Source organism: Erigeron canadensis, chromosome 7 (genome assembly GCF_010389155.1).
Source record: "Erigeron canadensis isolate Cc75 chromosome 7, C_canadensis_v1, whole genome shotgun sequence".
Classification (NCBI taxonomy): Eukaryota; Viridiplantae; Streptophyta; class Magnoliopsida; order Asterales; family Asteraceae; genus Erigeron; species Erigeron canadensis.
The window spans coordinates 3591812-3643173 of NC_057767.1; the positions used below are offsets into that span (position 1 = coordinate 3591812).

The 51362-nt window shown below is 33.1% G+C and overlaps 3 protein-coding genes and 1 long non-coding RNA gene across 4 annotated transcripts; all 4 read left to right on the forward strand.

Annotated features, from left to right (window-relative positions):
- The first annotated feature begins 1492 nt into the window (after positions 1 to 1492).
- On the forward strand, positions 1493 to 12305 carry LOC122607600 (STE20/SPS1-related proline-alanine-rich protein kinase-like). The gene is made up of 22 exons (XM_043780614.1): positions 1493 to 1754; positions 2204 to 2500; positions 3427 to 3681; positions 4358 to 4482; positions 4643 to 4687; positions 4788 to 4869; positions 5295 to 5363; positions 5441 to 5611; positions 5715 to 5780; positions 6495 to 6563; positions 6714 to 6848; positions 6975 to 7018; positions 7208 to 7393; positions 8243 to 8349; positions 8462 to 8556; positions 8952 to 8993; positions 9970 to 10092; positions 10163 to 10211; positions 10508 to 10569; positions 11618 to 11679; positions 11753 to 11804; positions 12059 to 12305. The coding sequence occupies exons 2-22, from the start codon at positions 2342 to 2344 to the stop codon at positions 12062 to 12064; spliced, it is 2004 nt and encodes a 667-aa protein (XP_043636549.1). The 5' UTR covers positions 1493 to 1754; positions 2204 to 2341; the 3' UTR covers positions 12065 to 12305.
- Positions 12306 to 33654: 21349 nt separating this feature from the next.
- Positions 33655 to 36049, forward strand: LOC122608394. The gene is made up of 2 exons (XM_043781493.1): positions 33655 to 34075; positions 35651 to 36049. The coding sequence occupies exons 1-2, from the start codon at positions 33665 to 33667 to the stop codon at positions 35828 to 35830; spliced, it is 591 nt and encodes a 196-aa protein (XP_043637428.1). The 5' UTR covers positions 33655 to 33664; the 3' UTR covers positions 35831 to 36049.
- Positions 36050 to 37299: 1250 nt separating this feature from the next.
- On the forward strand, positions 37300 to 37971 carry LOC122606618. Its single transcript, XR_006324963.1, has 3 exons — positions 37300 to 37507; positions 37580 to 37677; positions 37909 to 37971. It is a non-coding gene; the product is annotated as an uncharacterized LOC122606618 (long non-coding RNA).
- A 985-nt stretch (positions 37972 to 38956) lies between these two features.
- LOC122607687 lies at positions 38957 to 40991 on the forward strand. The gene is made up of 5 exons (XM_043780708.1): positions 38957 to 39158; positions 39361 to 39468; positions 40093 to 40131; positions 40327 to 40380; positions 40523 to 40991. The coding sequence occupies exons 1-5, from the start codon at positions 39103 to 39105 to the stop codon at positions 40845 to 40847; spliced, it is 582 nt and encodes a 193-aa protein (XP_043636643.1). The 5' UTR covers positions 38957 to 39102; the 3' UTR covers positions 40848 to 40991.
- The last annotated feature ends 10371 nt before the right edge of the window (positions 40992 to 51362 follow it).

The following is a 51362-nucleotide window of genomic DNA, read 5'->3' on the forward strand; positions in this document are numbered from 1 at the left end:
GTTGCTATATTGTTTTTTTGTTTGTTTTTGTTTTAACTTCCTAATTCTAATACAAGTATACCAACTTTTCCTTATTTTTCCAATCCATTTTTATCTGAAAACTTGAGATTATTATTTGTTCACAAAATATACATATGAATATTACTCTATATTAGTTAATCCGTGCATTACGCACATGTATTAATACTAGTATATAAATAAATGAAAGACGGACCAACGACATAAATATATGATGAAAAAAAAAAAGTAACAAAGGAATAGTAGTTAGTGTTGTTGGTGCACTTTGTATGTCAAATCATGTTACCTACAAACTTAATTAAAGTAGTAAAAAAGTTTATCTATTAAAACTTGAAAAAAAAAAAAATAATAATAAAGAAATACTTTTTAACTGAACACACCCTTAGGGATTATAATTATTAGGTTGAAAAGACAAAAAGGTTGATTACCCATTGATAAGGTCTTTGACTTTAAGAGGATTCATTTGGGTTCGAATCTCACTGATGACATTTGTGTGAATGAATTAATAAAGGGTCTTTCGAAAGTCCTAATTTTCAGGCATACATCTAATTTAGATGTATGAGCAGTATAGAATGCTGTTAAAATAAAAAAATTAGGTTGAAGAAATGGAAGAAATTAAATGCTTTATAATATAAATTAATAATGTATTATAGATAATTAATATATTTGGATAGTTATTTTAAATGGGATATGCTCGTTGAAAGTATTCTTTTAACTAAGTCGATTAAAATTACCTATGAAAAGTTACCCCAAATTTGATAACCACCTAAAAAAATTAAAAAGAAAAATTTAAGTATACCGAAAATAAAATGATAGAGTTTGAGGTTGGATCCACATCCTTCTCTAATAAGCAAAAATCCAATCCATCCAAAATTCCAAATCGACGTCCATTGCTATCACAAAGAAACCAAGAATAGAAGAAAGAAGTAAGCTAGGTCATATTGTTAATATATATGAGCATGGTACCCGTGCAATGTAACGGTGGCGGGGAAGACAATCTGGTGGTGACGTTGATAGGGTTTTACTTTGTTAGAAACGAAAATGGTTGAAAGGCATAGTTGGTATATCACGTGAGAGAGTGTTTAATAAGAAAGATTATTTAAGAGCATTTTTCTTAATTAAGTTAAGAAAGAAATATAGTTTGCCTTATAATTGTTAATATATATAATCTTCTCCCTTTCCAAAAAAAAAAAAAAAAAAGTAAGCAGAGTCATAGTCATCATGTAATTTGAGGTGGGCTCCACATTCTTCTCTAATAAGCAAATCCAATCCATCCAAAATTGAAAATTCCAAATCGAAAATAAAGAAGTGAGCAGAGTCATAGTCATCATGTAACTCCACATGTCACATTCCTATCAGGATACATACACCAATCACCAATTTTCTTTTGACTTCGCACATCATCAATCATCGATATATTATCCACCTATATATATATACACACACACACCATAATAATAATAATAATAATAATAATAACATAAATCAGCATGCAACAATCCTTACCTGTTCCTCCGCCGATCTCTTATTAACCCCTCCTAATTTCTCTCACCGGAATCTCCACCATTCCAAACACCATTCTCAATTTCACTCCACATTATATATATACAACCTATACATACATATATACGCATCTATATATCTATATATATTTATAAATCCTGAATATCGCTTCATTTTTCAGTTATCCTTCTTCTTCTTCTTCTTCTTCAACAATGAATCAAAAGTCAATTCCTGTGAGCTAGCTTTCCCATTCTATTACGTTACCTACATTTTTTCCATTTTTTATTTCCTTTTTTTATTATTATTTACATATATTTTTATCTATATTTATACACATACAGTTCCTGCTAGCTTTTCCATTCTATTACGTCTCTCAATTCTCATTCTACTTTACTTTTTTTCTAGGTCATTATATATATATATATATACACATGTATGTATCTACAGTATTAATTAATTAAACTAAAAAAAAAAAAACTAAAGTAGAATAAGAACTGCGAGACGTAAGCGTAATAGAACGAAACAGCTCACAGAAACTGTATGTATGTATATATAATATATATAATTATATAATATGTATATGTATATGTATGTATTGATTTTAGTGAATACTTATTATTAGAGTATTATTTAATTAGTATTAATGATAATAAATATGCGGCGTTTTGTTTTTTCTCTCAAGAGATATTTTTATAGAATTCGGAATCGACGTCGATTGGCTGGAAGCTGTATCTGCATCTGCGTGGTGTTTGATGTTCAATAGTCTATAAAAAAAAGTGATTATTATCATTATTGTTTGTTGAATTTTGTGATTAAAAAAATGGAGAAGAAAAAGTATCCAGTTGGAGCAGAGCATTATGAGTTGTATGAGGAGGTAGGGCAAGGCGTTAGTGCTTCGGTTTTTCGAGCTAAGTGTCTTCCGAACAACGAGATTGTTGCTATTAAAGTTCTTGATTTTGAACGCGCTAGCAGTGATTTGGTAACGATATTTTCCCCCTTGTTACTTAGTTTGATGATCTGTATTGGTTTTATTTTGACTTGATGATTTATTTATATATTTAGTAATTTAAGTGAGGTTTAAAATGTGATTAAGGTTGATAGGAATATGGATTGTGTAAGTTTACTAATTAGACTTGATAGTTATCTAGTTTAGTTTTATATGCATTTTGTGGCCATAAGTTAAGTATTGGAGGACTCGATAGTAATGCCCACAAGACGATTATGATGAGTTTGTGGATCTTCAGATTAGGCTTATGACTACATAGAAATCTATAATTGATAGATTTATTTTGGTCTGTTGTAAAAGTTATTTTACGATGACAATTGAAAAATCTGCATATTGAAGGTATCCAAATTAATTTTGTGATCAATGAAAAATGGATTGCTGAGAATTTCAAGAGGACGAGTCTTAAAGAATATGATTTGTTTTTGTTTTCAAGGAATAGTTTTTATTTTTGTTCTAGACAAAGAGGGGATGGTGATTTGAATGTGTTGTTGTTTTTAAACGTGTATGCTTGCTCTTTAATTGTAATTTCAAGACATATATTCCCATTGAATATAATTTGTGAAAATTGTGACATGGTGTTGTGTTTCTGGACTTCTACTTTTTGAAAACATAATCTGATAACTGATTGAACACATACACCAGTAGGCTCTTATGATTTGCTGACATAAAATAACATAACATAGGAAATTTCATACATAAAAACTAAGAAGTTTTGTTAGTAAGGAATTATAAGTAAGAACTAAGAAGTAAGCTGAATGATATACCTTTTAAGTTGTCTAGTAATTTGAGTGATTTGAACTTCAGCAATTGGTTTGGCTTGACTAACTTTTGTTTGCTCCCCATTCATGTTAATTGATAAATCATGTTTGTTTCAAACTTATTTGTTGATTTTTTGTCAGAACAATATATCGCGTGAAGCTCAGACAATGATACTGGTTGATCATCCAAATGTCCTTAAATCTCACTGCTCCTTTGTCAATGACCATAACCTATGGGTTGTCATGCCTTTTATGCCTGGTGGCTCTTGCCTCCATATACTCAAGTCTGCCCATCCTGATGGTTTTGATGAAATTGTTATTGCCACTATTCTACGTGAGGTACTAAAGGCACTTGATTATCTTCACCATCATGGCCTCATTCATCGAGATGTCAAGGTGAGTTTAAATTTACATTCATATCAGAAATTTCAGGGTTTGTACAAGTATACATGTTATTTGGTTTCCCTACCTTAATTAGAGATATTAGCTGATTTTGCATTTTATCATGCCTACATACAAATGCTTGTTAGTTTGTTAGTTTTTACTGCTAATCTTTAAAATAGCATATGAAGATCAGCATGTTCCCGAATGCAGCGTAGATTTTTGGCAAGTCCTAGTATATAAGTCAAGTAGCATTCTCCGGAACAAATTCAACTGTTTCCTTAAACCTGAAATGTATTTAGTTGATAGTAACAATCAATCTATCAATCAGGTGGTTGAAGTCTTAATGTTTACAAGTTGCGTATAATTGCATGAAGAGATTTACACTCCCTTTACAAACCTAATTTCCATACTTAAATAGCATCATTTTATAAAAAGCTGGCATGTACTCTCTGCTTACTTAATACAAATTTATTGTCATCCATGCTCATTGATTTAAGGTTAATGTTTAGCTTTACCATAGGGTTATCTTTCCTTGTTTGTGGAAAATTGATAGGGTAAGAGTTGCAATATTTATCTCTTGGGTACATTACGATGTAATCCAAGTTCTTTAAGGATAAAACAACCAAACTTGTTTGAAGATATGTTTAAATTCAAGTTATCATGTTTGATACTTTATCTGTTTTAATAGGCTGGAAACATCCTCATTTGTGAGCGTGGTACAATTAAGCTGGGAGATCTTGGTGTTTCTGCTTGCTTATTTGATTCTGGTGATAGACAGCGTATGAGGAATACATTTGTTGGGACACCGTGCTGGTACCTTCTTTTTTATTATTATTATTATATGCTATTTACTGTACGTAATGACTTTCATTAGTCATAATTGTATTAGCATCATTGTGATCACCGAAATGTATATGTTGTGCACAATGGCAATATCTGAATTTATACATACTTTCGTTTTACATATTTCTAGGATGGCACCTGAGGTTATGGAACAATTACATGGCTATGACTTCAAGTTAGTACCTCTCTTTATAAATTGATTAAAATATATTTTGTCTGTCAACAACTGCAGAATAGTGGAGACATTTGATGTGTATGCCTGATAATTTCTGCAGGGCTGATATCTGGTCATTTGGCATAACAGCTCTGGAGCTTGCTCATGGGCATGCTCCTTTTTCAAAATATCCCCCAATGAAGGTGCTTTTGCCTGCATTACTCCGTGTCATTAACCCATTAAATAACTCAATCGGGCGAGCCAGGCTATACCCGAGGTGGCAAAATGGCAGATCTGGCTGGTTGGGGTGACCCTACATATTATAAAAATTTTGAATCTTTTTGCAGATAATTAGTATGTCAAATATTAATAAAATATATATACTATTTCATTAATAGTCTAATCAGAGTAAATATAGTTTTTGAACAAGTGGCTTAAGAGGTCTGCATTTAAAATCCATTTTGGCTGACTTTGGACATGTTGTACCCTCTCAACCCATTTGACCCATTCACGGGTGTAGTTCTTTTTCTGAATTGCTCTATTATGCTATTCATAAGTAAATGGTCGAAATTGCCATTTCTATCTAAACCCAAGTCATTGCAAGTTAATAATACTTCTAACATGATAGGTTTTGCTTATGACTTTGCAAAATGCACCTCCTGGTCTTGACTATGAGAGGGACAAGAAGTTTTCAAAGGTATTACAGTTTACTTTTTGTTTACCACTCTTTGACCATGTTGTCTCATATAATGGCTGCCCGTTCTCTGTCAAAAGTCTTTTAAGCAGATGATTGCGAGTTGCCTGGTTAAAGATCCTTCAAAACGTCCTTCTGCAAAAAAGCTTCTGAAGCATCCTTTTTTCAAACAAGCTAAATCGAACGAGTTTATAGCACGTAAGCTATTGGAAGGACTGCCAGCACTTGGTGACCGTCTCCAGGCATTGAAGGTTCTACTTCTATTTATCCCTGAGATCATTATGAATTTATCAAATCGATATATGCTTTTAATTCAGGTTACATGTCATTGAGATTGATGTGTTGGAATAATAGAAAAAGGAAGAAGATATGCTTGTGCAAAAGAAAATACCGGATGGACAAAAGGAGGAAATGTCACAGGTACGATAATTATTTAAGATAAACTCTGTAGCTATTGTTCTTTTCCCTGGAAGCCTGCATTGAGTATGATTCTTAGGGGAGTTTGGATTTTGTGCGTTTAGTAACATATAATCTACTCAATTTGATCTGAAGTCACAAGAGTTGCTTTTGGGTGTATAGAGATTATACGTTATGCTTCCGGTTGTCTGATTAGTTAGGGCTCAAATAATTAGCTTCATACCTGGTGAAACAAAACTGATCATCTAAGGGTAAATCAAGTTGATTTCGAATCTTTCTTATAACCCAATTTAAGATTAGAGACTTATTCTCCTATTTCACAAAACAAATCCGTCTTTTGATTAGTTGTCCATCAGTGTCTTTGATAGTCGGAATTCGGCAAGCAGACGTAAATACTAATTTTTTCAAAAACATACATGTTTATTTCATTATATTACCCTAGAAAACAGAAGACACACATTGAGATACTAATTTTTTATAAGCATACATCTAAACTCCCTGACCTTGATTGCCTTCTTTGATGGGACGATAGTTGCTAAAATATTTATTATATGCCTACACACTGAAAGAGGCTTTTTTGAGTTGAGTTAATGAGTTTTGATTTTCTTCTTGTTGTCCCGTTCTCTCATTTTCTCTTACTCAACTGGTGATTGGACTATGTGATTCTTTTATGTATCTGTTATTTTCTAGAACCTAATTATCTTTTCTTGTTTCTAGAATGAATATAAACGAGGGATTAGTAGTTGGAACTTTGACCTTGAAGATCTGAAAGCTCAGGCTAACTTGGTAAGATACTTGATACTTATCTTCTTACACGCTGGTACTTGAAGCACTTGAGTTATATATTTAATTATTTCTCTTTTAATTATAACAAACTAAAATCACTATCCTGAACAATAGAATTCATCGTTGATTCAATTTTGTACATGTAACCAGATCCAGGATGAGGAGCCTGTATGTAACAAAGATCATTCAGGCATCTCGAGCTCTCAAAATGGGACTGGTTCAGGTGAAAGCGAACTTCCTCATCAATTGACGTACACTGGAGGGTCTTCAGAAACTACAGATGTAGTATGTCAATAGCCTATGAATTAAGGATATACTTTTTGCTTTAAATATCAGATACACTCTTAACTTCAAAGCATCCATACTCATTTCTTTATAGTACTTTCAAAATATTGATTTAACATATTGCAGGCAGGATTTTCTTCAATTTCTGACTCCACTGCAGCATCCTCTATGTATGTCATCTTCAATTTAATCACCACCGTTTCCTTACGATACCATGCTATTATCCTATCAGTGTAGTTCTTCTCGTGAAGTCTTATCATAAAGATTTGCATATTCTTGAAATGCTTACATCTATTACCATTTGTTTATTCATATTTTTATCCTGTGGGTGACCATCATATTGTTACTTAAATGTTCAGAAGCAATTGCGTGAGTTCTACCAATGGACATCTGAGTTTCCACAATTCCTCTTTCCATGTTGAAAATTGCGACAATAATGATGTTACTGGAAAGCAAAACTTGGATATTAGTCAAAAACCCTCGAATGGTGTTGTTTCTGTTTCTCACCCTGGGGAGGATTCATCTGGATGCATTACAGCCAATAAGTATGGCCTCTCACATATATGATATTTGTAGTAGTATCTGCTTCAAGTCTAGAGTTATATTCCATTTCATTTGGAATTGGCACTCGGTTGTTTCTTTCTGCAACTTGAAACGGGTCTGGTTGGGTTGTTTCTGCTGCATTTTGTGTCAAATTTTCAGATATCTTATAAAATATTACCGTGTCAAATATGATTACAAAAGTTTCACTATTTCAATGGTGAATAGAATGATTTAGCAAGTTTTTAGCATTAACTACACTTTGGGCTACTTTCAACCCATATGATTTGTTCCTTTCAAGACAATTTGTTGTGTGGAAATAATGAAAAATATTTAATCGACTAATTTGATTGAGATTGCCTCTCTACATAGTTGGATTTGAAAAAATTATCTCCGTCATGTTGTTTTAACGTTTGATCCATGATGCATCTTGCACTTTTGTTGCCATCAAGTATAATCTTTTTCATCATGTACTGCCATATAAAACCATTATGCATTCGATTATCTTAAATCGCTTATGAAGTTAACAAAGTTTGTAAATACGTAATGCAGTATAATCATACATGTTGGGTTTTAGGCAAGTATCACTTCTTCTCTTTATCTTTCTATCACATATAAGTTTGTTAGTCATCTCAACTCTGCATGCCACATAGTAAAAGGAAATGTTTGAAATTTCTACAGTGACCACCTTTAAGCGACCAGCTTCAATTGTGCCAACATTATACAGTGTCCATCATTCATGACTCCAACCCACAGAACATGTTTAAAGAGAATGCTTGCTGATTAATTATATTACATGATTGATCCAAACCGGCATACAATTGACTTCTCTTTTAAATTTATGAAAATTTCAGTGGCAAGTTGCAAAGCCAGATTCCTGCAGTCTCCAGCTCTAATGGATCTCAATCGGTCACGATAGCAGATGTGGTGACATCTGAGTCCGTTAAATCTTCCAAAACATGTAAGTCTACACTGTGATTTTTCACTCAAAAAGTGAATTTATATTTATGAACTAGCCTATCTTCTGTCCAAGTTAAGGCGTAGTTTTTTAATTTAAGAATACCATGATATAGTAACTGCTGATGAACAAGATGAGAAAGCAAAGTGCCATGTTATTCAACAGAAAGGGCGTTTTAAAGTTACCTCCGAGAATTCGGATGCCGATAAGGTAATACAATAGGTGCAAAATGGGTAGTTTTGTATGGGTCAGGTGGGTTGAGACAGTTCCCTTTTTTTTCAGATAATTAGAATTTTGATTACAAATTGGTGCGTCAAATATGGTTACAGAGGTACAAATAGTTAAAAATATTTCAATCCCAAATAATGCAGGATGTTCTATTCATTAAATGTACACTTTGTAAGGACTTCTTTTTAGCTGTATTTTTTTTTTTGATTTTTTTTGTTTTAGCTTTTTGACTATATAAAGATTAAAAAAATACCCAAAGGGATCCATTCATGAGTAAATGTGTCTAGTTTCCACCTTTGAAGATTTTTTTTTTCTTTTTTTTCCCGGTGTCACCATCGGCATTCTGATTGTAACTATTAACCGTTATATCCTTGTAGGGTTCTTCATCTCCTCGACTGCTAAAGAGTCCGAGCATGCGGGTATGTTTGTATATAGTAGTGTAGCCACCACTGGGTTAAGGGGGGCAGCTCCCCCTCACAATATTTCATGCCTATTTATGAAAATAATATGTTTTAAAGGGTACCCATCGTTTTTTCTTTATTTTCCCACTTTTTAGTATTATTAAGCTAGGACCTTCTTTTTACGAGTGTATTGTTTAAGTTCACCCCCTTTGATAACAATTTTCTAGCTCCGGCCATTCGTGTATACCCTACTTATTCATGTTAAAACATCAGTGCATTTTTATCCTATTATTTTCTTTCATCGATAGTTCTTAAGTACATATTCTGGTAACTATATGTGCATAGAACCATTATGTTAAGGTTGAGGTGGAAAAATGGGTAGGTTGGATAATGAGTATTAAGGAGTTTTGGTCAATAGATGCACCCGATGGGTCTTGATGTTCCAGTTTTCTTGTCCTAATTTCTTTTTTAAAGTGTCGAACATGATTTTGAGTTGTATCATTCTAATAAAGATAATTAATAATGAATTAGTTATAATTATAATTGTTGATTTGATCAAATGATTTAGGAGGTTTTGTGCTTTAACTGTTCACGCTGGCTAACTTTCTACTGTTTGACCTACTTGACCCATTTGGCCCATATTCTCTATAGGTAGTTTTTATAATGTCACCTGTTGGCTGTTTGACCCATTAGAGCAAAAACATAAGCTGAATCAGTTCATACATAAGAAAATAGGTCCAATCTGCCACCTCTACTTAAAACCCTTTTACAGGAAGATAGTTATGCAGTTAATAAAGATAGTCATGCAGCTAATGAGCTGAAATGCTGCATTGATCTAGTCATAAATCTTTCTTTTGTTTTTTTATCAATAGGTCCAATTTTGCTTCTCATTGAATGTCGTTTTGCTAATCAGAAAGATAGCCATGCAGTTAATGAGCTGAACTGCTGCATTGATTTTGTCCTAAATCTTTCATTTGTTTTTTGCCGTAAATAGGTAATAATTGAGCATCCATTTGGTACTCAACTGACACAAGGTGATGCTGCTTGTATGCCACACAATCAACCCACGCATCATCCTACAGGTCATTCTGTTCAGCCAACAAATAATCTTCAAAGGGTACTGTCTATAAACATATATTTGTTGCAACACTATACATTTAAGAATACTTACATATTGCTTCTTACAGAACGACCCTCTGAGCCTCACAAAGCAACTCTCGATTGGTGACACTGCAGGTTTTGATATCTATATCTTTATTATTACACATAAGTGGCAATGTCGACTCATGAACTTAAGTATGCTCTAACTCGAATGGATTTGAGCTGAATGATAATAAAGTTGTGGTTAAATGGGCTAAACAAGGCAAATATAAAAAAATTTCTAAAATTTCCTTAGTTGTTTCATCAAAAAGAATGTGTTTACGGGGTTGTCCCAAATGACCAATTCTGTTTTGACCTCACGTAATAATGACCCAGTTTGACAGCTATCATATTCTGTGTCATGACTTCTACTCGGGCACTTCCATTTTCAGGTAGCAGCAGCTTAGGCATGGGGTCTTTAACAGCCGACACTACTAGACAGGAAAAATCGAAGGTATCTAATTGAGTAATTGTCTCATTCAACCTTGTTATTTATTCGCAGATTGGAGAAAAAGACTAAATGTAGTTTATACTTGCTTTTTTTGGAAAATTTTCCCTGTTACCCCATTCTTTGTGTTACTTCTAATACATGTAACAACCACTCATTGCGGTTATACTATCATTCTAGATATGAAAAAATGGGTGGGTAAGACAGGTTGAATAACTTGGTCAAAACAGGTTTGGTCAAAGTGATAATGGGTTTTTGTAGGGTTTATATGTGTTAAGTTTTTTACTTTTGGGCAACATTCGGCCCATTTGACCCTTTTTTGCTAATTTCTTGATTTTGCTTATTTGGCCCGTTATAATTGAAATATCACCTGGATTGACCCATTTCTAACTAAAATGGGTCAAAGTTACTTTAATTCATTCACTAGTAAAACTTTCTGAACACAATGCTTCACTTGCAAGTTCAGCTATGTGGTGGAAACTTAGAATGGTTCTGTTCTGATGTCATCTTAAAAAGTTAATCGGGGATAAAGTAAAAGTATTATGATCCTTGATTCCAGGCGCAGCCATAAATTATTAATTGAATAGTTTGACCTTTACCTTTTTTGATTTTCATATAAGTTTAATCATATTTCTTGAAGATCTGTTGTGGGTATGAACCACCTTGATTGACAAAGAAATCATAAGCATGTTTATGCATAGTGCTGTACACATCTAAGCCAGCTAGTACACCTTTATCCTGCATTTATTAGATAATAATAATCATAGATACCACAACGATTGAAAATTATGTTTTCATGATGCCATCCTAATGTTTTCTTATTTTTAATATAAAAAAAAGAAATATTATGCTTGTTAGCAACAGGCTGCTTCTATAAGATTTTGTCTGGAATTATGCTTTTTAGACCAGTATGTTAAATATATGGCCCATTTATATCTGATAATCGAGTTGCAAGGTTTTTCTAGATACATGCTAAGCCTGTGTATTTTAATATTACATGCCTCCGAGCATAACAAGGAAAAAAAACTTGCTAATGCTTTTACTTTATTTGCAGCTAGATGCAACTGACGATATAGAAAAGGAAATACTTAATGAAATAACCGATTTACAACGGAGGTAGATACCTAATAATTTTGCTAGGTCCTTGCTTATGCAGATCTAATTATGATTTCCTGTATTCTACGTTTAGGCTCTTATTTAAACAGGAGGAGCTCCAAAAGCACAGAGCTGGAAATGGCCAGGTGATATTTTCTATCATGACTAATTTGTATATCTGTATTCTTTAATTGTATTGATGTTGTTTTTGACCTTCGTTCATCTGAATGGATCGACATGGGTCACGGCTTGTCTCTAATGGGTCAAATGGATAAAAAATAAAGTATTATTGGTCAACTCAAACCGTCTCTTGAACCCATTTGACCTATTATCTCTCATCTCTACTAAAATGCATATATTTACAACGTGGTGGTGGTAACTTACTGGAATTTGTTTGCAGGCTTGAGTGTTATCAGACCTTCAACCAAACCAAATCAGAAGGAAACTCTTTTCATCCAAAGTTGCTTACCAAATAAAGAGGTTCAAATTGTTCATGCACATACACGTAGATTTAGTGATTATTTGCTTGGATTTTTGGGAATAGCTTATATATTTTTCTTTCATTGTGTTTTGGTGCTTACCTTCTTCATTGCCAATACTGCTTGGAACTTTTGTATATGATGTGACCCAATTATTCATAGACTCAACCACCAGCTCTAACCAACCCTGTTCTTTCCCTTTCTAAGTGATTTTAAACTTATGATTTGTACTGGCCTGAAAGATTGAGGACCTGTATTAGTATTATTAAGTTGGCTAGGACTTTTCAGCTGATAAATGTTATTATGGGTTATTATTCAAATTTTTTTTTTTTCTTAAATAAAACTTGTTTACATGGTTCCTGATTGATATAAAGGAGAATTACTTGAAAGCAACGTTAAGCATCTATAGGGGAGAAATCAGTATTTAACAGTTTTTGGCAAATAAGCCGCTTTAGACCCCGTTTAGGAAGAAGAAAATCATGTGATTAAATTCATACAGTAGTTAATAAAATAAAAACGGTCCATGGCCAAGAAAAATGTCACGTCGGGTTTAGTGACGCTTCAACCTGCAAACGTTTAGTTATAAATCCCAGTTTTATAAACTTCATAAACCCAGCTTTTTAATTAGGTTATACTTTTGATCCCATATTTTACACTAAAAAAAAAGAAGCAAACTGTATGCATCCATATATATTCGGCAAGATGCCGAAAATAGAAGAAATTACATCATATTGTATGGCTAGTCTACCAAAAATGTCATGAAAAACTATGCTTATTACATCTAAACGAAAACCATAAGAAGTCGATACAATCGAATGGAATACTTCAATCCTATTAGATTGGTGCCCGTGTAATGCAGCGGCGACGATGAGAGTGTGGTTATTAACATAAACATTGTGGTCGGAGATTTGATGAATTGTTGTGTGGGATATGAAAGGGGGAGTGCTATGTGTTTTTGCATGAGGAAGAAATAGATGTTGAATTTCTTTAAGGGCATTTTAGTCACAATCTATAAAATATAAATAAATATGTATTAAGATGGAGGGTAAATATGTCATTTCAGGTTCTCAAAATTAAGGAAGGAAAGGAAGAGTTTGTTTTATAAAGAAGTATACCTTATTTCTATGCTCCCAAATGCTCCACCACCAAGTTGAGATAATCCCATGTAAAATCTTCTTATAAAATAAGAATACACTGAACGTTAGACACCCACTTTCGAAAGGGTCACAAGCTGGTAAGTCAAGATTTAGCCAAAAGGAAAGGTAACTTATAGTTTCACGAACCTTTCAAAAAAAAAAAAAAAAAACTTATAGTTCCACGAGCAATATCACATTCACGAAATATGTAACAAACTGAGTCCCCATAGAATAGACTGAACAAACTAAAGATATACTGGGAGGCCAAATTGACTTGCGATGGGAGACGATCTCGCAATAGTCCCCCACAAAAACGTTCACCTTTTTCGGAAGGAGTGAATTCCAAATTATGGATCGTTGCTCAAAAGGTAAAATGAATTTTGTCTAGTCTTGGAGATCTTAAAAAACCACCTTTTCTCTTCTCATGTCCAAAACAAGGCTTCGCAACTTTGCAAACGTGATCAATGTTCAGTATGCTTTGAAAAAAGGAATAAACATGTGGTTCAAAATGGTCCCCGCGTTCTTAATTGTGTTCTTAAAATAACCCACCTATATAATATATATATATATACTACCTAATAACATAAAAGGGCTTTTTTTTTAAATAAGCAATTCTATCTTTGAAATACCAATTTAACCCTTGGCATTTACCGTAATTGACCCCAAAGGCTTCGCCTGAGAAAAAAAAAAAAAAACACACTCTCAGTTGTGTCTATCTCTCTCTTCCCTCTCAACCACCGTCGCTGTACACACACTAATCCAATTCAAACGTAGTTTTCGCTTACAAAAAAAAAATAAATTGTCTATTAAGAAATATATATACATATTAGGTATTTGAACACACACCGAGAGTGTGTGTTAAATGCATATCATCCTTCATGTTTTGTTTAATCCAATCCCACACCAAATCGCCATCAATCCATCCATTAATCTACTTATTTTTTTATTTGCAGCCTCCATTTACCACCTCGCCGGATTTAATGTGTTTCTTTTATTTCCAATCGCCGTCTGATTCATCACCACCACCACCATACCCGCCGGAAATCATCCCCGGATTCTTCATAATCACCACCACCATCACCAGATCTGGTTGGTTTTTTACGGCGGTTGGTTTAGCCGCCGATGCATCATCACCACCCCATGGATACCATACTAAAAACCGCCACGACGACAGTGATCTGGTGGGTTTATAAGGCTCATAATACATCAGCACCACCACATCGGGGCCGCAATCTGGTGGGTCTCTAGGGTTCATTATCACCGGATATATCGTCACAACCACATGCTGGCGGCGATCTGGTTTCTAAGGTTCATCTGGTGTTGTGCCTAATTTAATCTGGTGTCGTGCCTAATTTAATTTTATTTCTTCCTTTTTTACATATACGAGAACGGTAACCGCGTGTTGCGGCGACCGTCGAGTTAGTGGCGGTGAGATGGTGAGGTGATAGGTTATAGAGTGTGATTGGTCGGAGATAATAGGTCATAGAGTGTGATAGCCAAATGTCTTAGCCGTAGGGGTGTTCATCGGTTCGGTTTTCGGTTATTTGGTCTATTTGGTTCGGGTTTTTCGGTTTTTTTATTTTTATTTTTTAAAACCAAAACTTAATTCGAAATAGAAAAACCAAACCGAAAACCAAATTAGAATTCGGTTCGGTTTAAAACCGAAAAAACCAAATATGAAAACACAAATTTACCATTTCGTTGTCTAAGTTGTGATTAACCAAAATAGGTTCATAATTTCAATTTTCACCAAAGTAGTAAATTTAAACCATATGGATAAACAAATAACATAAGTGAAACAACTAAACTCTTGTTTGTCATCATTATTAAAAATTATTCATCAAAATTGAATTTATCTAATTTCATATAAAAGTTAATATGATAAACAAATAGATATATAAAGTAAAAAATACATTAATAATTGTCCATTAAAGAAAAGATACGAATTAAGTATTTTTAATAATACATAATAGTAATATAATATATTCAGTTTTTTCAGTTCAACCAAATTCATTATCCTTTACCCATAACCAAACCAAAATCCGAATATATAATTCGGTTTCGGTTACAAACCAATCGCAAAACCAAATTCAAAAACGGTTTGGTTTTATTCGGTTTTTTAAACGGTTCGGTTTACAGTTTAACCGGGTAAAAACCAAACCGTGAACACCCCTACTTAGCCGTCCGCCCTCGGATTTAAAAATTCGTCGAAAGTATATCGAATGACATCTGTAATGAAAGAACATGAATTTTTAAGAACACCCATATAATTTTTATAATTTATCGATGTACGGTTTTTGAGATAAAAGATTTTAAATGAATTGAAGGAATAAATGATTTATGGAGGAGAGAGAAAAAAAAATGATTGGTTGAGATTTGAGGAAGGAGAAAAGGTGTTAGGTAAATATAGAATTGATATATGGGCATTTTGGGAAAGTAAATGTTAAACTTAAAATGTAAACAGGGTAGATCTGCTTTATAATATAGTATAGAAGTATAGATTTGTATGATTAGTTATGTTTTTTAGTTTTTTATAGGTACATATATCTTCTATACTAATGGGGAGACGAAATATACGCAATCAAAAACAGGTTATACTTTTCAGTGCATTCTTTTGAAATTTTGCCATATTGGTTTGCTGATTATATTCATCATTGCTTATGGGTATTAAACCAATTGGTGCCGAAAAATTAATCAATTGAATCCATCATATTGTATTTTGACCATGTTTATGGATATCAAATGTCGTTTTTTATATTTTTAGTTGTTAGTCAAATTCCTTATTCATGATAATTGTGTATTCTGGTTCTCAAATTGCTCGTAATGCACAAACTAATAAATCATTGTAACATTATCGGGATTTCAATTATTCATTAATTTATCTTGGACATGCAAATTTTATTCAATAATGTAATATAAAAAACCCTTCTATTTTACCATAAACGAGTATAATTTGTTTTAATGGCAGTTTTCTAGCTCTATGTATGGTTGGTGTTTTAGTGTTTAAGGGTGCTTATTGGTCATTAGAACTCTTTTACTTTGGTGTCATTGTTTAATACTCTGTTGGCATTTAAGTGCTCATGTGTATCCTGTATTGCTTGCCTCCTTCAATTTGTTGTATGGTAGCTTCCTTCAGTTTATTGTAGTTTGATAAGACATGTTTCAGTGTTTAATTAGGGTGCTTGTGACTGATCATTATTGGTATTTGTATTAATTCTTCCAGACTGCTACTTATATATACAACATAATAAGTATCACCCGCCAACATTAAAAGCTTTATCCAATTCCTCTTTTTCAAGTCGGTATTTGTATTTGTGATATAAAATGACTTTTGATTCTTTTAGCTACATGTTTTTTCATATTTGACTTTCTTTTTTTTTTCTCACATAATTGCCGACACAGGTCCTCCATCTCCTGCAACTGATGTCCATGTTGCCTTGCAGGTGCTCCATCCCCGACTACCAACGTTGCTGCTCATTGTCCGCTTATGCTGTTCCTGTGGCCAATGCAGGTGCAACGTCCCCCAGGGTTTTTTTTGTTAGAGTTTGTAATAACTATCTTATATAAGTTTTTTTGTTCCGTGATTTGAGTTGTTTATTTTGATTCGGATCAAATAACTTCTGATATCAAAGCTTGCATCATTCATGAAATTTTAGGATTGTGAAACTGCTTACCTTTATTTGATTTAATACAAGTGCTGTAGTAATTCACTTGGTAGTTATATATAGTTATATACTATATATATTATTAGATTAGATATGTTTTTGAAGGATTATGATTTTCTAAAGTTGATCCAACTTTATACAGTTGGATCAACTTTGGCCATTGGATTAAATCCAATGGTCAAGATTAAAATATGATATTTAAATCTCAATCCGTTTTTGAAAATATTTTCATGGTGGTTTAGATCTGACTTTATAGGTTTATGTAACTAATCTACTATGGAGTTTTAATGGACTTGTGTTAAGATCGTCAAACTAATCGTGCACAGTTCTTTGAATAGCTTATTTTTGAGATGAATGATGAAATTCAATTGGCTTATAATCCAGAGGTACAACGTGCAAATATTTTTCTATATAGCAAACCTATTCCAACTTTGAAAAATAATTTAATGAAACTAAAATTTTGTCCATCCTCTTTGTTTACTACCAACATCTTCACTTAATACCTTCAATTAAAGAACGAATTGCATTTTTGGTCCGTGTGTTATCACACCTTTCGCAAGTTTGATACAAAAATGTGAAAAGTCACGAAACGTATCCCTGTCATATCACACATGTTGCAATTTTGGTCCAAAAATAATGTGTCGTTAGAATTCAGCCGTTAATGCCCCCATGTGCTTGTCACATGGGGGGTAGTTTCGTCCATTTATTGCTCATAGGACCATTTCTGCAAAAAGTACGATTTTCTCTGTTTTTCAGCCGCAGACCATTTTAAGCTAAATCCGACCATTTTTGGCCGGAATTTGATCTTGTTTTTCACACCATCTTGTTCCTTTTTCATTTCTCTACAAATCCATGTAATATATCATGTCTCAATCACGAAAAAAAAAAAGGAAAAAAGAAGAAAACTGTTGAAGAAATCTTGGAAGAATTGAGAAATAAAGATCAAACATATGTACAAGATTTTGAAGCCAATAAAAAATATGTTCAATCAATTTACAATCTTAGATCTTCATCCACACTCTTGAAGTCTGTTGATTCGATCCAAACAGCCTTATATATATATATATATGAAAAGGTTCAAATGAGAACCCTTTAAATTGAAAGAATTGAAAACCTTTTAATTATAACTTGGTGTTCATATGTGATTAGTTTGTGTGAACAAATTCATGCACATATGAACATGTCAAGTTATAACTAATATTACCTATGTTCATATATGAATGTTTCTCAAATGAACCTATGTGAACGAATATGTTCACATATACCTATCACATATGAACATCAAGTTACAATATAGTAGTTCTCATGGTTCTTCCAATTTAAATGGTTCTTAATTGAACCTTACCATATACATATATATATATATATATATATAAAACTTGAATGAAAAATTCCTCAAATAGTGTTTTTTAAATATTTTTTGTATAATGAATAAATAATTAGGCCTTAGGATTTTTATGGAATAAAAAATCAATATGTGCTGTTTTTACTCAAGTTGGGTGTGAGACGACCCCATCTTCACTTCCCCATTTTCTTAACCCCTTTTTCTTTTTTTTTCCCCTCTTGTTAACTAATGCCATTTCTTCCATGATGATTCACACCAAGACAAGTATTTATGAAAGGTTTGTATTGTGATTGAAATATTTAAACAAGACATGAAGCTGAATATATTTGATATTGAAATTACAATAATTCACATAAAGTCTTTTAGTTGTCAGATTAACAATTTTGATTTCGTTTAACAATTTTGATTCTCGTTTATTGCCTTTCTTTCTTGACATCATTAATACTTTCAACTTTGTATGTTGTATATAAAGCTCTATTTTCTCACATTTCGTAACGTCCATAAACTAAATTGTCGTTGACCTCCGCTTAGCGATTTACAAATCACAATAAAAATATGATCCAATTAATTTATAAGTATACAAAATGAATATAATTAAATGATTAAAGGAATAAGTATTGTCATGCACAATAATTGACCCTGAACCTAAGAAATGAGAGTTCTTCTGTTAAACATTGAAAATCATGCCTACAAACTATAACTAAAAGGAAATTTAAACCAACAATAACCAGAAGAAATTTCAAACGAATAAAAATATACTCTAGATTTTCAATCAAAACACAAAAGAAAAACAACTCATTCAATCTCATTCAACACCTCTTCATGTATGATTATCAAATAACTTCTGACAATTGTTTTGGGGTTGTTAAATTCCTCCAAAACTCTGACCAATAATTCACTGGTCGTGTTAGACCAAACATATAAAATCAACACTTTTTTGTGATTTTTTTGAAGGATTTGAATACACTCAATCTTAAAAAGATAAAGCTACACAAGGGGAGGAAGATGTAACTTTCAGAATCGCTATTGTCACGCTAGTGATTTTATTTTTGCTGTTTTTCGACTATGTCTATGCGCTAAGGCGTGGATTTTGGTGGATGCCTTCAAAGTTTAGCAAGATGGATGCGATCTTCTTGTTTCTTTTTGGATGACTACCGTGTTGGCAAAAGACTATAAGGATTTGGCTAAAGCTTACCATGATATTGTAAAAATATGTGCATGTTGTGTGTTTTAGTGACTTTTGAGAAAAGTTACTCCTTTGCAAATCTTCCTAATAACTCACGTTTGGAAAACTGCACATATTTTATTTTAGTTATATCTAACGTTTTTTTCGCCATTCTTTTCCAACAAATAACTAAAACTATTGATCCTACGCGTGTGGCTTTTCAAACATCCCATCACTGGGGAATAAGCTTCTGTTTTATTTGTTGGGGGTGAATATACATTCCATCGTTGAAAAGACATTGAAGATAAAATTTCAAAGAAAATGAGACAAATTTTATGAGACACTGTTACATGGCTAGACTAAGTGCGAAGACTTCAACGATATAGGGTGATGTCAGTCACTAGTTGTCCGGAATTTGTTCTGGCTATGGGTGAGACATCTGTATAATGTTTCTCGTAACTCTATTACTCTGCTCTTTGGATATCGCTCTTTTGATAAATGTTTTATTCCCAAGTAATGGTAATTATGCTCATGGTAATTATGTTGGGGATATTTCGTTTAAATCCCCAAACATATATATTTTTATAATCTTTTATCTTTTTTTTTTGGCTAAAAAATGTCCTTTTTATAAGATGTAGATTCTATTTTTCATTGCGTATAAATGTGTCGGTTATTTTTTACGGATCTTTTAAGGATACATTCCTATTGCACCATGATTGGGTAGAGTTGTTTTCTATTTATAATATAAAATATGTAAAAGCTACATGGTTTAGGATTTTTTTAACAAAAAAACTTTAAAAATTGTTTTATATGGATGCATTATTATGCAAAAAGGTGTAGGTTTTTCTGGTTTGTTTGCGAGCCTTTTGCAATTTTTGTAGAAAGGTATTTTTCTTTCGCCCACCTGCGGTTCAAGCTTTGGTTGTCCGAGATCATGTTCCTTGTATTGTATCCATTCTCGATCAAACCAAGAGTTGGATCGACAACATGAACAAGACAGAGTCCCAAAAGTTGTACATGGTAATAACAACATCCGACAACTTTAACGGAGTTTTAGAGTTTGACGGTGGTGACGTTGACGAAATCGGTGCTCCATTTGTTTGACTGTTGGAACCGCTAGTTGATCACGTTGACCTGTATAGCCGTTGACCTGTATAGCCGTTGTGGTTTGCATTTGACATGAATGACTTTGGTGGTGTGGCAAAAAAAATGTCCATCATCTTTAAAATGGAAAAATGTTTTGGCGCTCCCATGTATTAATAGTTATGGATAGACGTCAATCAAAAGCGTAAATGGTTGGGGCGGTTCCTCACTTCAATTTCTGGACAAACAACACAAGATACAAACGTTGATCCAAATAGCCACCCCAACGGATGCAAACCGCTCATTTAAAGAAGAAGTTTGAACAATAGACATGACATCTTCCATATACCGTGTTGCCAAGATAATAGAAGATGATGTTCAGAAAGACGTTGTGTCTAATGTATTATGTAGTTGGATATCTTGGTTGATTGGTGTTGCACTAACAAGCCTTTTGGCTTACACTAAAAAATGAAGAAAGAGAGATCAATTTTCAATTATCAGCTATATGCGTTGGCGGGATGAGAAGGATGATAGAAGTTATTTCCGATGCCCCCCTTTGGATTGGCGTTCAACATTGTGAAATATTTTGTTCGTTCGCTTTTCTTTTTCCTTTTAAGTCGAGAACTTAACAAACTATGTACCATTTGTTTTTTTCCTTGGATTTCTCTTCAAATCAACACTGCTTTTTACGTTTACTATTTTGTTCATTTCATTTCCTTTTCTTTCTTTTTTTTCCATACCTTTTCTTTCCTTTTACTTTCCTTTTTTTAAGACTCTAGAAATCTAGAATACAATGTTACGGAACGAGGAAGCTCAATGCTTGCATTGCGAGCAACAATTTTTGTGGATGTGTGATGTCGCAGGTAATTAAAAAAGTATATTTATTTAAAGGCAATATAACAAAAACGTTCAAATATATCATTGATCCAAACTCAAACAAAAGAAGCCAAAAACGGAACAAAAAAAAAAAAAAAAACTACTAAACAAAAAACCAGAAAACATATATGTGAAACAAACCTTAAGAAAAAAAAATTTAAAGAAATTCAAAAGGTTTAAAAAAATTCAACTTATTATAAAGAAAAAAAGGGTTAAAAATTACCAAAAGAAATATAAAAATGATTAAATAAAATTAAAATATAAATTATAAAATAAAACAATTGGTCACAAAACTTTTAAAAAAATGATTTAAAAAAAAATCAAAGGTTTAAAAAAAGATGTAAAAACAAAAAAATTTTACAAAAATATAAAAACAATTATATAAAATTAAAAAATGATCAAAATATTATAAAAAGAAAAAAATATTAAGTTTAGAAAAAGTATAAAAAATAAATGTTAATAAAAACATAAAATAAAGAATGGCTAATTGCTTGAAAAGTGCTTCAACTTTAACACTTTTGTTTTTCTAGGCTCCAACAAAAAAAAGTTCTCTTAGAGGGATTGAAACCGGGTAAAACGACTTTTGTGGGACTACGTACATTTTTTGCTTACGTGTCCAATAATTATCCTGTTTTATCTTTATTTTTAATACTTTATCTGTGAATTTGAACACAAGTGTATATCATAAGGGGCCCTATCATAAAATGAATAATTATCCCTAACTACTACAACCATCCCCCAAAGTCTTTCTCTAAATCTTAAGATCCAAAAATCAAAAAACCTTAATCTAATAGTATGATTTAAAGCTTCGTATAGAAAAATACAAATTAAGTCTTAGTATTAAACAACCTCAAACGAATATCATGGTGGCTGAAGATGACAGTGGCCGGAAAATTATTCGCAAGGTGGCCGGAAAATTATTATCCCAATACCGCCAATCAAAGTCTCTCAATGCAGGACTACAAATTCATTCCCATTTGATCAAACTCGTATCGGAAAATGACGCAAAACATCTGAACCATTTGAAAAACTTGTATTCTAATTGCGGGGTTTTTGGGTCTGCACGCAAGTGCTCGATGAAAGTCCTGAACCGGATTTGGTTGGTTGGTTTGCTTTGATATCTTGGGATGCACAAGAATGGGTTTGCTGATGAGGCGATTTTAGGGTTTATTGAAATGCACATAATGGGTTTGATTTGCTAAATTGTACAAATCAAAAGCTGCTTCCTAGATTTTTGCAACAAGTTCGTCCTACTTTAGATAATGATGTTTCTATAGTGTTTAATAAGTTTTATTAGGGTGTCTATAGCTTAACATCAGTTGTTTGTGCACTTGTCAATGAGATAGTTAAGTCTCTTAGTTGAATTACATGGGTGTTTGATCAGATCCAACATATTTCTCACTTATAAAAAATGTTATTAAGATAATCGAATATATACGTAGATATTATAAATGTTTTTTTGATAACCTATATTATCCATGTAAGAAATATAAGACTTTAAATAAAGGACAATAAATTATATATACTTTTTTAACTGGTAACTTGTAAGAAACCCCACAAAAGTCTTGTTACCCGGTTTCAACCCTCTAATAGAACTTTTTTTTTGTTGGAGTCTCAAAAAAACAAAAGTGTCAAGGTTGAAGCACTTTCCAAGCAATTAGCCCAATAAAGAAATAACAAAAAAAAAAATTAAAATAATTTTAAGGGTTAAAAGTTATAAAAGAAATAGGACAAAAAAAGTTTTAAAAGGGTTTCAAACTTAAGACCTTCACCCCTAATGATGTAAGCCTCGACCACTCCTGCAACTTTGTTTTTCAATAAATATATGGCATTTATTATACAAATACTAAAAGCGCAGAAAAGGACAAAAAACATTGCTCATAAACCTGACGATTGTTATTATTGTAATTTGTATTACACAAACTTTGTACTAACTTTTGTCATTTCTAATTGTTTATTTTTTCACTAATATGTCAATTTGATACCATCTTCTTATTAGTTATCATCATCATTTTTCATTTTCTTTTTAACTGTTTAATTTCAAATTTAACACTCTATTATATTTCATAGTATACTTCTAAGTTCTAATAACCAATAAGAAAACTTAAATGAAAAATACAAAACCCAAAGAACCCACATTCAACCCTTCACCCTATATGATCCCTTCTATGACCTAGTCTTTTCTATACGATCCCTTCTACCTTCCTTTTATCACCTAGCCTTTTCACTTACAACATTTAACAATTCACTTTATTTCGGCTCTCTTCTTCACCTATACTTTTAAGTCTTAAACAACATTTGACATAGTTTTAAAAGAGGAGATGAAAATCTGTTGACCATGGATGTAGATAAAGGTAATTAAGATAGGCACAGGGGATTAGCGGTGACGTCGCCGCTAATGCTGATGACGTGGCGAACCCGACATGCCTGCAATAATGACTGACATCGCCCGATCTCAAGATGCCACATCACAGGCATTAGCGGCGACGTTGCATTTGGGATTATTTTCTCCCAAGATATAACGATACTGAATTTGACCAACTTTTCTTGAAAAGCACCACACTTTACGTGATCTTGTTTCTTGTTACAACTTGCAACCAACTTACTTTATTAAAGGAAATGAATTTGACCATTAAAGATTGACAGATGTTACAAATTCAGAACACGCGTGATACTATCATTCACGAGATGACTTTATCTTGTAAATTAAAACAAGTTTTTGCACATTAAACAACAACGGCCATTTAAAAAAAATCTGTATCACTCTCTTTCTCTCAAACAAAAATTTGAAACAATTTCTCTGATTTATCTCTTACTTAGTTAAACTTTCTAAACAAAAATCCGTTTATGAAAATTAAATCTCAACACTTTTCTTATCTGTTCCGTCTTTTCTTCACACAAACAGATTCACAATACAATGAACAAATCGAGTGCAAGATACTCAAGTAAACACAATGACAAAGTAGATTTGATGGGCAAAACTAGAAGCGGGTGGCCGGAATTTTGTCACCAAAAAGAAGGTGGGGTGGCCGGATTCTTGATAGAGAGGGTGATGGCCGGAATATGGAGAGAAAATTGGGGTGGCCGGATGTGGGGTTTTTTTGTTTGAATCGTCTGGTTTGGGTTTTGCGGCTGGTTTAAAAGAAAAATAGGTTTTAGCATTAGCGACGACGTCTTAGTCAAAGGTCTTGTCAACGGTCAAAAGTAACTGCGTCAGATGGGGTCTGAAGCATTAGCGGCGACGTCGCCGCTAATACTGCCGGGTCGGGTTACCCTTTTTGCCTTGGTCGTGTTACGCGCCTCGTTAAAATAATACAATTACTCCTCACTTGACTTGCAAGTGGGGGAGACAACGACAAAGACGAAGAGATTTAGTTGAATTCAGACCATATGACTGGAAAAGAACTTAAAAGCTAACGGGAGGCCGGGTTGAGAAATTAGTTGCAAGTGTCTGCAGGTGTATATACATTACGTCATTACTTGAATTTGATTTCACTTAACAGATTATCGTCATGAAAAAGGCTTGCCAATTACAAGTCGAAAACACACGAAACAGCAATCATCAATTTTATATCGTCAAGTTTCGCCCTTCTCTCGAAGAAATTAAAAAATATGAGGCCTACAAAAAATATCTCTTGTTGAGTACTACTGATCAACATCATATCAAGAAAGAAATTGAAGAGCTAAAGGTTAGTAAAACTTGTGTACATGTTTTTCTTTAGATATATCAAATAATGCAAATATATAGTTGAAAACTCACATATGACTTATATGTGTGTCTAAATTGATATACAGGCAGAAGAACAAGAGATAAATCGGAAACTAAAACAGATTTACAGTCTTGAATCAATGATAGAAAGGAAAAGAGATTATATCGAGAGGCAGGAAAATTATATAGCTGGAGATAAACCCCCCCAAAAATTTAGTGCCTAGAAAAACTAGAGTCATATATATAACTGATAAAATTGATGCTAGAAAACCTATTATAAGACCAGATCAAAAACGTTGTCAGAAAAGGCTGATAAACAAAGGGCGGATGGACATGGAATATTTGCAACAAGTTGAGGATGAACTTCTTTCTTCAAAAAAGATCGGTGGAATGACACCGTGTGGTACACAAGAGCTTCACGATCTGGTGAAAAGCATGGGTCAAAGGATCCAACATGGGAGCAAGAATAGGAAAGAAGAAATGAAAATCCATGACAAACTTAGAGACTTAAATATAACAAGGGACACGTACACCGCACCTGAACCCAAACCGTCTTATTATGGTTGGCGCAGCGAGCATTTAGTTAAAAGCGATGAAGAAAGAACACGTCGATATAAGGAATCACTAAAGCCTATATTAAAGGTAACTCATATCCGTCCGCAAGTTTAAATCATTTTTTGATATGTATAAATTATTAGTAGATAAAATTAACAAAATCTTCATTTAATTTTAGAAAGAGTTATTTGACCTTGAGATAATGAAGAAGGATCGAATGGGGTATGAAACGAAAGTCATAAGATTTGAAGCAAAGTTGCAACATGTGCAACAACACATTATCTATTTACAGGAGGAGCTTCAAGAAGTTATTTACGAGAGGGGAATAACGTACAATCATATTCAAATGCTTCGTGAGATCCCGGTATGTGTAATTTCATTTTGATGAACCATACAGGAAACATGTAATGCAATTCATCATGTATGTATGTATTGGTTTGATTCAGGAAACATTTTATGATGAGTATCATCCCTATTGACAAATGTGAAAGATGTTGCAGGAGATGTTGCAAAAGTAAAAAAACTATGTGATACACAGGTTTGTTCTAAAAAAAACTAGTATAATGCGTTATATGTTGTCGAGGAGCTAAAACGCAAAAACTTAATAAATTGACGCAACGCATACGTAAATGTTAGGTTGAAAGGTTCATGGCACAGTGAAACAATAACCAAGCATTCAGGGATGATTACCAGAAAAGGAAACTGATCGATGCTTCGATGAGTATTTGCAATCCAAGGACTTGGAAGATATGTTCAAAATCTGGAACACAAAGAGGATGGAAACCAAGCGAGTAACACAGGTGGTGATGATTATTGAAAAGAAGTAATCGCAGCAGGAGAAAAACTTACATTCTGACAAAAGGAGCTAAGGAGATGTTGGACCTTTTTAATGTCTAAATATTAATAGGTCAGAAGACAATTAGTTAATGGGTCAAACATTATTAGTTTAGTCAAGTGTCAAACAATGAAATGGTTCGTCTATCTTTTTTTTTTTTGAACTGCAAATGGTTCGTCTATCTATCTATTAAAAGTATTGTTATATTTTATTTTTCTCATTTTTCGTTCAGCCTAATTGTGTTCAAATGGTGAATCATAGTTGGTAACTGGAATCAAACAACTGGTAGCAGAATCGCATTGATTCCGATAAGCCAAACCAAAATATTGCAGGGTATTGATCAACCAAATCAACGTATCTCCAAATGGCGTAGAGTTGTCACCAGCAGTCGAATTACCTTCAAGCTAGTGCTCTTGGTGTGCCGTTAGCCCATTACCTGCAGCTTCTGATATGGACACGCACAACGACTTTTAAATGGGCCTAATATCGGTTCTGTATCTGCACGTACGATCTCTTGAGTCAATTTTCACACCCTAGTTGAATTTTGTGGTTGTACTGTATAGTAGAGTCCTAATTAGGTACGTGTATGGGTTATACCGATATATATTTGCATGCTTAGGCACACACAGTATTATTTATTTTCATTGGTGATAATGTGAGTACATATGGTGAGTAGGTGAATGATTAAGGAAAAAGATAAAATGATAACTGATGTTGCATAATGAATATATAAACGAAAAAGGTAAATGGTTAGAAAGGATCTTTTGGTACTTAGTTGTATCAAATTGTGGTTATTTGGATGGTGGATGATCGATTAAAAATGACCAAGACGGTGATTAAAGGTTCAAGCCAATAGAACAAGAGTCAAGAAAATGGAGGGTTATCATTTATGTGCCGAATAAATATTACTGTAAAAAGAAGTATTGTGCCAATAAATTTGATGGGCTCCCCACTCCTTGTTTTATGAGAACTCGGCCCGGCCCAAAAACAAAGAAAAAGGGGCGTTGGCCTTTTTATCATTCATCCGTAAGCCGCAAGGAAATAAAAATACTATATATATAGATATGTTAATTCTATTAATTAATGTTTGGGTGGGGCCGTGGGGGTGAGCAGCCACCAGAAAAAGAACCCTCACGTCACGAGGGTGGGCGAGGAGTCGAGCCAAAGAAAATAGTCTGGGAATCAACAGCGACCGCAGGAACCAAAGAAAGAAGTAAAAGGCGTATTTGGTTTCCAATTCAACAATCTAAAAAGTAATTAACCACCGTTCGTTTCCTTCTATTTATTTTCTTATTAGATTGCTTTGTTAGATTTAAGTTTTTACTAATCTACATTCATCATAAATCGGGTTATGCATTCTGTGTATAAAGACGGTACATAGGGCTAGACTCATTTACCATGATTATGTGAAAGTTGCATATTTGTGAAATTTTAATTGATTACTCTTAAGGTATGGATTAATTTGTTAATGGTTAGATCAACAGATTGTTATTTAATTAATATTGGATGGGCGGACCCGTTAATATAATTGAACTAGTTAATTAGGAAATTTAAATAAAGTTAAGAGCTTTGGTCGAACCAACTAGCTAGTGCTTTGTTTGATCCTTCGACTAATGTTGTTGACATAACAACCTGAACTTATGGTGGAACTGTAGATGAACTTTCTAAATTCATTCTTTACAACTTATTCTCTTAAATTGATCAAGGAATCCTTGTTACTTTTAGGTAACGCAACAATATGGTCATAAAATCCCCATTTTTAGTTTTACATTAACTCTCATCATTCTTAGATAACAACTTGGATTTACCGTAACAATACTATACATGATAATTAGATACACTGCCTAATTGTGTTAAGTCATAATTGAGATGTTTTTTTTTTATTAATTTTAAACCTGACTTTCCACGCCAGTGTGAACTGCATGTCGTTGAAAACACAACTATTAGGAGTGGTCTTATGGGTTCTTTTGCTTTTATATATATATATATATATATATAGTTCTATTTGATTATTTTAACTTTTAAGTGTGTGTATTTTGTTGTTTTCCTACATCACTTATCAATCTATGGTTATCTTATTATGGGTTCATTTACGCTTTTATTCCATTATATATCTTTAGTCTGTGTTTCTCTGATATGTCCATTTATATATACATTCCCATATTATTTTTAAAACGTTTTAAGCTTATTAATGAGCAAATTACATGTATATTCGATGCATTGATGGTATTGTTAGTGATTGCAGGCTTAGAACAAGTAAAATGGTTAGAAACGACTTTCGGATGATTAAAAGATGCATTAGGATGGTTCGTGGATGTGTACGAGTGAAGACGGAATGAAAATTACAAGTTTTGGCTGAAAACAGAGCTGGTGCGTCGCACCTGGAAGGCTAGTGCGGAGCATATTTTGATCAGAGAGTTGGAAGATGTGAGAAAACAGGGAGATACGGCGCACCAGCCCTGTGGTGCGTCGCATATCGGGCAGAGATATTTTTGGAAACAAGGTCGGGTGCGCCGCACATGATGCTTGGTGCGCCGCACCTGTAGGTTGGTTTATGAAGACTTTTGCGAAATACTATAAATACAAGACCAAAACCCTCCCATTAGATATTCTTTCACTTCCAGTCGATTTTAGGGTTTCTTGAGGCACTTTTTAGCAGCTTTTACGTTCTCCAAGTTCTAAGGGTTGCTCGAGGGATTCAAGACATTCAAACATCGATTTCTTTAGCTTTTCATTCTCTTTAGCACTTTGGTACAAGATGTTTACTCTTTCTTTTACTATTTGTTACTTATTTATGATTATGTCTAGCTAAATAACTTCATCATCCACTGAGATGAAGTGACACATTGAATAATAGTTGCATTATTTTTTGAACTCAAGTTGATTGTTAAACGTTTTGTCATAATCTTAATGTTTTGAGTTCTTGTGCTTTTATCTATTGTTTTGTTGATAATGTATGAATGATTTAGAGGTATCTAAGTTTAGGAGTGCATTGTTCTAGTTAATTGGGTACAATTAATAGGTGTTGACTTGTGGTAACAAGACAATAAACAACAATAGATAATAGAATTCAAAGTGTTAACGGTTTGGTAAAATCTATAGACAAGATTGTTTACAATAACAATACAAATTCGTCAATTTAGTAGGTCTTGACAGGGAAGGTGGTCACCGGAACTTAGGGGTCGAAAGATTGGTTAATGGGTCAGATAGGGTAATAAGCTAGGTGGCCAACTAGTGAGCTCTTTGTCTAACCTCGTTATGGAATCAACATAATTGAATTTGTTTTAACATAGATGCAACCTAAATAATGTGTGTCATGGAGTCGAAGTGGATGATCTTTTAATTCTATTTGATATACGACAATTTTCTTTTCGATAAATTCTTCAGAATTTCTAACTTTTTTTTTAATCAACTAACTTTTCAACACAAAAAATCAAGATGACGTAGTGTATTTAAAAACCAAACTCTTTTTAGATACTTAAAACTCGCTAGCTCTTTGTAGTCTCTGTGGAACGAACCTGAACTTACTTTAGTCTATATTGCAAACGGACGAGTCCACTGCCCGATTGTGTGTGGTATTTGATTCGGAGTATTTCTAGTATTTAAATTTAACTCGATTTTCACACATCATTCTCCATATCAATATCGACATTATAATATAAGCTTTAATTTGTCTATGAATAAATAAGTAGAAAAACTTCATATATAAACTTGCACGGTACCAGAACAATGCAGCGGTGTTCGTAGTGGCGACGGTGTGGGTCACGACTGTTGCTGGTAAAGACGCGTTGAGTGGTGTAAATAATTGATGTAAATGATTAATGTAGATATTTTTAAAGATTAATTAAAGACTGATAGTGTAATATAATCTTTAAGGGTATTTTAGACGTTTTTCTCCATGTAATTTTTCAAATGGGACTATCCTTTTTATAAGATAGTATGAATACAATTCATAGAGTTACTGATGCCATGTGACGTGCTTGTTCTTATTTGTATGTGTTTGATCATGTGCTTGATGGATGTGCTTATTTGACATGCTTTTTGTGTGTAATGGAGACTTGAGGCTTTGGACTAAGGCAGGTACCGTAAGACCAGACTTTGAGTACTTTGGGTACATTGAGTACCTTGGACTTGAGACTTGTGACTTTGAGTACTTTAGGTACAGTGAGTACCTTGGACTTGAGACTTGAGTACTTTGACTTATGGCGTAACTCTGCTCACTATATATTGAACAACTACTTGTTTTGTACTTAAAAAATCGACACAAAACTTATTTCTTTACTAGACTTTTTGATTAAAACCTACGAACTCACCAACCTTTGTATTGACACGTTTTAGTATACTTTTCAGGTACTCAGACAAATCAGGGATAAAGACTACTATGCTAGGACTGGACTACGGAGATTCATGCTCCATTGCTTATTGTCAGACTTTAAGGCTACATGCCTTGGACTATCCCGTTTATGGACTTATTGTATTAGACTGTTCTAGCATTGTTATGACTTTGAACTCATATTTTTGGGAATATATTTATTATATTCTATTTCATTTAGCAGTATCTATGTAATTCCATGTCGTGCTGTACTTGTCATGACACATCATGTTTCCGCCAACGGTGGGGTTTACACTGACACAATTATACACACACACACACACACACACACACACACACATATATATATATAGGGTAGAGATCCAGAGAAAAAGTTGTTAAGGAGAGAAGGGAGAGAAGGTTCGTTTTTTTTAGCTTTTTTTTTTTGATTTTTTTCCCCTTTCTTTCCCTTTTATTATTCTTTTTTTAATTAACTCAATCCATACAAAAATTTAAAAAAATAAATAAAAATAAAAATTTCTAATTCGAGTTAGTGAGTTATACATGTAAGGGTATGGTACGGGCTTCGCCCTTAAGGTAATTAATAAGGGGTAGCTGGTGGGAGTGATAGGTCATAGAGGGTGATAGGTCGTAGGGGGTGATCGGTGATGGAGTGATCTACTTAACGGGTTTCGCCCTTAGCTATTATGGCTCCGCCATAAGTCGAGAGGCTTCGCCTATAGCTTAAGGGCTACGTCCTTTGAAAAAAAAAGTTTTTTAAATTTCTTTAAAATTTTATATGTAATAAGTTAACTAAAGAGAGAATAAAAACAGTAAAAAAAAAAAAGTTCAAAAAACAAGTTAAAAAAAATCAAAAACGAACCTTGGATGAAAAGTGTAAATTTGTGATAGAAAACCAAAAGTGTAAATTAAATTTAATAGGGGATTTCTTATAATAAAATTATTGGGTAAAAAGTGTAAATTTGTGATGAAAAACCAAAAAGTGTAAAATAAATTTAAAGACAGATTTTTTTGTATAATTATAGAAAGTATAAGTATTAATATTGTCATTTAATAAAGATGAAATAATTAAATTTGATCTAATGATTCTAAATCAAAGTTGAAACTCATCAAGGATTCCTATTTGTTTAGGATTGAATTTAGGACTTTTTTTTTATATATATTGGTTGATAATCTTCATAAATGCAACACTAAAAATCGTCAAATTCTTCCACCCCTTGATCCTACTTATATATATATATATATCTTATATCTAGTTTTGTAATCACATATGGTAACACTTTCAAATTTAACCTACAAAAAAAAGTACCAAGGTAATGGATTCTCAAGCTATTCAAAACCCCGATTTGTGTACTTGTGTTAAAAGACATATGCTAAGATAGTAAGATGCCTCGGTTACCTTATTATAAACAGCTTATTAAGTTTTAAAAAATAATAAAGCGTTTATAAAACAAAAGATAACTTTGGTATCCAATAAATGTTGGGTTTATGGAGACTTGATAGTACAGGCCCGGTTTAGAAGGCCGGCAGCAGGACTTAAGGCAAAAGCATCCGGCCCCTTAATTAACTTAGACCTGGTCGCTTGGTAACTTGGGGATTAAGTCATTAACCCTAATCTGTCTATTATAAATACTTGGGGATATATCGGCCGAGATAACCGATATTTACAACCATGATTCCTTTTGTTTATTTTCCAATTCCTTGAATAATGTATTAAATAAGATTACAAAAACTGTCATTGATCTAATGATCCAAGCTTACAAGGTCATAAAGATTTTCATCTTCCTCATCATACACAAACACACACACAAACGAATGTTAAAAATAACCACACTTGAGAACATCATGATTTATTCGTACAACCAAATAAATAAACACACTGATCATTTTACCAAGCAAACCACAAGTTGAATACTTGAGAGAATAAGAGTCATGTTTAAATAATATCTTATATAAGACAATTTGAAAATTTGTAAAAAATTAACATAGAGAACAGTTGCACTTTTATAGGTCACAATGCTAACATGATTTTCATGATCAATTACTTCAAAAGTTTCAAATGATATAACTCTTTGATCTTCATGAGAAATTCTAAGGGCATCCAAGACATCCTAATCCAACATTTATTCTCGATAAAGAACTAACTTTAGAATTAATTAGTATCAACTATCTTCTGCTGTTAATAAGGCTTCAGGAATATACTCTTTACACGTAATTTTGTGAAACCAGAAACCATACAAGTATTTACTTATTGCTGCACCCTTTTAAGTGTTACCATATGTGATTACAAACAGATCAAAGTTATTAATTATATATATGTTTTGTGGAATTGCGGTCTTAGATCTACGTACAAGCGTAGATCGATTATGTAATATGAGTCTAATAGGATTAAAGTAGGGTTCAGTTTGGGTCGGTTTCTGACTAAAACTGAAACCAAAGCGATATAATTCGGTTTTTGAAAACTAAAAGTATTGGGTTATGGATTTTTTGGTTTTGGTCTATTTCGGTTGGATTTTAGTTACCAAGAGTGTGTTTGAGCCAACGTGGGGTTGAAAAAAATTTAAAGTTTATACTATATGGTTATACAACAATTTGAGTAACTTTTTCAAATAATGTTGGTATAGAAATACTACAACAATGATAATAACTCAATCGAAAATAAGTTGAAATGTACAGGTAGATTAGATGAAGGGCTTGATTAGATGAAGGGCTGAAAATATCAAGTAAGCATTTAGTGGGGACTGGTTTGGAAAAAAAATGGGAATATAAGTTGTTGATCGGGTGAAAATTAGGGTTTTTATTTCCAAATCATCGACCGACCGACCATGGAACATAAGAATGGTTCCAAATCATCATCAGATGAGAAGCAGCCGCTGACGTTAGGTTATACTTGTTCGGACGATTTGAAGGTGAAATTGGATATGAAATGTTTCTATGAAGCTAAATTCATTTATGGCCGTTTGGACGAGATAGATATGCGCCTAAATGAGGAGGAGGATGAGGGGGAGGAGGATCCATATAGAAAACCCAGAGATATCAGCTTTATTGGACAAGTGACCAGCCCAAGCTACGTCGCTGTATTGGTTAATATATACTGTGTTGGACGTTTCAACATCATGAGAACCCATCAACATGACGACGACGTCGATCTCCTTGCAAGGAAGTTGATGGAATTCGATTCCCAATTTATCCAAGATCTGGTAGAAAGACCCAACCTTCTTGTTCTACTTTTCAATGTACGCCGCCTCTTTTTCCCTTTGTTTTTTCTAGTTTCCTTTTATATACCACATCACCTTCTATATATCATTCATCACATCGATATATATATATATATATATATAAAAGAAAGAAATCAAATGAGAAGTACCTTAGTGAGACAAGGGAGTGAAAGTTAAATAAACAAGCTAAAAAAAAATCAAAAAAGTCCCTTATCTCCCTTCTCCCCTTAAGGTACTTTCTCATTTGATCTTTATCATATATATATATATATATATATATATAAACACACACACAATAAACTAAGTTGGAGTGGGTGTTTGTATTTTTAGACCAACTTTGACTATGCTTTATCAAGGAATATACCTTAAGAACATTTAACAACTTATAAAGAAAGTCACATTGAGAAAGACTTTCAAGTATTCTCGAGTTATAGGACAAGAAGCTTGTTAACTGCCGATCCATATTATTAGGTAACCCGTTCTTTTATTGCTTGACAAGTATCATTCATAGTTGTTAAAAGCCATCGCATTGTGCGCCTAGGCCCTAGGCGCAGTAGATTTCCAGCTAATCGCATCTGATCCCTAAGCCCAAGGCCCATAAGTTTAAGCGAGTTTCTACTTTTTTGGGAATAAGATTTAACTTAAATGGTGGTCAACGGTCAAACCTGACCGAATTTGTCTCAAGATGGGTATGAAAAAAAGATCTTGTGGCCGGAGATGAAGAAATCCATACATCATGGAGGAGAATATGTAGAGAAATGATGATGAAGTATAGGAGGGGATACTTGTTGATTTGGCAGATGGATATGGATGCGCACAAAAACCCTAGAGTGATAGAAAGAAAGTAGTACTTTTTTGTTTTTCCAGACACCTTTTCTTTTGGTGTATAAAAGGTTAGGGTAAATGCCAACAAATGAGCTTTCAACCCAATATTAAGCCCATGAAAGTATGAAACAAGAACCTATACTTTTATAATATACAATTTAGCCCATTAACTTTAATAAAATGTCATTAATACTAAATAATTAACAATATTTGTGAATATTGGTTGAATAATGGCATTTTCTTTGTTTTACTTAAAGTGCGCTTTTTTTTCTCAGTCCCGCGCTTTTTTTGCGCATCTCGCCTAGGCCACATTTAGTACCTTTGCGCATTGAGTGCGCCTCGCGCGCTTAACAACATAGGTATCATTGCCCAAGCTTTCACATAATCTTGAGCTGCCAAGACAGGTTATGCTCTTTGTATCTAGCAATTCCCTTCAAGTCACTTGATTTTATTACCTGCTGACTCTTCTCTTTTATTGACCTATGAACACATCAAAACAACCAGCAACCAATTTTCATAAGAGCATCACGACAATGGCAGCAAAACATGATCACATCTTATCTATCTATACAGATGATAAATAAATAGGGAGGGGTTAAGTGGGGATCCCAGTGTCCACATGGTTTGCCAAGGTAGATTTCACTTAAGCAATGACTCATTTCAACTTTAGCCCTTTCATTTTAACTCTTTTTTTTTAATGAATATGTTTATGTATCGTCAGCTCCTTTATTGTTTAATTTGCCTCACAATTTTCTCTTCTCATATCAGGCTGCTGTCCAGTTGAGGATCGAAAGCCTCATCAACCTGGTGCTTAATACTATCCATGGTAGGGGGCTTATTGATGCTATCTTCAACATGCCTGCTATTAAGGATTCTGAATTCCCATTCTACAATCGCTATTTCTGGGATGTTGCTGCAGTTGCTAAGATTGAGGACGATAGCTGCTAAGAAGCACGATATGGGCTACAGAAGATGACATATGCGTTGCAGCCGCTGTTAGTATAATGAGATGTCTGCTTGTTCTTCTAATAACGACTAATCGTTTTTAATCTAGCATGGAACTATGTATGTTGGAAGTATGTTTGTTTTCAAACTATGTATTTTGTGTGTGTCAATGTCATTTCTATCTCCTTCAAACACTGTTTAATGATATTAATGTCGTTTACAGCTCTTGTTCTTTTGTAAAAAAATGAGCTGATCATCATTAGAAATGATATCAAGCCTTCCTGATCATTTAATTCTGCATCGTCATTGCCCTTTAGTTTATTTTCCATGCAGCCTTACAATTCCTCACTACAGCTCTTAAACTTTAAGTTTAGTAGCCTGAGTTTAATACACTTCAAATTAAATTGTGGGTAAACTTAGACCCTTTGATCTGTTTTCCTTTTAGAGATTCTCTTTTTATACATTATATCTATGTAATCAAGTATTCATACTGATAAAGTTAAAAACTTGTAGTAAATAGATGGATTGCTGAGTTGATTGCCAGTGCCACTGCATGATGAAGCAAAAGGATGAAAGGTGTGTGCGCCTTTGCAAATATCTTCCTAGTAGTTACCGAACTAATTTACTCTGTTATTATTAATAGTTGTCTTTTGGAGACAATTGTATCCTGAAGTCTTTGTGATAGAGTTCTATATTAGGTTATAAGTTTACATTATGACATGTAACACTGTGACAGGTCAAACTTCTAATATCTGGAAAGTAATTCCACTTGACCCTCATTGCTAGATGATCTCACCATTATGCTGGGACCAGGTTCTGACATTCTTCATTTCAGATCCATTTTTCTGGCTGCTATGAATCTATGTTTTTGATGACAATGCACATTTTACCATTTGATTCATGGTTAATCTTTGGAAAGTATTAAAGTATAGCTTGAAATCTATAGTATGTGTCCAACTTTAAATAGGTCAATTGCGTGTATTCAACTTTATATTAACATTTTATGTGTACGGATATACGTGACATCCATTTAAGCTGCTACATCTGGTGCCTTGTCACCAGTTTCCATATTTTCCAATTGGTCAGATGCATACAATATAAACAAATGTTCAAAATTGTATGCACACACTAGACCAATAAGCTGTCTATATACTATAGTTTTTGGACTATATTTGGTTATGTTTCTGTCACTTAACCATTTGATATGTAGGTGTATGCTCTTATATGTATAAACCTGCACAGTAAGGGTTTCAGAGATGTCATGCAGAAGCAGATTGCAGTCTTCTGGGCTTTTCTTGGGGTTTATAACATTATTACTGTCGTTTAATCAATTAATAGAGTGACCTTTGGTTTTGCAAGTTAGTTTCATCACTCTTTTTGTTATCCTCTTTGTTATCTGGTTGAAAACAGGGAAACTTGTGTTGATATTTGTACAGTTTCCATGAAATCATGAATTCTATGTACTTGTTACTTGTTTTCCTATTTTTGATGTAGATACTTGAAAGAGGGGTGAATGAGAAAGGCTGTGTTGCCAATGATGTTGAAACGGAACAGATAGTGTTTGAAGATGTTCCAGATGGATCTTCTGTTGAAGTTAGTTCCATGTTCAAAACCGAGGTTCAATACCCCTGTTCTTGTCGCAGGAAACCTCATGATTGAAAGTGAAGCCTGATATAATTTGTAAGAATAACAACACTTACACTGTCTAGTGTAAATCTTGTTCAGTTTACTAACGATTGCTTGTTCATTTAGTGTCAATTAAAGACCAGAATTAAGAAACCACCAAGCTCCACTTTCAGAATCTTTACAACAGATATGGGAATCCCGTTATTATATTGAATTTAGTTAAGGTAAGTGAAAACTTCTCTATATTGTTCTAAATATAGGGGTGGCAATCGTGTCGTGTTCGGGTTGACTGGTTGCGTGTTAGCGGGTTCATATACCTTAACCTAAACACAATCCATTTAGTAATTGTGTCCAAAATTTGAACCCAAACCCAACTCAACCCATGTAACCCATATTAATCAACCTATGAACTCACTCAACTCTCGTAGTTGACACTTTTTCTTCATGCTTTTCAGGTTTAGAGCAGTAGGTTTACTAATGGACCGCCTCTGGATGTTGTAATTGTTTGATGTTTGAAGGCTTGTAATGCAAACAAGTATCTTTTTAATTCGGATTTGGATTTATGTAATGGTTTTAAACAATTGAATTTGAACTATGTAATCGGTTATTTTGGGATGATTTTAAGACTTTAATTATGATGTTTTCCATTTAATCTTTTGTACCATGTCGTTCTGTGGCATCTCGTGTTTCCCCCGTAGTCGGGGTGTTACAAGATATTTGGTAAAATGTTAGTTATAATTTCTGTTTCTCCATTTCATAGAAATCCCACCAAATTCTCATTTTTTTTAAGACTTATAATCGATATTTTCCGTTCAAGATTTTCAAGGATTTGCTCTATTTTAACATCCTTTTAACTATTTTCTTTTTTAATATATATAAAGGTTAAATGTATATTTCTTCGTGAATCTTTTGTTAAAGACAATATATAAAGATCTAATTTTATTTTGTTTTTAATTGTTAATATTTAAAATATTTTTTATTCATTATATATTGGAATATTTATTCATGGATTAGAACTTAGAAGTAAAAGATGCATGTATCTAAAACTACTTCTGATTCCATGGATTCATAAAATAAATTAATAGTTTTATTTATTATCTTTCTTATGATTGTAGATCTTTGAAATATAAATTTTAGATTGATTGTAGTTGATAATATTGATGTTATAAAGATCTGGAAAAGGGAAGGTTGTGCGGTTGATGAAGATGATAACTGACTAAAGGCTAGGAAAGAAATGAGTTTAAAAGACTAAAATGGCCTCACGTGCTATGCACGTGGTCGGTTTAACGGCTAGAAGTAACGGAAGTTAGTGTCAGGGACTGATTACAACGAAAATAGAAAACTGAGGGACGGTTAGCAACGAAAAAAAAACACAGGGGGAAAAAAGCAAATATGAACAACCACAGGGACCATTTGTGACATTTTCTCTTATTTTTATATTTTGTATATCGATTTCAGTTGGCCCCAAACACGAATAATAATCCTCTCATCCTAATTGTTGTTGTTGTTGTTGTTGTTAGATTAGAGGTATATATATATATATCTGTTTGTGAGAATATATAATAATAATAATTGTATCGTCCGGTATATATAGATCCCCCATGGATTCGGATTCTGTGTCGGATAAATCATGATCAGCAGTAGCACCCATGGATTTGGATTCTGTGTTGGGTAAATCATCATCACGAGCAGCTATTGAAGAAGAGTAATTGTTTTTATCTCTGTATTTGTATTTCGATTTCAGATTGTTGTTAGATTAGAGGAATAATTAAAATTGATTAATTAATTTTTGTAACAAAACAAATATATCATCGTCGTCGTTGATGTATAATTAAGTAAGTCATGATTATTAAAAGCCAAAGCCGTAGTTAACAAAAACTAACAAATTGATTGATTGTAACGTACAGGAAGCACAAGAAAGGAAGGTGTGATCGATTTGGTACTAAAATGACAGATTCCACCAAGCTTAAAGAGATGGCTTTGAATAGCTATTCACAGCTAACTAAATCTGAACAGTTAGTTAGCCTCCCCCTCCTATCTAATCTAATTTTGCATCTGTTTCTTTTCGATTAATTAATTTATTTTTATTATTATTATTATTATTATTATTATTATATATATATATATATACACACGATAACACTCCGGTGAGAATAGTCTTAAAATAAGAACGGTGAGAACACTTAAAAAACATCATTTTGATGTATTAAAAGTCCATAAAACTAACATAGTGCTTAACTAATTATCATTATTTAAGTGTTTAACAACACATTGATCCGTCAAAATCGAAAAAATCACGTTTTTTGTTTTGTGCATCCATCTTGGATGCATATTCATCAAAATGATGCATCCACTAAAAAACGTGATTTTTTCGATTTTGACGGATCAATATGTTGTTAAACACTTAAATAATAATAATTAGTTAAGCACTATGATAGTTTTATGGACTTTTAATGCATCAAAATGAGGTTTTTTAAGTGTACTCACCGTTCTTATTTTAAGACTGTTCTTATTTGATTGTCTCCTATATATATATATATATATTATATAAACAACCCACCATTTATGTATGCATGATATAATATTTCCCGCCTGATTCTAATTGTTGTGGTTATGAATAATTATTGATTTGATTGCAGAGTTAGTTGCATATTAGCAGCTTGCTCCACAGTCTATACGTGAGCCCATCTATTCCTCCTTTCACTTTCATTTATTCATATTTTGTTTTTTCAATTCTTTCCTCCTCCCCCTCTACGGCTCTACAATTCTAAAATTAATTTTGTTGTTGTATACGTAATAATTGTTTCAACTACTACTATCTATCTATATATATAATAATAATCCAAAGGTGTGTTTTGTTTGTTCCTCTGTAGTCAGGAGTTACAGTTTTCTTGGTCCGCTGAAAAATTCCTGCCCGAGGGCGACATGTGAGTACCTAGCTAGTAATTCTTATATATACGACTAGTATAGATTGTTAATAATGTTTTGTTTTTGCAATTGATTCCTCCCTCGGTTCAGTTACTTTATTACTATATATTTTAACCAATTGAGAGATTATTGTTGTTGAAGAGAGGCGGCAAAAACATTGGCCCTAAAGATGGCCAAGATTATAGGCGAAGACGCCTCTGCGCTCCATGCTCGTATCGAAAAGCCTAAAGTGAAACCATGCATATTGAATGACAAAATAAGATATCAAATGCTCGACAGATATGAAGATTTTTTGAAGAGGATGGAGGAGGTGAAGATGCATCAGCGGAAACTCAAACTCAAAAATAAATCTGATGATCAAGGAGCTAGTTCTGTAACAAAGGGCGATCAATCTGATGGCCAATATAGAAAAGAAATGCTCGCGAAGAAGGCAACAGAGAAAGGATTTCCAGACTTTGTTTGGTAATCGGGGCCGGAGGATAATTGAATTGTCTTATGCTTTTGTGTGTTAAGAAGATTGTTAATTTTTATTATGGTGGAGAATCATGGTCATATGCTTTTCTATTAAGATTTTTAATTTAGTTTGCTTCCTTCTATTTATTTGGACTAACATCGGCCCTGAAATGTATTGCATGATCTTAATATCGGTTTGTCTGGTCAATAGCCTAATATCTCGTTGTATTGGAGGATTTGGATCGTTTGTTCTTTTAAGAAGATTGTATTCGTCTTCAGCTAATACAGTGATAACCTAGAAAAATGTTTCTGCTCAATCGGTCATCGAAAAGGAACCAGATCTGAAAGCTAGGGGTGTTGCTATGGGTATTCTATTGTATGTTCATGATGATGCTAAAATGTACACAAGACCTTTGTTATGACGTTAAAAGAAATGAAACGTGTGCACAAGTCAAGAATGTGATTTATAATGACTGCGCCCTTTATTGGTAGTTTCATGGGTACGACTTTCAGATTAGGTAAAGACGTTTCTTTCTGCTTATTCTTGGGTAGATTATAATGTAGCTGTTGACATAGTTAAGATGCTCGGATTTGAGAAAGCAGGTATGAAGTTGTATAAAATAACCCTTTGTGAATATGAGTGATGCTTATATGCCTGGTGTGACTTGCAATTCTTGAGATAATTAACATACAAGTTGTTCTTAAGTTTGATTGTTATGTTCTTGAGATAGAATGAGATTTTTCCAAAAATGTTGGTTAAAGAAATAGTATAATGTTCTTATTATCTTATCTATTTGTCATACACATTCAGCTATATAAATTCAATTTTTTTGGAATTCAGAACTGATGCATCCCTTTATACTCTATCTGTGATTACTTGAATGGATAAGTTTATAAGCTGCAGTGAAGCTAATACCGTCTCTTTCGGACCTTGATTATCCAGCCATTACAAATAGCAATACTTACAGTTGGAACTTCTGGTGGTGCCCAGTCATTTGTTGCAAATGGAAAATGTTTACAGTTTTAGATTATGGCTCTTCACTAATATTTGTTTAAGGTTTTAACTAGAAGGTAGCAAGATCTGTTATGGGTCCGCCACTACGGTGATTGTTGCACTTTCGCCATCACATATGCTCCAACTCACGCCTTCTCTTGACGTAAATAGATTTGCCTTTTATTGTCAATCTTTCAATGGTAAATTTTCCTGCACATTGTACCGTCTTTTAATGGTAAATTTTCCTCCAGTGTACGATTTTTCAATATATAACACTTCCTACTGATGGTGTAAACCCATAAATTATCTTTTTAATCACAATGCATATCCATCAAATGTCAATTGTGTTAGTGCTTTTTTTAAATGTATTTTTTTATAATAGGCGTACGATTAATTGTCAGGCTGGTCAGGCACGGGTTTTCAAGAACTTGTTTGAGATGAATGATGAAATCCATACGAAGAAACTCACTTCACTTTAATTCTCTTTGTTTTCTCATAATATCAGTCGTAATGTTGTTGCCGGGGTGGTAGGAGATGGTGTTTCTCTTAAAAGAAAATAAGGGGAGAGAGGACAAGTTTAGATAGTTGTTCAAAGATTGACATTACATTCTTATTAGGTTTTGCAAGAAAAGGGTAGTTATACTGGTACAAAATCAAATATCGGTCAAGGGGTATATTTGAGATATCGGTTATCACGGTGAGATATAGGTAATGTTAATGTTATGTAATACAGTATATATTTATATACTAGTTCTAATACCCGTACAATGTACGGCCTTGATAATATTGTAAAATGATTACCTTTTTTGAAGATTATTTTTTCTTGATTTAAGTACAATTAATAAAAGTATATAGTTTTGGATTTATATATATATATAGATGGGGAAAATGAATATGAGGCTGTTAGGCATCTAATTTTGGTGAAAAAATCGTCACATCTTAATTTTTAATACATAAAATGCATGGAGGCCCAATCATTTATTTAAATTATTAAAAAATTAGTATATGAGAGATTTTTTTACCCAAATTAAATATGACGCGTTATATGAACCATATTCAAATTGTTGTAATTTGTAATGATATTTAAAACTTACAGTTTTTGTAACAAATGTTCAATCCTTATTGTATATTTGAATAAATAATAGTTAATTGACATATAATAATAAAATATTAATTTTCACCGTGTAAATATGATTCATGAAAAAAATCATCTTCCAATACAATTAAACAGAATTGAATATTTCCATGATTGACATGTAGTGCTTTCTTAGTCAAAAACTCAACTCCGCAAAAATTAAAATACATAATAATGTTAGAAATCAATGAATATAAATAAGCGTAAATAGTAGAATGCTTTATACACATATTCGTAATTCGTAACTTACAAATCTCACAAAATATATATCATCCCAAACCATTAATAGGAAAGTATTTAGATTAGATTTATATGACCTCGTTATTATACATATAATCAAACACGTTATTAAATATTAATGTTATAATTAGATGATGATTATAATACTAAATTTAAAAAAAATTAAGAAAATTTTTAATTTTAATAATAGGTTAAACATGACACGTGTCGCTTAAGAGACATGTCACATGTCGCTTAAAAAACTATTCAATCCTGTTTTAGTTTATTGGTAGATAGGGGAAAGTGAATATAAAGGATCTCATACCTAAGCTTAGGGATGAAACCCTTCACATAACAATATTTTAATATTTGTTATATAATTAAGAGTTAATTACACTTTTGGTTCCTGTCAAGGGTTAAAAATTACCGTTTTCATCCCTACATTTCATATATTATTGTTTTGGTCCAAAAAACTTTACTCCATCAACACTTTTGATCCAATTCTTGAAAAGAACGTTAAACACTCATCACGTGATCTGCACGTGATGGGTATTTTAGTCTTTTCATTCTCATAAAGGACTAAAAGTGTAATTAACTTTTCCAATAATAAACAACTTTTAAAACACATCATCATCATCAAATCAAAAACATCTTTTAACAGGTTAACACAAAAATTTCCCAATCTACAAATCAACCAGCATCCATATTCTTAATCTATATTCATATCGACATCGATATGTATATCTATACAGGGTAAGGTTTAATTAAGAACCATTTAAATTGGAAGAACCATGAAAACCACTATATTATAACTTGATGTTCATATGTGATAGGTATATGTAAATATATACGTTCACATAGGTTCATTTGAGAACCATTTATATATGAAAATAGGTAATATTAGTTATAACTTGACATGTTTAAATATGCATGAATTTGTTCACATAGACTATTCACATATGAACACTAAGTTATAATTAAAAGGTTCTTATGGTTCTTCCAATTCAAATAGTTCTCATTTGAATCTTTGCCTATCTATACATACATATATATATATATACATCTTTATAAATACATCCCAAAATAATTTTCAGATCTTCAAATCAACATCTATAATCTCCATCTATGTTGATATATATATATATATGAGAAAATAGAGTATATGGCTGTTAGATACCCAAGTTTTGGTGTATAACCTCTCACATACCAATATTTTAATATATATATATATATATATATAAATGCTTGGGCCCCCATGCTTTTCATGGATTAAAAAACAAGATGTGAGGGGTTCTACACCCAAGTTGGGTATTTAACAGTCACATACTCCATACCCTCTATATATATATATATTTAGGTTATTATGAGAACTAACTAATTGTCGAGAATTACGAGAACCAATTATTTGTAAGGGTAGTTTTGTAAATTGGATATATACAACTTTTATTAAAATATTAAAGATGATTAAATCCTATAAACATCTCAATTACTATAACCGTTTAATCAATCTATGAATACATAAAAGTTTCTAATTACCATAACACTAAAATATGTTGCTAATGCCTCGTGGAATTTTTTTTGTTTATCATTACTATATTATGTTAGCACTTCAATTAGATATTCTCTTAAATTATGTTTTATATATTTTTTCTATCGACTTTAATTTCCACTTCTGCTATCCTTCATTTAGTGTTTAAATGTTAAGTAATTAACTCTCTGCCATGTGATAAGATGATAATTAACTCCAATATTTTTTTTTTGAAAAGTAATTAACTCCAATATTTTCTTTTTTTTTTTTAATTTAAGAAAAACAAACGTTGGAAGTTTTTTAATGAGAACCTAAATGAGAATAATAATTAATCACATGTGTACAGAAATTTTTAGAAAAAATAATATGTTTATTTGTGTAAATTAGATGTACACATATGTACCGTTTACAAATATATATATATATTAAAATCATCACATGTGAACATGATAAAATCACACTAGTTTATATGTGTTCACAATTAATAATTATTCATTCAAAATTACGAATGGCTAGATGAGGATAAAAAAAAACGTGTACACCTATATACCAAAAATAAATATTAGATGTACACATGTCTTGTGATCCTATGTGTGAGAATGGTGACTTACCTGACATGAGTTTTATGTGGTGTGTGCTCTGTGTACCAAAATAGTACATGGGACCAGAGGGTTTCCACCCATTTTGCCCATGTAAACATGATGAAATTACATGTGTTAATGATAAGTTATATGTGTAAATTGGATGTAGATATGTGAACATGATAAATTACATCAACTTTCATGTACACTCAAAATTAGAAATATGCAAAAATTCCAAATTAATTCTCATTAATTTTGCAAAGTTATATGTGGATTTAGAGCAAAATTTTAATTGCTTACAAAAAATAATGAGAATATAAAAAATATTAAAAGTATAGTTGATGCTTAAAGAGGGTGGAAAGTCAACAAAAAATTATTTAATGATATACAAGGTAACATCTGCCTTCACGAGTATAACGGGACGGATAAGCGAAAAAACGGGTACAAGTATAATATTTAATTAAGTTATCCCTAGACTACCCTTTTCTTATTATAATGTGTTATATTAAATCTTTTTTAATTAATTGAATACCATAATTAATTACTACCGTTGATTAACTCATTTGATGGTCAAGATTAGTTCATGCAGTTATCGACATTTTTTAAGTTCTCATATTATTTTTTTCATATATATATATAACACCCAACAAATCATATCTATATCCCAAAACTGTTCATCGATATGTATATCTATATCCCAAAAATGGCAATAACACCCAACAAATCATTACAACAGTTTCTGGGTTCTTTTTCTTTTTTCTATCCTTTCTCGAGATCTACAAATCATAACAAACCTTTTAACGTGTGGTGGTGGCTGATCTAGGATGGTGGTGGCTGGAGATTCGCCCGGTATTGGTGACGGAGATTTCAACAGATCGCGACGGCTGACCTAGATTTCAACAGATTTCAACACCATTGCCGCAAAACACCGCCGCAGCACCACCCACTGTCGCGACTGTCCATAATGAAAACTAGAAAAAACCCACCATAACCGGTTTCTCCACTACCCACCACCACCGCTAAACCAATACCGCCACCCATCACCACTACCGCACCTCACAAAAAGTATAGACATAAACATAGATTTGGATATAGATACAAATCTATATATATATATATAAAGGTGAGATGTTGGGGAGATGATGAAGCTACATGTGGTGATGAAGATGCAGTGGTTCAAAAGATAGAACCATACATTTCCCATGTCTCTTCAATCTTCAAGATTTATAAAGTGAAACATTTAGATCTAGAAATTGAATATAGATATCGATTGATACAGATACATATGGATCATAGATTGATGTATAGATTTGAGTTAATTGCGCTTTTGGTCCCTATTGATTGATACAGATAGATATAGATACAAAGATTGATATATAGATTTGAGTTAATTACATTTTTGGTCCCTATATAATGAATAGACTAAAATACCCATTACGTGCATATCATGTGATGAGTGTTTTAACGTCCGTTTCGAAAATTGGACCAAAAGCAATGACGGAGCAAGAGTTTTTTGGACCAAAACCGTAATATATGAAAGGTAAGGATGAAAACAGTAATTTTTAACCCTCGACAGGGACCAAAAGTGTAATTAACTCTATAATTAATAAAACACAAGACCCCATACCTAAACATTCAGATATGGGTTAATTAAAATTTTGGTCCCTGAAAATGACATGTTTTCACTTTTAGTCACTAAACTTAAAAAATTGTAATTTCTATACTAAACTTACCACTTATTTTCACTTTTGGTCACCGCGTCAACTTCGTTAGCTTTTCTCCGTTAACTTGCCCACATTCGTTAAGTATTTATAAAATGAGACGAGTGAAGTATTTATAAAAATAAATCATGTAGATTACACTTTTCATCCATGAAGTTTGACCGATTATTAATTTTATTTATAGAAAAATGACAAGGACGAAAAGTGAAAAATAATCTAATGAATATGGGCAAGTTAACGAAGTAAAACTAACGAAGTAGACACAGTGACAAAGAATGAAAAAAAGTGGCAAGTTTAGTATAGAATTTGCAATTTTCAAAGTTTAGTGACTAAAAGTGAAAAACGTGTCAAGTTCAGGGACCAAATGTGTAATTTACCCAATTTATAATAAATGATCAAAACAATATACATGGATAACACCATCTGCGTTAATTATAACACATCTATACTATCTAAATAAACAAACTACCCTCTTAAAATTTAACACTCTACCTTTAAAATCTCTAATTTATCCTTTTAATCTATATTACCATCAAATACTTTATCCCTGAAATTCCAAAAATACCCTTTAAAAAAAAACTTACGCGTGTCCCTTCCTTCCCTGCAGTTGCTTACATAGTATACCAAAAAAACTCACATGCGTTACTGAATTTAATAATCAATCAACATAAAAAACGTTCACTCCAAAACAACAACGGCGGTTAGCACTTTCAGCCGGACTAAGAAACACTTGAGTTGAATCATACATTCATGTAATAACACGGTATCACTACTTAACCAGCTTTTTTTCCTATGCTCCGCCGCATTGCACGGGTACAAGACTAGTTGAATATATACATTAGTTGGCATATATTAATTGTTAATTTATTGTTGATTAAGATAAAAATAAGATATGTTGGAATATAATTAGTGGGAAATTAATTACTCGTAGAAAATTGCCACATATGAAAAATGCTTATTTGTTATATAAAGAGGATAGCCACATAGGATTTGGACTATCCTTTCTTAGTTATATAGAGAGATATGAGATTAATGTAAGGGGATTCCCTCATGTTAGGCTAATCTTGGCCCTTGGATGAAAATCAAGGGTCAAGATTCAAAAATAATCATTGAATCTTGTCTCTTGATTTTCAATCAAAGGTCAAGATTTCCCAAACATGAGTCAAGTTGGGCAAATAACTTAAAGAAATGCTCCTCCGAGATTAATTTGGTTGGGTTGGCTTGGGTTGGGCTCAAGACAATCCCCCATAAAAATTAGTTAGTTAGTCAGCTTTAAAGTGAAAAGTAAAATTATTAAAAAAAACTTAGATACAACCACCTCAGTCGTTCAACGGAACATTAGTTTGGAGTATATTTACTTTAAAAAAAAAAAAGTTGGGGTATATTTATGTAGGGACACATTAACAAGTGCTTATGGATTGTAAGTCCCCTTGAATCGGATCATTAATAATTTGCTCAAGTTATCTTGGGGTGCGGAATCCCTCACTATAACTTGGTGATTCACAACAAGCCTCTAGATTATCTGCTGCCTCGCAGATCTTCTTCAGGTTAGCGGAACAGTACTTGACGACTATAAACTGCACAATATGCTTGATATTTCGACAAATGTTCAACCTTAATCTCTGTTAGGGTTCGCTATATATAAGAAACAACCCGACATGGGCTTCAGAAAGTCGGCCTCGCATTTGTAGCCCAGCCCGTCACTTTTGCAAGGTCGCATTAGTGATTGACCTCGTATTTGACCCTGCAAATACGAGGTCGTAATTGTCCCTGTGAAATGCGAGGTCACTTAGTAGATTTATACATTCAATACTTAAACTTAATATAGTATTCTATGCATAATACAAAGTTCATTAATGACAATCACATTACAAAGACATATTACACTATAAGCCCAAACAATCTAGATTGGTATTGACATAGACGTGCACTTAAAGACTCCCCCTTGGCAATAGCTTCTAGACGTTACAAATTAAGAGCAACAGCTACAGAGTGCCCTACCAAACTCTTACCCTTTTCAAATCGATCAACGTCAACATCTTCTATAAGGAGTTTGGTTTGAGGTGCCTCAAGCTCAACTACCATGTTTATCTCTGTAGACATTAGTTCTTGAGCTTGTGGAGCTTCTGAGGTTGCCTTGCCAGCAACACCAGCCTAGCTAGAGTCTCCTTGAGTCTTTGTTCTAAACACAGAACTCCCTCCTAGCTCTTGAATAGCTCTGGCAGCATCTGGATCTTCATTCTGATCATCATCATGCCCAGCCTTAGCCAACTCATCACCTTTGCAACCTAAGCTATCTCTCCCAGCTCTAACCTTGAGATAGTTATCAATCAGCTCATGCAACGTTTCTTCAGCAAATGTCACTCTTTCTTCAGTGCATCAGACATCTTGACAACCTTCTCATCTAGAGCCAAATAATTCTTTTACATGTTTGTTTGATCAAATAATCGCACTATGGCTCAACCGGAGGTGTGAGTATGGTAGTGAGTGTTAATCGGCGATTCCCTTACGGTCAAAAGGTCCGAGAGACCGCTTTACGCCGGATCTTTCTATGTCTAAGTCGATTCGTTCGAGTTAGGGTTTGAGGGTTTTATTTAGGGTTTATTCGGAGGTCGAATAAACTATGTGTGAGGGTTTTTGTATATTGTGAATGAATGTGCCGTGAGGCTTCTCCTCTATTTATATAGAGGGTAAATAACTTGGAGAAGAGGGTAAGAGAATTAGGGTAAATATCTTCCTCATTTGTGAATATCTTGTTTCCTTCTTGTGGAGATTTGTGGTGATCTTGTTACCAAGTCGTGTTCGAGTATGTCGGATCTTCGATAAGCATTCCGTATGACATTTATATTTCTCCGGAGCGGGGTAGTTAGACCTATGAGCTCCAGAGTTACTTCTGTTTACGAAGGTGCTGCTTCGTATTAGTGTTTTGTTGTTCCATATTCTGGGCGCGGAGGTAGAGCTTCGGGGAGGTATATAATCAAGCCCTCTAGTCTAAGAATATAGACAGCAGCTGACTGTGTTGTTAGACTCAAAAAATCTTCAAGGGTCAAAAATGAAAAGTTAAAGTAGTGAGAGGGAATACCTTATATTTACCTGTGGATTTTGATCCGATCATTCCCCCAATCGCTTTCATTGCTCTGCCCTAATTTTCCTCCATCTTCAGGTAACTCGCATAATCTTTTTTATTTTTTCCTTTTAACTCATCGCTAAAATGGCAAAGGTAGGGTGTAGTGATCTATCTTCCGTTATTACCCCTGAGGGGTTATGGTGGTTTTGTATTACTTATGATAATAATAAAATAAACAATAGCAATTGAAAAACAATTCTTTATTGATATCCAGCCGTTTTTTATTTTTAAAAAGAAGTGTTTTTCATTCAAAGTGAGTTAATTGGCATCACATGCTGCATCTGTTTCAATTAGATAAGATCTTGGTTGGGACTACAAATAAATTAACAATATAACCCATTTGTTTCCCATAAATAAATGTCAGACTTGACATGTATTGGCCAAGGAAACATGCTAAGCATGTTGACCTTGAATTAGATATTTGCATGCCTTGAATAAAGTTGTCTCAGAACAAAAATTGTGGTGAAATATGATCATGTCTAAATTTTAATAGTCACAGGTGTGATGTTGATTTTAACTAATATACTTATGAATGGCCCGTTTGTGTTGTTTTATCTCTTATGGTTGAACGGGTAAAAAAGTTAGCCCTGTGAGTCTCTGTCTCGAACCCTTTTTGACATATTACCCAACCCACTCATTTCGCCAAGGTATCTATTTCCAACATGGTTATTTGCAGGAAGTTGTTTGCACATAGTTTGCCACATCTTAAACAATCACCCAATCAGAATAAAAAGGTTCAAATTGTTCATGCACATAGTTTTAGTTTTATTGATTGTTTGCTGAGATTTTTCCTCCTTCGAATTTTTTGGTGTGTAGTATCTTTAATGCAGATATTGTTTTGACACTTAATGTGATCCGGTTGTTCATAGACACATCCACCAGCTCTAAACAACTTTAGCCCTTCCCTTCAGGATTAATGTTAAACTCTGCCTTGAACTGGCTCAAAAACTTCTAGTTTGTAAGAAATACAAAAGTAGAACAAATTTATGGATTTGGTTCCGCTAGTGGAAAGGTTGGGGCCAGGTATAGAATATTTGAATGTCTGCCAGGACTTCGGATTCAGCTAGAAACATGTTTTTGACTATTTTTTAATTATAAAGTTGTACATTTGGTTCTTACATTGTTACACAGGAGAATTACTTAATATACACTTACCATCTACAAGAAACAAATTGGTATTGAACTAGTTTTTGGTCAAACGGGCTACTTTAAACTGGGTTGGG

Bases quoted from the DNA above. Each gene is read 5' to 3' on its own strand.
- LOC122608394 (XM_043781493.1), top strand. From the start codon at position 33,665: ATGGAACATAAGAATGGTTCCAAATCATCATCAGATGAGAAGCAGCCG. The intron at 34,076-35,650 runs GTACGCCGCCTC...TTCTCATATCAG, and splicing joins TTCTTGTTCTACTTTTCAAT to GCTGCTGTCCAGTTGAGGAT.
- LOC122607600 (XM_043780614.1), top strand. From the start codon at position 2,342: ATGGAGAAGAAAAAGTATCCAGTTGGAGCAGAGCATTATGAGTTGTAT. The intron at 7,019-7,207 runs GTATGTCATCTT...TTAAATGTTCAG, and splicing joins TCCACTGCAGCATCCTCTAT to AAGCAATTGCGTGAGTTCTA. The intron at 10,212-10,507 runs GTTTTGATATCT...TTCCATTTTCAG, and splicing joins CTCGATTGGTGACACTGCAG to GTAGCAGCAGCTTAGGCATG.
- LOC122607687 (XM_043780708.1), top strand. From the start codon at position 39,103: ATGGATTTGGATTCTGTGTTGGGTAAATCATCATCACGAGCAGCTATT. The intron at 40,132-40,326 runs GTGAGCCCATCT...GTTCCTCTGTAG, and splicing joins GCTTGCTCCACAGTCTATAC to TCAGGAGTTACAGTTTTCTT. The intron at 40,381-40,522 runs GTGAGTACCTAG...TTGTTGTTGAAG, and splicing joins TTCCTGCCCGAGGGCGACAT to AGAGGCGGCAAAAACATTGG.